The sequence below is a fragment of the Haemaphysalis longicornis genome, unplaced genomic scaffold (assembly GCF_048455015.1).
Source record: "Haemaphysalis longicornis isolate Haplotype H1 unplaced genomic scaffold, Haemaphysalis longicornis Haplotype H1 scaffold_4, whole genome shotgun sequence".
Classification (NCBI taxonomy): Eukaryota; Metazoa; Arthropoda; class Arachnida; order Ixodida; family Ixodidae; genus Haemaphysalis; species Haemaphysalis longicornis.
This window is the reverse complement of record NW_027526361.1, coordinates 199,831,255-199,903,343: the sequence shown is the minus strand read 5'-3', so window position 1 is coordinate 199,903,343 and position 72,089 is coordinate 199,831,255. Positions and strand designations below refer to the sequence as shown.

Genomic DNA, 72,089 nt, shown 5'->3' with positions numbered 1-72,089 from the left:
TGTTCCTGCTTACTATGTTAGCATGTTGTTTTTTTTGTCATGGTAAAAAGATGGAATTCTACTTTCTACGCGCACAACCGTGCTTGGTATTTCTGGTCATCCATGTGCTTGGATTAATTTCCTTCGTCCCTCGCTCGGTCATGCGTTTTTGCGTGCACTTTTACATGTACATATGATTGTGTATATATAAGCTTTGTATATCTATATGTACGTTCTTTCCTTACGTTTTGTATATTTTTGTTGCTTTTACGCCCTGCTGCTGCAACTTACACAGGTTGTAAGGGCCAGTAAAGTTGCTTATGTGCAACTTTTTCCCTTTCTTTCCCCATAACCTTGTACAGTTTATGAAAAATAAACTATTACTATTACTCTCATGACTGTAACCAGGACGCATTATTTAAGTGTTCGACGTGATTCCCCTAACTGGAACCTTCAATTTGACGCCCCACATGCTTCAGCGGCCTCACCTTGAATTTAACCCAATCTATGACTCATATTGACTATCTCATGATTCTAACTACGAAGCCTTTTTTTATTTGTACCACGTGATTCCCCTCGTCAAGACCGTAAATTTGACACCCTACACGCCCTAGCGGGGTCACTTCGAATTTTACCCTAATATAACACTCGCCATGACAATGTCATGGTTATAACCAGGAAGCATTTTTGTATTTCTCCCACGCGATTCCGCTCATCCAGAGCATTAATTTGATACCCATCACATCCTAGCGGAATCAATTTGAATGTTAAACCAATCAATGACTAACCATGACTATCTCATGATATAACCCTACCACATTTTCGTCCCACGTGATTTCCCTTATCGGAACCTTCAATTTGATGCCCCGGACACCCAGTGGCATCATTGTGAATTTTAACCTAATTTATGACCCATTTTGACTATGTCATGATAATAATCAGGAAGCACGTGATTACCCTCATCGAGACCTTTAATTTGATATTCCACACGCCCTAGAGTTATGAACTTGAATTTTAACCGAATCTGTGACTTATCATGACTACGTCATGATATATCCATAACGCATGTTCGTCCCGAATGATTCCCCACATCGAGACCTTGAATTTGATTCCCCACATGCCCTCGCAGCATCATTTTGAATTTTAACCCAATCTATGACTCATTATCACTGCCTGATGACTATAATCAGGAAGCATTTTTTTATTTACCCTGTGTGATTCCGTTAATCCGGACCTTTCATTTGATACCTTACACGCCTTAGCCTCATCAGTTTCACTTTTCACCCAATCTAATGTGGTCATTATTCTGTCTTAAGGGGCGCTGCCCAGTCAATTTAGCTAATTCATTTGAAAAAGCAGAAAAGACAGCCCCCGCCCCCATTTCCCCCTGGCTCCCACCTCTTCCTTTGTGACCCCTTGTATATCAAGCCGTTAACAGTAGCAGGCGAACAACCAGCCCGCCAGCGCCGCCGTGTGCTTTCCCACCACCCTTTCCTTCGCTCTTAGTAAATCCGTCAGGAGGAAAAATCAAGACAACCCTTTTTTATGACCTCACCAGTCAATTATCACTCACGCGCCCAGCCGCGAAAATTAGTTATACAGCAAGTGCTTATGGCCATACAAATTTAACAAGAAACTGAAAAAAAAATCAAATACCCCCTCCCTCCCAACCTATCATGCAGATCTCGATTGGTGCCGTACCCGCAGGTAACCTGAATTCCGAGCCCACAGTGACGCATGAAACTTAACAGCCAACCATAGCTGCCTGCTAGGCTACTCATATGTACTCAAACTCAAAATGGACTCAAAACTCATATGTACTCAGAACTCAACATGTACTCAAAACTCAATATGTACTCAAACTCAAAATGTACTCAAACTCAAAATGTACTCAGAACTCAAAATGGACTCAAACTCAATATGTACTCAAACTCAAAATGTACTCAAACTCAAAATGTACTCAGAACTCAAAATGGACTCAAACTCAAATTGGACTCAAACTCAAAATGTACTCAGAACTCAAAATGGACTCAAACTCAAAATGTACTCAGAACTCAAAATGGACTCAAACTCAAAGTGTACTCAGAACTGAAAATGGACTCAAACTCAAAATGTACTCAGAACTCAAAATGGACTCAAACTCAAAGTGTACTCAGAACTCAAAATGGATTCAAACTCAAAATATCCTCAGAACTCAAAATGGATTCAAACTCAAAATGTACTCAGAACTTAAAATGAACTCAAACTCAAAATGTACTCAGAACTCAAAATGGACTCAGAATTCACTAGGTCTCAGGCGTACTCAAACTCAATCGGACTCAAACTCAGTCGGGATCACTCGGCTCAAACTCACTCAACCTCAAACTCACCATACCACACTAGCCTCGCGCTCACTCAAACTCAAACTCACGCGTGAGTTTGAGTCCAAATGAGTCTGAGTGAGTGGACTCATGAGTGAGTTCGCCGACCTCTGCCCTCGTGGTAATCTGTCGTCGACGTGCCGCCGTGTGACGTGGGTGGTTGCATGCTAAGTTCCAACGCGAAGTTCGTGACCCGTTTTATGTTCCATTGAGTACTTTGAGCGGTACACTGAAGAAATACGTCCATGTTGCAGAAAACATAGAAAGTGGGGATTTAGTAAAAGTTTCACAACTAGCAAGTTCTTGAATTCGCGTGTTATTATTGTTCTAATTTTCAGCACAGAATGTAAAATGCAGTTTCTATTCAGGCTGCCACGAAAATGCACTAAAGACATTTGCGGAGTTTTATTTACAAACCTTTTTGATCTCCTCAGTAATACCTTGCGCTGACGTCATATCTTAAATTCTGCTGTGCTTGAAGATAGTGTAAACATCAGCAATTAAACGTTGTTTTATTCTTAAATTAACGACCACCTCTTGCTTACGGTAGCATGCATGGTCGAAATATATTCCTCAGTAGGCGGTGCATACCGCAGCCGCAAGGCGGCTTATGGGGCGACAATAAATGGAATATGTGTTTCCGTGTGTAGCGTAAAAGCAAGGCATTGCTCTTAGGAAATCATCTTGGAATACACCTGACAAGGAGTCGATGCTAACATTCAGCACAGTGAAGCAAGTTGTTTCTTGAAATATATAGGTTTTAAGACGCCTAATTGAATATTGCAATCCCATATATTCTCTTCCTTCGAGATTTTTTTTCCGCTGTCACTTCCAATTCATTTTCCAAATCATATGTCACTGTACATACTCGTGAGTTTACTTATTTGTGCTCAGTTGTACCCAAACTCACGAGTGTGTACGTTTACGAGTGAGTGCAGCCACAGAAAAAAATGAGAACTATGATGAGTGAGCACAGGGCCAGCCGAGAAATGTGAGTACGATGACGTCTGAGTACAGACGTGAATACATGCACTCGCGAATAGTCCTCATGAGTACCGCACTGGTGATTACGTGCATCTGTGAGTAGTACTCACCAGTAATAGTCGTGAGTACTCCACTCGGCCTTACATGTACTCGCGATTAGTACTCCTGTGTTGAGTACTCGCCAGTATAAAGTTGTTCACGCACTATAATCATCACGTGCGTGCACGAGCCTCGCGCATTTGGCAGTGCCAAAAGGGAGTGATAAAGGGGAAAACTCCCGGTCTTGCTATTCCCTCTTTCGCTGTTCTCGATTCTCCCTCGCCACGTGGTTGCCACAGTGAAAGCAATGGCAGCCATGTTGGCTTTACTGGATCTGCTCCGTTCAAATTATAGGCCAATAGACATACTTCAACACATAATTCTAAGTGGTTGGTGGAAAGAACAATCTAGTTGAAACACTTTTGAATACGAGTAAATGTGAGTGAATATTGACGAAAAGAGAGTACAGACTAAGTACGGTTGCGAGTGAGTACAGATTGAGTATACGCACAAGTGAGCACATGACTACGAGTGAGTACAGATTGAGTATGAGTAATTGCGAGGTCTAATGAGTTTGAGTACATATTGATTGTGAGTACAAGTGAGTAAAAAACAGTTGAGTACCAGTAATTACAGATCGAGGGGTAGTACTCGTGAGGACTAATGTTTTGAGTACAGATGACTATGATTAAAAATGAGAATGTGGTGAGTGAGTACGAGTGATTTTCAGTACAGACTAGCTTTTTGAGTCAGAGCTTGAGTGAGTACAGCATCAAGGAAAAAAATTGCGGTTGAGCAAATCAAACTTTTTTCTGTTTTGCCGGCCTATGTTCTAAGAACTCGGCTAAGGCGACGGCGCACTAAATGTATAGTGCACTCATTTCCTGCACTCACTTTCCACCATCTCGTTCGTGTGTGCTCTTTTTCATCAAATATGCAGTATCAATTATCCCAACAACATGGTCCACAAATTGTGCAGAGTTTCATGTTTTCGCAAAGCTCTGAACCTCTTGTTGCTAGAATGTTTCATCCGTCAGGAGATGGAAGCAGAAATAACATAGAATGAAGTGAATGAGCTGATATAATTGTTTACATGCTTCCAAAAAAAGAAACAAAATAAAGGCCCATCCCCCCTGCGGTTGTAAACGTTCAGCGGAGCTGTATTGTCCTTATTACTTGGTAATGATACCCACAAAGACCATGTTGTCTCTATGTTCTTGGATTCTTGGATAATGTCAACTTGATCCACTGGAACCCATTGGCGGTAGTTTTGCTGGATCGGTGTCGCATGCCAAGCCTATGGTCTTCAACACGAAAGGCATAAAGATATCTCTTTTCCGTCGTAATAGATGCACGTAGAGAGAAGGTTCACAAAGCAGTTTATTTGCAACTAACCTACAGGTCCTGCGCGCACAGGGACAACCCAAGAGAAAGTCTGCAAACGGCACACCGCATCCCTGCAACATCGTTGCCCCAAATAGGAGTCTGCACATCCACCCATCTCCAGCACCTACTCTGGCACTGCCCAAGCTTCACCCAGTACAGATTTCTTACCTTTTCTCCCCGTGCTGTTTCATCACACAACGACTGTAATAGAGTGGTGTACCCCTTCACGGTGCCTCTAGTTGCATTTTCTGCAGTAGAAAGCGGTCTGGCGACAGCTGTATAGCGCAATGAATCTGCCCTCTTCACCTGACCGGACTGATCCCGTATCGCCCAGGGCCAGAAGATGTCAATGGACCTTCAAGATGTCCCAGACTGGAAACACCTCTACTCTCACACGAGTGTCTCCTTTGACCTAGAGTCTGCCTGCCTAAGTTAGAGCTTTATCTTTCTCTTTGAGATCACAATTGTATTCATAAATACAACTGCAATCAAAATTGTATTTATGAAGCGTGTCAATGAAATGCTCGTGCTGTAGAAAGTTAAAATGCGGGGTGTTAGGCCTGACACACTTCCACCTGCACAGTGGAACTGCATTTTAAAAGCCGAAGTACACTTCAAAATACACCCGTGAACACCCGTACATTAGGGTACCCGAGCACCCGTCAAAAGTACAAAATTCAAAAGTGCACCTGTAGATGTGTATTTGGCAGTAATATTAAAACACATAACAAAAACCTCACTTTCAATCAATCAATTCATCAATCGATCCATACATCAATAAATCAATCAATTGATCGATCAATCAATAAAAGCTGTCGACTGTGAGTGAAATGGGAAACGACTATGTCAGTGTTTAAAGCCATCAGTATGTATCCTGTCAGCGGCAGTGATGAACGAACGTTGTGAGTCAAGGTTACCCCGTAGAAGTGTTAGGCCTCTCAACGGAAGTTACAGCGGCGGAGAATTGCGTGGCGGCGAATAAATGAGTTTAAGAGTGGGCAACGTACAAGATAATCGCTGTGTGGCGCTGCAAGAAGGAGCATTCGAAGCGCATCGTTTGCTACCGTAAATGCAAAGCCAGCTGCCACAGTTGTGGGTTGTCATTCGTATCCGCATTGCAGAGAAGTCTTCAACGTTACATGGCGAAGTATATACCCTCAGCACGCAACACTTACTCCAGCCTAGCAAGGACATTGTAAAACTTAACAAAACTTAGCAAAGCCAGCAAAACCTTGTAAAACCTAGCGAATCCGGAAGAAGCTAGGTCGAACAACTGCTCCGCTGTTTCTCTCGCCTTGATCATCTAGCGCAAGCAAACCGAATTTCTTTCCTCACACTGTACTTACTGAAGCTCGCAGTATAAAAGCTCATGTGCACTTAAACTCATTCGTACTCCCTCATCACATACTCATTTGTAACCGTACTCACTTATCGAATACAGTAGTCCTCATGAGCACTCGTACTCAACCTGTATACTCACTTGTACTCGTATTAAATCTGTGTTCACTCGCACTCGTACTCAATCTGTACCGCAGGTAAATGTTGTTCAGGTCAACACACCCATATAAATCGCATTTGGATAAAAGTAATGATTTGTGTTGTGGTATTAACGCAAATTTTAGCTTTTTAAAGTGTATTTTTTTGCCAGATATAGCTTACTATCGTGTTTTCAAATACACACGGTGTTTCTTAATATTTTGCGCTCCAAGTCAAACAACATCGTGGCAATTTTTTTCACGCTGAGTGTAAAATGTCCCTACGTTTCGACCGAACAAAACATGCACACAACTATTTTCGCACCAATTTGCCCAACGAAAAAAAAAAAACAGGCATATTTAACGGAAAATTCGTGTTGTCAAGAATAGGGCCCTATTATGTTGAAAGTTAATAAATGCAATGAAGCTGGACTGAAAAACTTCAAGCGGACAAGGTTATTGCACAGTTGGAAAGCTTAGGCTGCTGAAAGCAGGTGGCTCCCCTTCCATGAGGATTACGTTTCGGCCGTTCGTAGACTGAGGTTCACCCTCAGTCATTTTATTTTTGCTTAAAAAAGGTTGAACGGGAAACGCACTTGCCGATAAGAGCTTACGCGGTGGATCGAAAATTGCGGACTCTGTGGCATTTTTTTTCATAAACAGGTGGAAGCCCTCTCAGCAACGCAATTTTGCTTTGCTCGTTGCGACATTATTTTAACGTAGTGAGGTGCCATTGACTCCGCACGTGTGGATTACCGGAAGAGAAATACTGACAGGGGATTTCTTGAGACGCGGAATTTTGTGTAATAAGAACCCTTTATAAGGACCTTCTAAAAGTTATTATTTCGATGAACGGGGACGTGTTGTTATGCCTTTTTGAACTCACCAATTATTGCTGCAACCGTCTCCTGTATAATTTTTGTAATGTGTATTCCAACTCCAGGAGGAATATATTATGTACCTTGCATATTTTAGCGGGCTGTCGACGCTTGTTTAGAAATGATGCCGCAAAACTGCAATAGGCAGCTGCTTAATCAGAGTGGGTTCACGTATTGCGCGCAAACCGCAATGCAGCCCCCGAGACATCTGCTTATTGAATTCCAAAGCCAGACTTGACGCTGCGCTACAGCGCATACAAAAAACTTGTTTCGAGCCAGTGGCATGAAGTTACTTGTTCAAAATTTATGGCCAGCGATGAAAAAAAAAGCAGCTCCTCTTTCTGTTTACTAGACCGAGAGGTCTACGTGGAAAGTATCCGAATTTCAATGTGCCGCGAAGATTGTGCATCGCCGTTTGGGAATGCTCTTAAAGTTTGGTTGTATGCGTGGTTACACGTTAGCAAAACCAACATCTTTTTCCCATCAGCGTTCTTTTAGTGGGATCTCGGCGACGGGCACTGAGCGGATGGAATATTTTGTAAACGCGCTAAATACCAAAGTTTTTCATGTTTTAATTATGACGATTACCTGCACTTCATTCGAAACACAAGACACAAAAAATATTCGTCCGCATTGGTGCAGAGTTGATACACAGCTTTACCGGTGGATTATGGAGAAGAAGTCGGGAGTAATGCCACAGCCGACACAAAACCAGTTGGCAAAATTTAGCAAATATTAAAGAATTCCCGTTAATAAATGTGAGCCCTGAAGTTCAAAAATAAGCGTAAGGAATGGGAACCCACCCTCCAAGAAAAAATCAACTACCTCACTGTGGAAACAAAAACGATGGGGTAAAGCGAAGCTTTCAAAAATCAAGTGCAACACTAAAAAACCAACCCAGTAGCGAGCGCACCCAATTTATTTATGGTGATTAGTACGGTGGTAAAGCTATTCTTAACCCTTGTGTATGATCTGGTGCGGGTCTGTGGGCGCGGCGGTATCAGATAGCCGTCGATTTCATAACGTGTCGGATCCAGGTTCCAGTCCGGCCACAAGACGTGCTTCAACGTTTCTTCCGGTCAGCCACAATCATCATCACCGTCAGACAAAGTTGGCAGCACTAAAACATCAGTGCGAGGCTTTAACTAGACGTTTATTAAAGCACATCGGTCTACCTCTACCAGCCGACGGTTCTTTCGCGGCGTGCGAGGCAATAAACTCACAACGCAACGAAGGCAGGGGCGGGGGGCATGCGCAGGAGGGTTTCACTCACGGAGCACGCTGTATATGGCGCGCCGAATTCACCCAGCGTACCCCACGCGGAGGTGCCTGCCCACTGGCAGGCGTGTCGGCAATACCTCTTTGTCGTCTGCTTTAGTGACGGTTCTTTTGGGCCACTTTTGGCGCAGCTTTCCGTCCATTGCACGCTTCCTTCGCTCGGCTTGATTAACTTGTTCGACAGCACCCCCTGGGTAATCCGAACCCGATAGAATTAGGTGGTCGCAGGGCAAATATACGTTACAATTGGTTTCAAGGGCGAGAAACAAAATGTGGAGACTACATCCCGACATATGGCCTCTAGAGAAACGTTACCTTTTGCGCACTGCTTGCCACGAATGGGACTCCGTTTTCTAAATTGATGAATACCAATTGGGTTGTGTTTTAAGAGGTTTTACAAAAGGCGAAAGCAGCAACTGGATCTTATAAATAGCGATTATAAGAGTTCCCTCAGCTTTCTCGTGATTCTCAAATTTACTAAACTAACTAGTTTAAATCGGTATATATGAGAAGCACTACGCTACCATGCCGAGTTTTGTAGGCTTCTGTCGCGCGATGTTGTAGCCCCGAGCTAACATCAGGATGGCGAGGTACCGCTTTCTCACCCTTCGAAAGACGTTCCTCTCCGTTTTCTTTCTGCCGGCGGCCGGCTGGAGTGCGGCAGCTTCGTCCACCACTCTATCTCGGCGTGACCGATGGTGCTGCGTACGGGACGCAGCCCCATCGAATTCGAAGTAATGGCTGGCAGAATCTCTTGTTTGACTGTTTGTAGAGCCACGGGTGCGAATGCAAGTGACTTCGCATGGGCAATTGTAGTGGATGTCGTTAAAACTTCGCTTTCCAACCTCCTTCACACCATGGATTGGGTCAATTTCTTTTAGACTATTGATGGTAACAACATTTGCCCTTTAGAGGGTGCTGGAGCGTAATAAATGAATAAGGCGGGCGTGGTAGCTGTAATTGTTAGACAAGCTACCAACACAATTTCAGTACCCCAATTGCGGAATGGTCAGAGCCTTGCCTCGAGCTTCGCTGTGTGTTGGCGGTCATCGTGGTTGTTGGCTCAAAACTGGGCACCCGGTTGGCCCTCACAACTAATGAATTACGTTTTAAAGATTAAAACAATATCTGGTGACGGCACTACATTGAACTTTGGCCATTTTAACCTATGCTTTCATTGAAGATTCTCTTGATGCTGAACGCGATACTCGTCAAGGATACGTTTTTTGGCTCCAGTGTCGCCTCTTTTCTACAAGTTGTTTGGCACCCAACTTGTGCAATAACGGCCTTGTTTCGATACGAGATTTGGGAGAGGATTTACCGTTTCGCCATGTTTGAATATGAGATCATGAGTTTGAACAAGCATCTTTCTAGAACCTAAATTTGCATTGCAAATAGACGCGATTGTCTAGTTTGAAAGCGCATCATAACTCACAAGAAACAAGGATTTTCTTTAGTATATAAACCTTCTTGCAATCCCACTTCAAGCAAAAAAACACCATAGGATGATTTGTACCTCTGTAAACCAATGTGTTCCCGGATCTATAAATACTTTTTAAGGGTGTGTTGAGAAGAAAGCGCAAGGCCCATTTATGGATCTCGCGAAAAATCTTGTAATAGCAAAAGAGAGTTAGACGCACTTAGGTAGCCATTTGCAATAATACAATTATTAAAGAGCTCAATCAATGCAGAAGTTAAGCTATTGCTAAGCAAGGTTTTTGAACTTAAATTGTATAAATATACATACGAGCCCCCCTAGGAAAGTTTTTGAATAACTCATGTAAAAGCACAAGTACTGCTAATAAATGACGTCTGGCGAATTCCTCGTAGATGAATGGTCAGTGCAGTACATTCCATCTGGTACTTTCATTGTATCTTCAGTGAAAGTCGGGACAAAATAAAAAAAAAAAGGCTCGGTCAGGTTATTGTGCTCCGGAATTGCCTTCGATACGGCGTTCTGAAGGAGAAATGCTATTGAATTTAAACATTACTGCTTCTGCAGTTGGAGACATCACCACGGAACAAGGGCGAAACGTTTTGTGGTGATGTAGGCTGAGTTAACAGCTAGGTCATTCGAAGCGCGAATGGAACGAGCAGTTCTGATGAAATAAATGCGTAGCTTTTCCGCATATTTTCTCCTATCATTTGCCGTATGCCAGTTCTGCTTACAACCCGATATACCTCACAATAGAGTACAGTACGAGGACAATCTAAAGATCGCTCCTCCGCCATAGCCCGCTCTATTGCGAGACCTGCGAGAGAACCTGGTGACCAGCAGTCATCTGGGCGTACACCAATTCCTTATCGTCATAATTAGGGCTTCCTGCAGACCTTATGGAACCCTAGATTAGGAAACCACTCGCACTTCAACGACCCCAAAAAACGCTTTTAACTACTACTACGACTACTATACCACTACTACTACTCTTAGTAAGTGAGGTGGCACCAAGTTGATCGCGCAGCGGTGGAGCTTCCAACGTAAAGCCGCCTTTCTTGCTGGGCCGGATCTTTGTTGAGCTAGTGAGCTGGTGCACAAGGATCAAATGGAGTCTGCCACGCGTTAACTGCTAAATAAGCGGAAGAAAAGAATGGAACGTTGTTGCTGGCTACTTATTGACGATTCTGGCAAACTGGCAAACATTAGCCTAAACACCTAATTTATTGCATTTCAGGGCGTTGCAGTCCGTCACGGACGACCTGTTATTAACTACGGAGGAATAAAAATAGCCGTTCAAGACCGAGAATTGTAAGCCATTTTCTACTTGTCGAAATGAAACCAGTATTGGTAGTGTTACACACAATTTATTTTGCTTTTAAAAAGCCTTCCTAAAACTTATCATTCTTAAAGGCCACGCCAGTCTCGAAAATTGTTCTATTTTTATACGGCGGGCTTTAGTAAAATAAACAGCGCTATTTACCTCATACTCAGTAATACCGTGGAATGATTATGCGTGCTCCATTTGACTAAAAGAAAAGCTATCCTAGAACGTATCGTAATTTGTTTTACATAATAGCTGAATGTAAGCTGGGGTAACCTTCGTAATATTTACACTATTAAAAATCGCACAAATTGTCAAAGAAATCTGCTCTTTCCTGGAAAATATATAATTTGTATGGGCGTTCTTGATAAAATGTTTTTTTCTTATTTGCAAAAATACTGGAGGGGCGGTACCGGCTTCGCTATAGAAAAATGCTCAGGAAAAATAACGCCACCTGCTTTATATATAAACAACCCAATAAAATCACCAAAATTTAGCCAATCAACACAACCATCCAAAAAGATGGTATCTAAAAATGCTGCAATATTACCTCATGACCATAAAACACACTGAAAACGATGTTATCGGAGATAAAAGCCACGGACAGATAAAAGAAAACTAATAGGTGGGCCCTCCCCTACATCACTCGTAAATTTGCAGCATTGAACCTTGTATTCGATGGACGTATTCCAAAAAAGTTTTTTGGGAAGGCTGTTAGTAAAAACTTTTGCGCTAGCAGGAATTCGCCGCATTCTTTACTCCGACATGTTTCTAGTCAGCCTAGTGTCTAATGGCTTAAGAAAAGAAGGCTACTCCATCTCAATTTCACGCGGAAAAAGCGATGAAGCAATATAAAAGAAACATTTTCCTGCCTAGTTGTATAGGTTTGCTTTGTACAGCAGTCATGATGGTGCTAGAATGGTTGTTTCATCTTCAATTGTCCGACTTGATTATAGACGGCTTTTGTTAGAAATATTTCTCGTTGAAGTAGATTTTTCTAGCTATCTGAACCCAGAAAATATACGCGCGCTCCTGTTTCGACCTTACAGGAACATTGTAGCTACAATGCTTAAATCTCGACGATGCTCATTTTATATTTCACGTACGCGCAAAACCTGTTGAAAGCACCTAAACCGACATTTCGAATGTGGTCACTCGTACTTAGTTGATGTGGACCGGTTACGCCTAAGGGCGTGTAACTGTTCGCCTATCGTAATTGAGCGGATAATGAATGAAATTGAGATATTCTCGTGCAATACTTAGAGCGCACTCTCCTCCAAACTTAGGTGCATATCTCGCCGTTCACAGCATTGGGTTACTAGTACAATATGTTTCGGTGTTACATCTATGTAGGTTTTAATCTCAACAATTTCAACATACGCAGCTATTAACGAGCAGCGTCAAAGTCACTGGCAACTGAACGACCCCAAATAAATTGTTACCACAACAAGAAGTGTTTCTAGGGCGCTGCCTTGTGGAACTCAGTGAATCATTCCGGTTCACTTTCGCGGCCTTTTATATGTACACCTCTTCACTTAACCAGATATTTTGGAAGTTCACTGCATAGAGTTTTATGAAAAATCTCATTTTGTGATGCTTTGGCAATATAATTTCCGAAAATGAAAAAAACCGACCTCACCTTTTGGAAAGCTATGCAATATAGCTAAAGAATAACGTACTCGTTTGCGACTTCCCTAATTTCGGGGTGACATTACCCGTATTTTCTTGAGAAGGTGCCAGTGCAAATTCTTTCTTATACATCAGTTTGCATATTGCTCAAGGTACTCAATTGAATTTTTATTATGAGCTTTACGGCAACCTAACACAATACATAAACGCTCAACAAAGCTTCGAGGAATATTTGGCAATTCTATGAATTCTTTTTGTACCGTGATTATCACCATTCTTATCCAGAGCTAAAATATTTTGGAGTTCGTTGTCTCCCCTTTCCCTAATGTGAAGTTATAATTTCAGATGAACCAAAACTTTTCTTATGTGTAATTTTTTTTTCCTTTCACCTATCTGTATTACGACGTAATGAATTACATAATGGTACGGAAGTTATCTGAATACTGTTCTAACATGGTAATGTCTATCCCGTCACTAATACCAATACAAATAAAATAAACGCCGGTTACAGAAATCATTAACCATCAACATTTCATTGGATACATGAAGAACCAAAATGCGGTCAACTCCTTCATGCGTTGCTTGCAAGGAAGTAAGTTAGTACTAATTCATCCCAACTGTGTTTATGCTATTCGCAATCTTGGGTGTAAAGTGTCCACAATTAGTAATTAAAACACATTTACCGTGGGAATTCACTTTTAGTACATATGAATATACACAATTTTCAACATTACTGCATCACTGCTTAAGATATATAGGGCAAACTAATATAGCAGCTAGCTTCCAATCACAGCTCATTTATATTTATGCCAGCATCAATTCACTCTGTACCCCTGTTTCGCTTGTTTTGGTTCACTCAACGTCTTTCAGAAACTGGTAAAACTTACTCAAATCGAAATAGATATTTACGTACACCGCGAGACTATCCAAACCACGGAACTACTTTCAAAACGATTGGGCAAGCATCCCAAAGTTGCTAAAGCGTCAGCCTGTTTTGTTCGGACTGGCGCGCCGAGCAACAATGGCCTTCAATATATTCCTAAAGTTTTATTCCTAATACCTAAACAAACAGCTTCGCTTTGTTGTGGACTTTTCGATGCCATACGATCGAGGTTTTGAAAGGGCCGAGATACTACATGAAATAAAACTCCCGAGCTATCTCCACTAACGAGAAACCTGGGGAGGTGCGAAGCATGCAGTGTGTAAGTATATGCGAAGATTGTAAGTCTCTTAGTTGCCAATCGGGACGCGCTTGTTGGGCCCCTGAAAAGCGCCCGTGGGAGGAGCAATGGCGCTCATGGTGAGGCACTGCTGCCTTCTGTTGCGTTGCGCTGAACTGGATTTAAGCAATTTAATGAGACACGGACTGGCAGTAAGTTGGCGTCATATCACACGCCACAGCATGTCAAGAATTATGCTTTACAGGAGAATCCTTGACATTTCGAACAAATTTCAAGACGGAAGTTAACCAGTTCCTGTTAATAATGGAATAAAATCCTGAATATAACTGTATAATAAATAAGTTTAAATCACGGTAGTTTTTTTTAAACCATTTTTTACCTATTATACACTTTTTTTATCAGCATCGTTTGACAACTTGATTTATAATGATGACATGAGACGACGCCGACAGGAGACGCCGACAGCCGGGGCCCCTGAAGTGCTTCACCCCTAAAACCTCTGCTGATAATCGCATGTACTGTAGTTGTATCGAATAAAATTACTTATCAATGAAATTATTGATGACACTATGCAGCTTTACTACACGTAAAAAATCACCTCCGTTATAAACGTCCAATAAATAGTACAGTTGAAACTTGGGCTGGTTAGTACATGTATTTCTGCCCAATAAACGAAACAGTAGGAAGATTAGAGAAACACTTGCATAAGTGTTTGTCTCCTCTCCCTTCTGTTTCGTTTATTGCGCTGCCCCTTTACCCACAAAAGTTCTAATACACCTGTGCTCATATTTTGTTTTTACTTGAGGATATGTGCTTATATTTTATTAGAGAATGTTTCTTCATTGTTCTTTACAGTATTTTTTTCTGGTTCGTTTTGTAAACATGTGACTAGTTAAGGAAGGCCTAAATTTCTGTATAAGACTGTTAGTGAGAGACCTAGAAAATGGCAAAGTAAGTTAGACAGCGTAGGATAAACAACGAACGACGTCACCCATCCGGCCAATGTTCATTATACTCTTTATATGCATAAATTACTCAACATACTTCTTTGATGTACTTTATATCCTAATAGGCAATTATTACGTGCCCGTGAAGGAACATATTGTATTCTTTTTCTGAAAGTGGCTCCAGACGAACGGCAAATTGTAAAAACCACCATTAAAAAACACTTCTTGGCGACCACAACACAACCTTGTGTTACCAAAGGAATGAATAGGACAGAAGCATCGTTACTGTACCGCAGTCAGACCAACTGAGCGCGGACACCAGCGTGGCTTCATAAGCTGAACCTTATCTCCTCACCTCTGTGCGCAACGTGTTGTGCAACAGGTGACATCAGACATTTGCTTATGGACTGCCGAGAGCATACGACGGAGAGGTTAGCTTTGTTTAAAGAACTTCGATGGAGAGACGCTCCGCATGCCAATTTGGATGATATAAGTTTCCTATAGGCCATTGGATCAATAGGGGAGACATGTTGTGTCTGATCCTCGGTTTTTTAAGGAACACACGCATTAGTGACTCCTGGTGATTTTTCGCGCGTAGCGGCAAGAAGGTGCTAATCGGTGTCGCAATTGCCGGCAGATCACGCAAGGCTAAATGCATCCGTTAATAAACATCATCACCACAGCCATTAACACACTTACTTGATATATAGCAGATTCACCAGAATGGCTATTCGGTTTCCTAATACGTGCCTGAGGGTTAGCCTTTTGGACGTGCGTGAAGTTTAGCCTTTACAGAAACGGTTTTCGTATTGTAATTTCGAGCAGTCTCTCAGTACTAGAGCTTCAGGCGAAAATGTTTTGCGAAAAAATAGGAAGGTGGGTTTGGGTAAATGGCGAGACCAATTTGAATGAAATATACTTGGAGGCGTGCGAAATATCTAGTGGGCGTGGAAGGGAGGTATCGCTTGTTCAACAAGCGTCACTGTTTCACAACTGCTTCTAAAGCAGAACACGAACTGATGACAAATGCTATTCCGAATGCGAATAAAATATGTTGGATTGGAGGCATTAAAAACTAGGCCTCAGGCTAAGGGTCTTAGAAGGATCCTCTGTTATGCTCTGATAGGACGAAGAACACCGTGAAGAGGACGACGCTCCCGTTGTGAGCCATGCTGGACGGCGGTTTGGACGTAAGCTAGCACTAAATCTGACAAATGAAACTGTCTTGGAAAGGCCATTTGTTAAGAGAACGCTTGAATAAACCACTAAAGCGTGACAGCAACACGCCCAACTTACGGTACCGAGAAGCTAGCACTTGGCACGGTCAATGTTCATAAACAATTAATCCTTCACAACTTATGTCAAGAAGAAGAGGTCAGCCCGACGTCGAGCCAACACGACTTTGTTGAAAGTCGGATTTACTCTAATGCAAGATTTTAGTAAAGCTTTGATATTTTAGGGTTGTCCTGATATCGTTGTCCGGTGAAACAGTCATAGTAATATTTTTGGCCAAGAACAAGACGGGGTAATTTTTATCTGTAAATAAATCCCACCCAAACAATTCATGGTAGGGCTGGAGTAATTATTCCGTTCGTAATTTATTAAAAAGTTGCGCGTTTTACTTCTTAAGTCAATGAAAAAAAACAAGAACTATTGGCCAAGGATAGATCACGAAAAGTATGCTACACGGCACATTGACAAGAGTACTAATCCCCGCCCCAACCTTTAAAAATTATTTGCAAAATTGGGGCACAAAATTTTTACATCTACACAAATATCTTAACGGTGAATTGTGATTTTAAACGAGTTTAAAGGGAAGTCTTTTGCGGTTTCTAATATCCGCCAGCAGGAAACTGCTGAGGCATTTGCGGAGAACAATCTGCTTACCTTCCTACGGAGCCTTACATGTATCCCCGATTAAAAGGCGTGGATGGCTGGCTTGCTTTTCGTTATAACAAGTATGATCTAACACACCTGAATGGGCGTAGAGTACGTGGAAAGCAACGCATACACGTATACACGCACACGCTTATCTACAAATTTCTAAATCGAATGAACTTTCGTGTGATTTAGTCGGATTGGAACTGTGAAGTGTTGGATCATAAATTGATAAACTCTTGAAGCTGCAGGTTCTTATTCTTGCAATGGCGACAAGCAGAGGTGGTTGCATAGAATTTTGCTTATCCGCGGGAGCAAAGTAAGATATGGCTGTCTCACGCGCCGACGCCCTCCTTCGTCGCGTCATCGTCACCCTCTGTAGAGGCACCCTCTTAAAGAAAGAAAAAACCCCGCGTAAGAAAGTTTGCCCTACCTGGGTTTCTCGCTGCTATAGCTTAACTGCCAAAAGCTGCTGAGGCATTCATAAACAAATATGTTACCAGTGCACCCGAAACACAATGCAAATGGTGCGCACGTACCGCCACACCACGCTTCTCGCCAGTCACCCCCTAATAAAAGCTTACGTGCACCGCCTTATTTGCTTTTGACCCATATTATCTTCCTCTAAAAATTTCTGTCCACCCACCAATGATGCCACATACCCATAGGTCCTCACTCCATGGCACCCCCATCCATCACCTGATTGCACCGTTCGGATTATCAAGCAGTATTGCTCAAGCAGTTTAGAACGACGGGTCTATGCATGAAACAGCCCGCCCCTCTATTATTACCCTTAAACGGGGCCTTCACGGTACAATAAATAAATAAAAAAATTGCCAGTCATGTTTCTTTTCAGCGGCTTGCTTTAGCCGCCTCCAATCGCACAATGAACCTAGTGAGTTCGTTTTTGCCGTCGACCTATACACAAATGTTACGAATAAATAGTGAGGGATTGAGGGCTTACCCTGAGAGGGAATATATGGAGTTTAAAAGTGCGAAGGAGAACGAAACAAAAATGCAAACCCGCCTTTATAGGTACCGACGAACCCCCTACAATGAAAGACAAAGACAACTAAAAGAAACGAAAATGATATACATAAAAAAAAGACAGGGAGGAACATTGGCAAGGACGGGACACGGCCACAGCCACGGCGAAGGAGTACTTTAAACTTTAAAACTATGAACGCCGAAAAGTGTGTTTGCAAGGCTCCGTGGGCGTGCGACCAAGCGCCCAAGTCAAAGTAACCGAGAGAAGAATGAAATGACGCAAACGTAAAAGGATGATAAGGGTAATAATAGGAGGACATAACGCCCCCACTGGACTTTTGCATAGATTTTTTGGTCATGCTAATGAGAAAAGTGACAAAGTACGTGTACCACAATAGACAACATGCGTTGTTAAAGGAGGACTTGCCAATCTTTTAAATCAACTCTAGGAGAAATGAAGACGACTTAGATTGAATAGATAACAATTGTGTTAATCAGGGTGCAGTCCAGCCCTGTACGCGTTTCTGTACATTCGGGCTACTTCTCCTTCCCTGCTGCGATGAACCGTCGGGCGTGTACCTCAGCGGCAGCAGCCACATGGGATTTCTAACGAGAGTGTGCCTCAGAGAAGATGCAAGTAAACACAAGAATTCCGGACTTCTGGTAGGCTGGCAGGAGCTCGTTCCAGATAAACCACCACAGTCAGTTGACACGACTGCAACAGTTACGACGCGAACATTTCACGCCAGGCATGTATACCTCTTGTGCCAAAACATCGCGACAAAAGGTGAGGGCATACAACGACAGACCTATCATCAGGCCTAAACAGTCCCACAGCTGGAATTTAAGTATAATGCTTTAGCGATTGCCCAGGTAGCCACTTTCAATGTCTCCCTGCATTTCTTGGAAGATAAAACGGGTTATTGCTACCAATAGGATCGTATCGCAGTTGGTAACCAACCCATCTCGTGCGGGGCTAGCAGCACTGTTACCTGGGAATGCGCAGTGGCGCATTTTCCCTTCTTGAATGACACCAGAAGAGAGAATAGAATGAAGTGATTAAGCTAGGAGGAGATATTTTAGCAAACTAGTCGCAGTTTCTTACACAAAGTGGACAAACGTAAAGAAATGAAATACTCCCGAATAGATAAACCAAGAGACGTGACAAATGTTGTTGGAGATAAACGAAAAATCCGTAATAAATTCTATTGTAGCGCAATTTTTGCGTTTTTTTCCGAACAGACTGAAAGCAAATCTGCGGGAATGTCCTTAAATGCTGTGAATATGAGCAGGGCCCGTAAGTACAGTAGCTAGCAGAAGGGTTGGGCTCCATGTAGCGCATGGCTTTCTGGAGTAGTTTAAATGCAGCGCACAGCTCTTTAAGCATAAATTTTCAGAGTGAGGGACAAATATTTTATATAGACATAAGCCCGAGGATTTTGTCAGGGTCTCCACCCCGGGAGAGGTGTCCTTAGTCCAAGATGGTATGCTGCTAGGCTGGCTGTCCGCGCCCGCATAACTTATCGTCGCTGTTACAAATGGCTTGGAGCTGCAGGTCAGCTGCTTCGCGCCCTGTTCATAGGTAGGTTTGGGATTAGGGTAAGGATAAGAGTTTGTTGGCACTTCCATACCACGTGGTATCGGGTGGCAGATACAGGGTAGAGGTTAGAGTGGCCGCATACTGTGTTCAGTACACAACGTGTAGGAGGCTCTTATGCGGGTAGGAACCAGATTGCAGTCGCGGGGAAGAGTTTGTTTTTTCTCAGGGTCCGAAAATCATGTAAAAAGTACTGAAAGGGGGTTTATTGGTAGCGAAGCGCAGTCACAGAAACGGGAAGTCCAGACTAGTCTTCTGCTTCTTCTGTCTCGCGGCCGCTGCTGGCGATGATTCGTGAACCAGCCATACGGGCGGGTTGGCCAGTGGTTGCACCAATTTCTGATTACAAACCCCCCCAGAGAAGAGAGGGCCATCCTGGCTGTTGCGTCATGGCGCCGAAGAAACGATCGGTTCGTGGTAAGGCTTCAAACGCTGCACGTGCACGGTTTCACGACCACGCCTTCGGAGGTCCGCAGAAGGGGTCGTAGGCTCTACAACGTAATTGACTGGGGAAACCAGTTCAATGACGCGGTAAGGCCCGTGATATTTCGACAGTAGCTTGCTGGATAGTCCTGGTGTAGTAGAGGGCACCCAAAGCCACACCAGGGAGCCAGGTCATCATGACGATATTTTTGTCTCCACTGTTCTTCGGCAGTGAAACGTCGCGCCAGTTGTCGGCAGTCTTCCGCGCGTTTCGTGGCATCACAAAGGGGCGTACCCTCTGAAGGATCGGGTCGGTAGGGTAGGATGGTGTCCAGAGTGCACGAGGGCTCACGTCCGTAGAGCAGAAAATAGGGAGAGAAACCCGTTGTAGCTTGGGTGGCGGTATTATATGCGTAGGTGACATAGGGTAGTACGAGGTCCCAGTTCTGGTGATCGTCGGCGACGTACTTGGCGAGCATATCCCGTAGTGTGCGATTGAAGCGTTCTGTCAAGCCGTTTGTTTGTGGGTGATAGGCAGTAGTTGTGCGATGCACGACGCGGCATGCCTTGAGCAGTGCTTCAACAACTTGGGACAAGAACACGCGTCCGCGATCACTAAAGAGCTCGCGAGGCGCTCGATGTCGCAAAATGAAGTGACTGAGAATGAAAGAAGCGACGTCTCCTGCTGCAGCCGTTGGCAATGTAGCAGTCTCGGCATAGCGTGTCAGGTGGTCGATACCGACAATAATCCACCGGTTACCAGCGGGCGTACAGGGCAGAGGTCCATAGAGGTCAATGCCAAGACGGTCGAAGGGTTTCGCTGGATATGGTAACGGTTGTAAGGGACCGACTGAAGTAGCGGGAGGAGACTTGCGGCGCTGGCACGTGGCACATGACTGGACGCACTTCCTAACGAAGTTGTACATGCCACGGCAGTAATAGCGCAAACGAACCCGATGGTACGTCTTCAAGACACCCGCGTGACCGCAAGTTGGGTCGCCGTGAAGGGAAGCACAAATGTCGGCACGGCGATGGCGCGGGATAACAAGAAGCCATTTGCGTCCTTCATCGAGGTAGTTACGGCGGTAAAGAAGGCCGTCGCGCAGTGCGAAGTGGGAAGCTTGTCTGCGAACGGCACGGGATCCTTGGTGTGGGAACGGTCCAGAGAGGACGGAAATAATGGAAGAGATCCATGGATCCTTGCGTTGCTCAGAGCATAAATCTTCCAAGGAGAGAGCAGAAAGAATGCTGTCCTCAGTCAAAACACAGGCAACCTCAGGAGGAAGCGGCGATCGGGACAGAGTGTCAGCGTCTTGATGTTTACGGCCCGACCGATAAATGACGCGTATGTCGAACTCTTGAAGCCGAAGAGCCCATCGCCCGAGACGCCCGCATGGATCTTTTAAGGAGGACAGCCAGCAGAGCGCATGGTGGTCCGTGACGACGTCGAAAGGTCGGCCGTACAAATAGGGTCCAAACTTTCCCAGCGCCCATACAATGGCCAGACATTCCTTTTCCGTCACGGAGTAGTTGAATTCCGCCTTTGTCAACGTGCGACTCGCATATGCGACAACGTACTCGCTAAACCCAGGTTTCCGTTGTGCCAGCACTGCGGCGAGGCCAACTCCACTGGCGTCAGTGTGGATCTCCGTGGGAGCGCCCGGATCGAAGTGCCGAAGGATAGGCGGTGAAGTGAGGAGGCGCCGCAAGGTCGTAAATGCGTCATCGCACGCTGGCGACCAGGCCGATAGATCACCGACGCCGTCAGCGAGAATCCGTGTAAGCGGGGATAGGATCGACGCGAAGTTCCGTACGAAGCGGCGGAAGTAAGAGCAGAGGCCGATGAAACTCCGTAAAGCCTTCATAGTTGTCGGCGTCGGGAATTCGGCCACAGCACGCAACTTGCTCTTGTCCGGGAGTATTCCATCCTTAGACACGACGTGACCCAAAATGGTGAGCTGACGCACGGCAAAGTGGCACGTTTTAAGGCTGAGTTGTAGCTGGGCGTTGGTGATACATGTAAGTACTTGCTGGAGACGTGCAAGGTGCGTTCCAAAGTCAGGGGAAAACACAACGATATCGTCTAGATAGCACAGGCACGTCTTCCACTTCAAACCTCGTAGCACACCGTCCATCATTCGCTCGAAGGTGGCAGGGGCATTACAGAGCCCGAACGGCATGACCTTGAATTCAAAGAGGCCATCCGGGGTTACAAAGGCCGTTTTCGGGCGATCAGCATCCGCTACAGGCACCTGCCAGTATCCAGAGCGTAAGTCGAGGGACGAAAAGAATTCAGCTCCCTGTAAGCAATCGAGGGCATCATCAATGCGTGGTAGAGGATAGACGTCCTTGCGCGTAATGCCGTTTAGGCGCCGATAGTCCACACAAAATCTAATCGAGCCGTCCTTCTTTACGAGAACAACACGGGAGGCCCATGTGCTGTTCGATGGGCGAATGATGTACCGTTGGAGCATGTCACGTACTTGCTCATCGATCACTTGACGCTCGCTAGGAGACACCCTATACGGTCGCTGCCGCAGCGGCGCATGCGATCCAGTGTCGATGGAATGGGTGACGATAGAGGTACGGCCAAGCGAGGGTTGTGCGCAGTCGAACGACGAACGGAAACGGCACAGGAGTTCCAGAAGTTCACATTTCTGCGCGGGCTCGACAGCGTGATCGATTGAAGCATGAAACACGTCGTTGGAAAGCTGTGTCGTCGTCGAAGGGGTAAGAGCGGAAATGTCATGATCAGGCGTATTGTCTGGGACGTCAACGACCCGACAGGAATCCACGAGCTCGACGGTGCCAAGGCATTCTCCCCGTAGCAAGGAGCACGGGCTTGCGGACGGGTTGGTAACAATCATGCCAGTTTCGCCAGAATGAATTCTTGTTGTCCCACTTGTTGTGCGTGCTGATGCGCTCAAAGGTAGAAAGCCAGTCTTCCACGTCACGATCGTCTAGCCCGCTGAACGAAGCGGGGTCCTGCGGGCGTATGGTTCCAGGGCAGACAATCGGTGGCTCCTGGCCCGCCGGAGTAGGCTGATGGACTGGTTCGTGGGACATTGTGGTGGGCAGCCGCCGGTTGCGAAGCTCCAGGTTTTACGATGGACCCGCACACTCCACCAATTGAAAGGGGGTGTATTGGTAGCGAAGCGCAGTCACAGAAACGGGAAGTCCAGGCTATGTCGGGCAGACTAGTCTTCTGCTTCTTCTGTCTTGCGGCCGCTGCTGGCGATGATTCGTGAACCAGCCATACGGGCGGGTTGGCCAGTGGTTGCACCAATTTCTCATTACAGTACATTTATGAATGGCGAACACGTGGCTGAAACTTTCCAGAGTGCATATGCATTTCTGGTTTGCAGGGAACCCTTAACCTTCACAGCAGTGCTCAGCTGATCAAGCGATGAATTGTGTACTGACGTGTATTCGCCAGTGGTTGTCTCCGGTTTCATGAATGCCAGCCGTCTTTGCTTGTAGCGCTGTTTGAAGTTGTGCAACAAGCATACTGCCACAAAATCCGAGTTTTTCTTTGTGTTTAGCTAGCCAGTTTTTTTCGTCCCCTGCACATGGGAATTGTTGGAGGTTGAGTGGAGGCGTGAGAAGAAATCGAGGGCATTCGGAAATGCCAAACTATTGTAAGTGTATTAGAGCACTTGCCAGAATGATGGCAACCTTGTTCTGTCAGCATCCGTTTCTTGTTTTTGTGATGATAATGATGGTGATTTGAGTTTTGATTTTTGTTAGCCGAAAATCGTTCACTCTGTTTAGGCGTTTTTCCAGTTATGTCTTCGTTTCTTCTTTTACTCGACATTTATTTTTAAATTCAGGTTAACAGCGCGGGCCCAAGCCCCTTAAAAAGAAACAAAAACCGTTTAAAAAGAGAATGGTGTGCGCTACTGAGTATTCTTGCCCTCCGCAACCGCGGCCTGGACAGAAATTGGGGGTCGTTATACGGTCCGATTAAGAAATGACGGGCTCCTCTGATCCCGTGCGATTATTTGCAGTTTCGGGAACAAGGAAACTGCACTAGCAATTTCACAACGTCCTCAATGTGGCTTTGTCAGTTCCACCTAAACGAAAATTTCCGGCCATAGCCGGCCCACCAAAACACGTGAAGCCACCGGTGAGTTTAAGCACGTGCACATATCCGCTGCCCAGTTTTTCTCCGGCTATAGTGCGGTTGGAAGACTATGCATATTTAGTAGGCTCGCAAGGACACAGACGAGAGCACATGGAAGAAGATTTAGATAAATGACATGCGAGGGCTACTTGGTTTCCGAGCCATTAGGAAACAAACCAGAAGCTGCAACGTGAAAAAGAATTCTAAATATTGTACAGTTTGGAGGCATTTCTGAGGATATTTTATACAGGCATAAATGAGTCATGAGCTAGTCGACCATTAGCCTAAAAGAAGCCTCGGGTATTTGCGGAGCCCACGATAGCGAAAACTAGCAATGACGAAAAAGGAAAAGTAAAGGCAACACAAACTGTACGCCAGTTTCAAAATAAAGTTGTTTAGTGCATACGAATGTTCGCTACTAAGCTTCTTTGAAGTTCTGTAAAGTATACTTATATTCAAACCCACAGTAATAAGTTGTGCACGAGACAGGACCTTAAGTTTGTCATTTAAAACCCCAAACCAAGAAACAAATTACAAATGATATTTTTAGTCAATATGCCTAGGATCGCAGAACTGAAAAGAAAGAAAAGCAATCCTGTGGCTCTACAAAAACGAAATGATCCTTAAAAATTCTTCCATAATGATGGATAACACCAATTCCGGCTGCCCATGTACGCCTCCACCTTTCATATCTGGTCCCACTCGGTATTGAATCGCTTTGCCAGGCTTCATGAAAAACATGCAGCATTACCAAAACCTACCGGATTATTCTACAAAATCCCAGTAAGATAGCATTTATTATATTTATACATTTATTTAGCATTTTAATAGCTATTTAATATATTTTTATGCCATTGGACTGGTACTTCAGGGCTGGCCCCTGTAGGTTGTCGGCGAGTGGGTTAGCCGTTTGTACACGGTTTTTCTTTCGCTTGTTCTGTCCATTTTTCTGTTTACAGAGTAAACCAAGAAGATTTTACTGTTGAAAAAAAAGTAATTCTCACGCTATGGTTACCTCTGCCGCTGTGACAATATTTTTATTTGCCATCTTTGGAAAGATGGCAAATAAAAGATGCCAAAGCTATTAAGCGGATTGTAGTTGAAATGTGGCATACTCTTGAAACATTTCTTGCTTCCCCCATCATTGTGGGTATTTTGAATTTGTTTGGCATTACATTTACAGTTATCCCTGCGGGAATGCATTGGCTGTGGAAGGAATCTTGCAATCAGGATAAGAAGACAAAAAATAGAAACAATGTTTTTAAATCTCTGATGACCAAACTCGGGAGCTGCCTGAGAGAACTTCTAACGGATAAAACAAGCTCTTGGACCAAAGCCAAGGCTTAGCGGGAACCGAAAAGTGAAGGTCGTTGAGGGACCAATAGCACAAGAAGAGCATTCGCCTGTAGCCAAAGGTGTGGTGCTTGACGGAAAACTGGGTGAGGGGCGACGCTCGGGAAACGATGAGCGAGCTTTGAGAGGCGAGCTGTAGGCTCATTCAAGTTATACCTTTCTGGTCATTTTCACGTTGTGTAAAAACATGACAATAATTTCTGCACTCTTAGTGCCGCAAGGAAGCGGGTGGGTGGAAAGGTTTCTGGTCTATACTGAGTCTATACTGAGTACACGCGGGTCTATAATGAGTCGACTGCTATTTAACTGTATGTTAACGACCTCGCCTCTACTGTACTGTCTTCAATATTTCAATACACCAATATCACCGTTCTTGTTTCGTATGCTTCCCATTATTCTGACGCCATAAAGTCACTTCAAGTTACCGCAATAAAAACCAGGACGTGGTTTACGGCCAATTTTATTGATTTTAATACGAAAAATACAGCTAATTTTCTTTCGTAATCTGTTGAAAAAAGTTCACTTGACGCAATATTTATTATTTCTATACTCAAGGGCCCGCTCTTCTTGTGCTTGTATTCTTGTAAATTCTGTGCCCACAGTGATAGGTTTAGAGGTTTGTATTTCGATAGCGACCCTTCTTTGAATTCCCAACTAGGTTATGTGTGTCGAAAAATTCGTACTGTATCATCCTTTTTGTATAAATTAAGAACGTGTATTTCGTTCTCGCTGCGTAAAGTCATTGTACATTCCCTTTGTTATTGTGTGGTTACGCATGGTATTACAGTATTGGCGGCGAGCGCGAACACAGGCTGCGCTGCGAAGCGCGCCTCCGTGACGTCAGCTTAGGGATTCTCGCATTTGTCGTCTGCTTCACTCAGGATCGCTCTCCCTGCTGTTTCTTTGCGGTCGGTCAACGTCTGATGCTTGTCCGCACCAGAATTGGCGTGTGGGTAACTTTTTATCATAATAATAGGCTTAAAATCGCATACACTAGCTCATGGTGTCAATTAAAGTATTGTTTTGGATACCGCTACGGCAGAAACATTGCCGGCGCCTGTGCGGAGCGCGAAGAGTTGGAGCTAGGCGTTAACTTCTGATGTAAGCATTCGGACAAAAGGGACAGTCAGCTGCTAATAACCGACAACAGCGAAAATGGAAGACCAAAACAAATTCTAGGCCTTCAGGGCTGTCGGCTTTGGCAGAAGGCATCACGATTCTCGGTAATCATATTGCCGCGAACCATACTTTGGGTTTGTTTATTTGTGTTTTGCTTTTACCGCCCGGCTGCGCCGGTCTGCGTTATCTCTGCGCCAAGGGAAGCGCATGTTCCATTCTTTCTTTCTGTGCCGCATGTGTTATCTGTTGTGATAGGGAGAGCATTCCGATCAAACGTGAACAGCCCAGAATAATCTTCTTGGATCTACTATGTTCTCGATGCGAATCGACGTTTCGAGAACCACGCGCGCCGAAAGATAAAAAGCCTGCAGTGCGGACGCCGGGGCATTCGATTCGACGACACTCGCCTGTGCAAGTCACTTTGTTGACCGCTGCTTCGCCGCCTCTGTATTCTTTTGAGTTGTTAGGGGAGCACAAGTTCGCTCCAATAAACGTATTTCTCATTCAAGACAACTGCTTCGTCCTTTTCTTCGTGACATCTGGTGGAGGTGCTGGGTACGCACCCTTCATGCCCACTACAGCCTCTGGAAGCCGCCAAGCCAGTCCAACAAGAGACAGCCTCCGCGTGCAAGATTTACCACCCGAGTTCGGTCTACTACCGGAGAAGACGAATAAGAAAGACGCCGTAACCAGCACCATGCTCAACCAAGCCAATCCTCCTGTCGTTCTGCAGCAGCCACGGGAACCGCCATCATTCCGAGGAGCCCCCGCAGAAGACCCAGAAGAATGGTTGGAAAAACTGGAGCGCGTCCGGAAATTCAACAGGTGGGACAACGCAGAAACGTTCCGGCATGTTTTCTTTTACTTGGAAGATTCGGCTAGCATTTGGTTCGAGAACCACGAGAGCTCCTTGACAAACTGGGCTCAGTTCAAAAGCGAGTTCACTAAGACCTTCACTACCGTGGTCAGAAAAGAACGCGCAGCGCTTTTACTCGAAACTCGAACGCAGTACCCCAACGAAGGGGTAGTGATCTTTGTTGAGGAGATGAAGAGGTTGTTTCGACGTGCGGATCCGGAGATGACAGAAGAAAAGAAACTAAGGTTTCTCATGCGAGGGGTAAAGCAGGAGCTTTTTGCTTGCCTTGTCCGCAATCCTCCCAAGACGGTGGCCGAATTCGCGTCTGAGGCGGCCGCGATGGAGAAGACGCTGGAAGCTCGAACGAGGCAGTACGATCGCCCGGTCAACGTGATGGTTTCCGAAACGATCGGTGGCGGGGCTACAAGCTCCGACACACTGCGTGAGACCATCCGAGCAGTGGTAAGGGAGGAGCTTCGGAAGCTTTTTCCGACGACGCCGCAACCTCAAGTGGCTTCCCTGACTGACGTCATCCGCGAAGAGGTTCAACACGCTTTGGGCACTTCTATGCCATCCGAGGCACCCCGCGAGCCACAGGCGGTGACCTATTCTGCGGCTGTTCGTCGACCCCGCCCTGCTCCAACCCGTCTACAAGAAGCTCCACCGTACCGCCGTCCACTCTCGCCGCCGTCCCCACTCTCGCCGCCGTCGACCGTACCGCCGTACACAGCCCAAACCCAGACGCCGAGGAAGACTGACGTTTGGCGAACGCCAGATCATCGTCCGCTGTGCTACCATTGCGGGGAGGCCGATCACATCTATCGTCGCTGCCCATACAGGAGACTCGGACTGCGTGGTTTCTCCGTCGACGCCCCACGCCCCCGACCCGGCCAGCGCCCTACTGAGATCGACGAATACCTGTCCAACACCAACCGAGGACCAGCCCGCTCACACCGATCGCCATCGCCCTACCCATACCAGTCGCCTAACCGCCGTAGCAATGCTGATTTCGCATGTGGAAGGTCCCCCAGCCCACGCGGGGGAAACTAAAAGCAGCAACTTCTGGAGGTGAAGTTGCTCTACGGCGAAATACTGGAAACCCTCCAACGACGCAAGGACGCACCGAAGACAGTGATTCACGACATGCCCTCATCCCGACGACCCGACCCAGCCCTGACGAGACTCCTGAACACGACGACAGCTACACGGCGCGACGCGTACCCGACCTGACCGAGACGTCCGTTGAGAAGACGACGACAACGACGATGCACAGTGCCCGACCGTCAACACGTACAAGCAGAGATACGACGCCCCGACGAACCCGGAACTCGAGGAAGACTGCATCTGACGTCAAGGTGTCCATCGACGGCTTTGACGTAGTCGCCCTCGTAGACACGGGAGCTGACTATTCGGTAATGAGCGGACCATTTGCGTCTAAACTGAAGAAAGTTATGACCAGATGGGACGGTCCGCATATACGCACAGCAGGAGGCCACCTCGTGACGCCAAGTGGAACGTGCACATCGCGCGTCACCATAGACGGCACGACCTACCCTGCCGCGTTCGTCATCTTGCCTAACTGCTCCCGCGACGTAATTATCGGAATGGACTTTTTGACGAACAACGGCGCAATAATTGATCTGCAGACCAAGTCGATAACTTTTTCATCCGATCATTCCATGACGCCGGAACCGAACCCCGAATACCGTGCAGCTGTAAAGATTGCCGATGATCATGTCACCCTGCCACCCCGCGCAAGTTTGATGATCACCGTCTACTCTGAAGGTGCTGCTCCTGACGTTGACGCTATCGTGGAGAGTGACCAAAGGTTGCTTCTCGACCGCGGTGTGTCTGTCGCAAGAGGCATTGCGCGCTTCAAGGAACACAAATCCCACATTTTGGTTACTAATTTCACCGAGGAGTACCAGCATTTAAACAAGGGCGCGGCAATTGCATTCCTCGAAGAAACGCAAGAAGCAAGTGACGTGATCGCGATCGCCGACTTTGAACGCACCCCCGTAGAAACCTTCAAGCTCCCGCAGCCCTTCGACGTGAATCCGGCGCTACCGCAAGAACAACGAAACAAATTATTGGCTTTGCTGCGTCGCTATAGCGAATGTTTTTCGTCGAGCGTAAAACTACGTCAGACCCCTCTAGCGAAGCACCGAATAATAACCGAAGATGAAGCCCGACCTACCCGACAGTCACCGTACCGCGTCTCTTCACACGAACGGGAAGCCATCCGGACTCAAGTCGACGACATGCTCAGCGACGACATTATACAGCCATCGAAAAGCCCCTGGGCTGCGCCCGTCGTACTCGTAAAGAAAAAAGACGGCACATTAAGGTTTTGTGTTGACTACCGGCGACTGAACAAAATCACGAAAAAGGACGTGTACCCCTTCCCCCGAATCGACGACGCCCTCGACCACCTCTGCCACGCGAAGTACTTCTCATCGATGGACCTGAAGACCGGCTACTGGCAAATTGAAGTGGACGAGAGAGACCGAGAGAAGACTGCATTTATAACCCCAGACGGCCTATACGAGTTCAAGGTGATGCCGTTTGGGCTGTGCACAGCACCAGCGACGTTTCAAAGAGTCATGGACACTGTGCTAGCTGGCCTTATGTGGCACACCTGCCTCGTATACCTCGACGACGTGGTGGTATTCGCCCGGACTTTCGACGAACATCTTGCAAGGTTGGAGTGTGTACTCGAGGCCATTCGTACGTCGGGATTGACGCTGAAGCCTGAAAAGTGCTGTTTCGCATACGAGGAACTCAAGTTCTTGGGCCACGTCGTCAACGCCGCGGGAGTCCTACCTGACCCGGCAAAAACTTCAGCTATCGCGAACTTCCCTAGGCCGAAAGACAAGAAGGGCGTGCGAAGATTTCTCGGGCTGTGCGCATACTACCGGCGCTTCGTCGCAAACTTCGCACGCATTGCAGAGCCACTCACGCGCTTGACAAAAGACAGCACCCCTTTCAGCTGGGAAAACGACCAAGAAAAAGCATTCTGCGAGCTGCAAAAACGCCTGCAAAGCCCGCCCGTGCTCGCTCATTTCGACGAAAATGCCGAAACGGAAATGCACACGGACGCCAGTGATATAGGCTTGGGTGCCGTCCTTGTCCAAAAGCAAAGCGGCTGCGAAAGGGTAATCGCCTATGCCAGCCGTGGTCTGTCGAAGGAGGAGAAAAAGTATTCTGCCTCTGAGAAAGAGTGCCTGGCTATTATATGGGCGATTTGAAAATTTCGCCCATACGTGTATGGAAGGCCATTTAAGGTTGTAACAGACCACGATGCGCTGTGTTGGCTCGCCAATTTGAAGGACCCCTCTGGCCGTCTTGGGCGGTGGAGCTTCCGCCTGCAGGAGTTCGACGTTACAGTCGTTTATAAATCAGGCAGGAAACAATCCGACGCCGACTGCCTGTCCCGCGCCCCCATCGATCCACCACCACAAGACTCTGATGAAGACAGCGCGTTCTTCGGGATCGTGACGGAGAGCGACCTAGCCGCCCAGCAGCGTGCCGACCCCGACTTACGCGTCATAATCGAGTACCTCGAGGGATTCAACGTTGCCGTTCCTAGGACCTTCAAACGCAGCTTACCAGCATTCAGCCTGAGAAACTCCGTCCTCGTGAAGAAGAATTTCAGCGCCGGAACAAGAGCGAATTACCTTCTCGCCATCCCCGCGGACCTTCGTGACGAACTTTTGGAAGCGTGCCACGACGACCCGTCTTCCGGACATCTCGGCACAGCCCGCACTATTCGAAAAATCAAGGCGAGGTACTACTGGCCCGGCCTTACCTCTGACGTCACCCACTACGTCCGGAGCTGCCGTGACTGCCAGTGACGAAAAACGCCGCCGAAAAGACCCGCCGGACTTCTACAACCGATCGCCGTCCCATCGAGACCATTTCAACAGATTGGAATGGACCTTTTACGCCCATTCCCTACGTCACGATCACAGAACAAGTGGATTGTCGTAGCGACAGACTACATGACGCGCTACGCAGAGACTGCCGCTCTTCCGAGGGGGACTGCACAAGAAGTGGCAAAGTTCTTTATAAGCCAAGTTGTGCTGCGACATGGAGCCCCGGAAGTCCTAATCACAGACCGCGGAACGGCATTTACTGCGGAGCTGATGCAAGGAGTATTACGCTACAGCAACACGGATCACCGAAGAACGACGGCGTACCACTCCCAAACGAACGGACTAACAGAACGTCTGAACAAGACAATCGCAGATATGCTGTCAATGTACGTTGACGTTGAACATAAGACTTGGGACGAAGTGCTCCCGTATGTCACGTTTGCGTACAACACGGCTATCCAGGAGACGACGCAGCTGACGCCGTTCGAGCTTGTCTACGGTAGAAGGCCGACTACGATGCTCGACGCCATGCTTCCGCACGTAGAAGACGACGACCTCAACGCCGACGTCCACGGATATCTTCAACGTGCGGAGGAGGCCCGCCAGCTCGCTCGAGTTCGTATAACGGACCAGCAGCTGGTGGATGCGGGCCGCTACAACCTCCGACGCCGAGACGCCGAGTACCAACCAGGGGATCGTGTGTGGGTTTGGACTCCCATCCGACGACGCGGACTCATTGAGAAGCTCCTGCGACGCTATTTCGTACCCTACCAGATTCTACGACGTGTTGGCCAACTTACCTACGAAGTGATCCCTGATGGTGACTCCGGCACATCACGACAACGCAGGCGGCCTGAAGTCGTCCACGTGGTTCGCCTAAAACCTTTCTACGGACGATGACGAACTTTTATTTTCATTTGTTCGGACTGTCGCTTATGTTAGCATCGGGTCGATGCACTCTTAGAGGGGGGGTAATGCCGCGAACCATACATTGGGTTTGTTTATTTGTGTTTTGCTTTTACCGCCCGGCTGCGCCGGTCTCCGTTATCTCTGCGCCAAGGGAAGCGCGTGTTCCATTCTTTCTTTCTGTGCCGCATGTGTTATCTGTTGTGATAGGGAGAGCATTCCGATCAAACGTGAACAGCCCAGAATAATCTTCTTGGATCTACTATGTTCTCGATGCGAATCGACGTTTCGAGAACCACGCGCGCCGAAAGATAAAAAGCCTGCAGTGCGGACGCCGGGGCATTCGATTCGACGACACTCGCCTGTGCAAGTCACTTTGTTGACCGCTGCTTCGCCGCCTCTGTATTCTTTTGAGTTGTTAGGGGGGCACAAGTTCGCTCCAATAAACGTATTTCTCATTCAAGACAACTGCTTCGTCCTTTTCTTCGTGACAATATGTAAGGTAAAACAGTTTTCGCAACCTTGCCGAACGCTCGAACGCGTTTTGTCACACCACTTTACGTTTTCAGGGCATGAAAGTTTACCGACATGCCCTATAGACTGCAAAAACTGTAGGTTGAGTTCCAAATAACCCAGTGTGTATATACGCGCGTGCTGATTCTATACCAGTCATCTAACCAGTATGGAGGTTTATTGAGCAAAACGAGTCACGTCTTCGTTAAATTTGTAGTAACACATATATGTTTGTTAAGACTTGGAGGGATATTTCGGAACATTTTGCACAGCCATATTTTCCCGATATTCGGATATGCATTATAGGAAAACTGTATTTAAGAGGAGGGGGAGGAGTAAGGGGAGGAGGGGAAAACTTTGTTTAACAATTAAATCGATCTGGTTAGTGGGCCGGGTCCTCAGAGCAGGACAAGAGAGTAAAAGTAATTTTCTTCAAATCATAGAACGCCATCCCGAGTACAATAGGATTTGTTCTTCGCGCCTGCAAGGAATGAAAAGCAATAATGAGCTACTTGGAATTCTTCTTCGGTTTCGAGTCTTGTAATATATGCAGGTATACTATTTATTACGTTAGTTAGCGAGTATATCATGCCTTCAACATCGTAATCATGTCATCATTGTTCGAGTTGAGAGTCAGTTCGTTATGATAACGATATAATTACGACAGAAATTCGGAGCACAAAAGCCGCCTTCGAGTAGTGTGGACCACGTTGTTTAGGGCGCGATCGCGGTGGCGTAGCACAAACTTTCGTATTGTATTTTTATGTGAATAAACAAAGCACGCTGCGGATATTCACCTTCTTGCACGCAGCCGTAATGAAAACCAATTTGTGAAGAAGGGAATGTATGCCATACAAAATGAAGGAAATATCCACACGACCTTTGTGAGGCTCCCAAACATCCAGAAACCTCCTAATAAGAAGTTGGTGACGGCGCAGAAAAATTAATGCGTTGGGCAGAAAATAAGCAAGAAACATTAATCCGATACAAGACAACAACGAAAGAAACAGAAGAACGCCGTTTTAGTTCCTGCTGTGCGATGAGCGTGTAGAGGCCGCTGCTTGGTACGTAGTATTAGACGTTTGAGTCTTCATAGGAGCATCTAAAAAATACTGCAGGGAAGCCTACGCATTTTGAATACTTATCGAGAAGCTCTGATCGCTGATCCTCGCGAATAAACAAGAAAGGACGAGTTACACACGATCTTCTGACCGATACTCTGAAGAAAGTTGTTCTCTATCTCTTCGTGTGTTGCAAACTTGTGGGGGATACAGCTTAGAATTATTCAGATGCGTCAGAAGCTGGCAAAATAACTGAGTCGCTAGAAATACGCTTTTTATCGCACTACAGCAACGAAGCGGGCGATTTCTAGCCCAGGCACTGTTGCCCCTCACAAGCGGAGTGTAGCAGACGACAGCGGCGCGAATCCCTAAGCCGACGTCACAGCCAGGGGGCGCCACTCAAAGATCTCACCGCCAATACGGTCACTGTGCTCTACGTTGGATGGACCGAGTCAATTCCATTTTGCGTTTTTTCTGCGTACCATTGCATTTGACTTGTGTATTGACAAAGATGACTATGTATTCAAAATCTTGATGTTGCCCGATTTTACATCGCTCCTGAACAAAACTGTTATCTTAAAACACTTTTGGGTAAATGCATTCAAAACTTTTCACACTCCTGCTCGGTACCTGAGACCTAAGAAACGTTACGCAATTTCTCGTTGTTCCACAAGATACGGAAAAAGAACACTCCATTATTATTGTGTGCCAGCTATATTTAGCACTTTGCCACATGACTTTTTTGTGCATGCTTACAAATATAAACTGAAAAAGGCTTTAAGGGGCATGCGTTAGAGCTCCGCACAGATTTTGCTAATAACACATATCTATCTTTTCTTGGTGGGCACTCTATGTTGTAATATGTTTTTTTTTACAATAACGTTTGTCGCCTGCCAGGCTCTGCGAGACAAGCCCCTTGCGTAAGGTACGCCGGATTATGTACGTGACTATCGTTTAATAAATATTATTAGTATTTTTATTGTTATTATTATTGTTATTCTTGTTGTTGTTGTGTTGTTGTTGTTATTGTTATTATTATTATTATTATTTTTATTACTGTTGTTGCTGTTGTTGTTGCTGTTGTTTAAGGATTTATGTTTTTAATGGCGTATGTTCGCACTTTTTAGGTTACAGCATGTGGGGTCCGCCTATGCGGCGCTGGGCATCGGCTGCCCTGCGCCAGGCTCGGGCTTTTTTCTACGGCCCTGTCCTCGCCGGTGGTCACAACCCTCTCTTCGCTCAGCGGCCTCAAGGACGTAGGGTCGCCGTCGTCCGAGAGATGGCACCAGGTTCGCGGGTAGGCGTACACGGGTACAAGCAAGTGGATATGGAATGGTCGTCTTTTAAGGCGACAAAGGCACAGAGCAAGATAAAGTTTGAGGAGCGACTTCGTGACATGGAGGACGAAAAATGGGCCGTGAGGGTGTTTAATTACCTCTATATGAGGAGCATGGACATGCAGTAGAGACGGGGGACCAGACAGCTGACCAAGCGGTAGGGAAAGTCGGTAGGGGAAAGTGGGGTTTACACAGCAGTTAAAAAGAAGGTAAAGGCAGCAGACTACGAAGTGGGCACCGAGAATCGAAACGAAAAAAACCCTAGAGACTTATAGTACACATCTAGCACCAAATTTGCTCGTTTTTATTAAACGTTTATTCCTCCTCCTTATAGGGCAGAGAAACGGGAAATTAAGGAGGGTTTCTAAGGCAATACGAAATGATGTGCGTTGCTCTTCGAGGCACGGGCAGAGTGCCTGAGAACCCGGACATACACGGGTAGTTACAGGCAGCAGGATGAAACGTGTGCATGCTGCGGCAGTGATCGGGAAACTATAGACCATATTGTCAGGAACTGCACAGGGATACGGCCACCGCGGGGGGAGGAGGAAACGACGCCGGCGGAGGCTTTGGGATTTGGGGCGAGGGGGAGCCTCAACTTCAAGGCCATAGAGGTGACGAAGAGGCAACTGGAGTGGTGGTGAAGGAAAAGCAGGGAAGGGGTGGGTACGCAGGCGGAGTAATCATACGGATGAGAGTTTAGAACAGCGAGGGGAGAAAAAAAGGGGGTTGGGGGCGATGACTTTAAAACAGCGACGAGGGAGAGAGGAAGCAAATTTATAGGTTAGTTTGGAGTAGGTCAAGTAAGCCTAATAAAACAGGCAAGTCGGTTGCTGACAACCGACGCCCGGACTCAAAGGGAAAGCCAGTCATCATCATCATCATCATGGTCATCAGGCGGTGTGTGGGAATGTGGACGCAGGCGCAGAGACGCTATTGATTCGGACTCCGGTTTCGTACAAAAGAGTTTTGGTGTGTGTGTGTGTGTGCGCGCGTGCGTGCGCGCGCATGCGTGCGTGTGTGCGTGTGCGTGTGTGCGTGTGTGCGTGTGCGTGTGCGTGCACGTGCGTGCGTGTGCGTGTGCGTGCGCGCGCGCGTGTGCGTGTGTGAGCGTGCGTGCGGGCGCGTGCGTGCATGCCCACGTGCCCGGACGGGCGATAACTAGGTGTACGATGCAAGTGAAAAGTTCGTTAACATAAACAGTGTTCCTCATTCTCTGCAAGCCGTAGAGAGCAGGCCCACAAGCATTACAAGCATAAGCCAGTGTATTCGCAACCCTAACCCCTTGAGCATTATTCCTTAGGTGTGTATAGGGTCTGTCGGAGGTATTAGCAAATATATACGTTGCGTAACGTTCATAATCACGTAATCCGGAGACTTGTCCTCCCCCAATATTTTTAGTCGCGTGTTTTGCACAGGACTTCCACATAGACCATGTCGTCACCTTGTTTGCATCTTGGAGAAACGTCGTGGCAAGAACATTGAAAAGATTAGCGCTTTATGAATGGATGTGTGAGGGGCAAGGGGCTACGACGTTGAAATAAAGGTCTCGATAGAGGTGGTAAAGCCACTAGGACAGATTGTGTTCTGTGGTCGCCTTCTGCTCTGTCCCGCGTTGCCCCAGGCTACTTCCCCATGGATAAAGTTATAATTTTGGCAGAACTCCTTATACGCGTGTTTTCGAACAGATTTAGGGAAAATCCCCAAAGTGGAGTAAGGCGGTGGTCCCGGGTTCGAATCGTGCACAAGGACGACTTTTAAAGAAAACCTTTCTACCTCTACCAACCAACGCTTCTTTCGTGGCGGTCACGACAAGAAACTCCCTATGCGGCTGGGGAGACGGAGGACCCTTTTTACGCACGGAGCACAGTGTAGATGGCGCGGCAATAGGGTGCTATTACCATGCGTTCCGCGTGCTCACCCCGGCGGGTGCGTCGACGGGACCCCCTTCCGTCGGCTGTGTCGTCTGATTTAGCGACGGTGTTGGGCCTGCCTTGGCGCAGCTTCAGGTCCATTGCGCGCTTACTTCGCATGGCTTGATTAACTTGTTCGACAGCGCCTCCTGGGTAACCGGGACCCGACGGAATTAAGTGGTCGTACGGCAAAGATGCGTTAGGGATTGGTTTGTAGGGCGGGAAAACAAAATGTAGTGATCACTTACAGACATCTGGCAGCTAGGGAAACGCCCCCTTTTGTGCACTGCTTTTCACGAATGGGAGTGCGTTTTCTGAATAGCTGAAAGGCAATTCGGTTGCGTTTTAACAGGTATTACAAATCACGAATAGACCAACTGGTTCTGATAAATAGCGGTTATAAAAGTTCTGTCAGCTTTCTCGCAATTCTCACACTTATGAAACTATTTAATTTAAGTCGGTATAAATGGGAGTCACTAAGCTCACATGCAGGATTGTTTCGGTGTCTGTGCTTGAGTCGCGCGGTACTGTAACCCCGAGGATGGATATGTTTCGCTGCCTCACCCTTCGAAACACGCTTCTCCCGTTTTCTTTCCTGCGACGCACGGCCTCGCTACAGCGGCGGCTTCCACCGCTTGAGGCCGGCCGTGGCCGACGCTGCTGACTTTGGAGCGGGCGGCGCTTTCCGCGAATTCCAGGTAAGGGCTGGTAGAATCTCTGGTTTCGCTCTTTCTAGAGCCACGTGTGTGAATTAAAGTGGCGTCGCATGTGTAATTGTTGCGGGTGTGGTTCACAGCTTTTCTTTCCAGTCACCTTCACAGCGTGAATTGGAGCCAATTTTTTGAGGGGGTTCAGGCCACCGGTTTTTTTTTCAGCCATATCTTTATCTACGGGGCTGTCGCCGCTGTACGCCTTTGTCAGAACTGCGCTTCTTGATACGGTTTAAAAAGCTAACTACACGGTTTAAGATACCGATAGTCCGGTCCGGTTATTATGAACTTGTCTCCCGTAGCAATAGCTTCTTGTTCCCACTATTCCACTATTTCAAGGCATTTTTCGCCCTCAGAAGCCATCTAAAATGGTTCCACAGTTACGGCGCAATAGCGCTGGCTGAACAAAAAGTTCTGGCGGTGAAAAATTTGACATCAACCTCGAATGCAGCCGTATGGCTACAAAAAAAAAAGCAGTGCATCTTTTTTTTAAACACAATCGTTGAAGAATAAAATGGCTTTAATCCACGCTGTGAAGGTGGTTGGAAAACAAAGCTGTGAACGACACCAACAGCAATTCCACATGCGACGTCAATTGAATTCACACACGTAGTGAAAAGTGCCCTCCGCCTCCCCAGCGGCGTTGGGAGTTTGCTTCCCCGCACTCCACGAGAGAACTGTCGGCTGGTACAGGTAGAAATGTTTGCTTTAAGGGAACTAGAAAGTAAAACGTGGGAACTCAAATCTCGGGACATGCAGCGGTACAAAGAGAGGGAGAATGATTATAGTGCACCAATCTGCAATATAGCGGCTAACTTTGATTTGTAACCACCTTTGTTCTTTTTAGCTCTGACCACGGCGTGGAGAACTGTAGGAAAAGGCATGGTAAACCTCTAGCAACTAAACTCTGTGTAGGTAAAGAATTATAAATACAGAAATCTGAGGCGACTTTTCCTTGATTTGCAACAGTATTTTTACATTAGACCCCCAAGAGCCTGGAAGTATATTACTTGTGTACAAGACGTGCGGCGAAATAATTAGAACTATAGGGACCGGGGAGCCATTGTATGGAACCACCGTCGTTTCAGCGAACAGCGCCGCCCGTGGCGAACCGCTCGTCAGTGGAATGCCGGTGGCGGTCGGCGCAGCGTAGTTGTGCATGGCTTTCTGTCGTTTTTCTGCGGTGCGGCTTGCAAAGCGTACGTAACCCCACGTGCATTTTTCAGATCGGTAAATCTTGAGCGTGGATGTGACGTTTACGAGGCATGCCGTGTGTGTTATTTACGCCCATACTCAGTATTTACAAATAGCAGACGGCGCTCATTGCGCCGAACTGGAAGTCAAGCTCGCAGTGAAAGTTCGTTGCTTCCTGCAATTTTTTCATGCCTGCATGCAGTTTCGCGAATCGATGAGTATATTGCCGCTAAATGCTCCCACAAAGCCGGTTTGTGCAACCGATCTAGGAATTCTGCGGTGCTGGCCTTTGGCAGTTGATGAAAAACGGCGTCGACGTCGTGCACAAGCGAAAGGCAAAGTTGGGGGGTGTTTTCGAAGATATACCTCAAAACAGAAATTGTGACAGACGACGCTTCCGTAACTTCATTACCTGCGGCTGAAACGTGTTTAATTTCACAGAAATACTCTTACTACAGTCATCAGGAATCGATGATAGAATAAATACTGCATGATAGTAGAACGTTATTGCTTGTCGTGGAAAAGCATTGCTTTACAAGAATTGCAATGGTTGCTGGCTAGTTGGTAAATGGTTTTTCAAAAACCAATTCCTGCGTGGCTGAAGGACGCAAGACAGGAGGGTGCCCGAAACCTGTACTCAGCTTCACAATTGAATGCCGCGGTCGGTTTACAAGCAGTTACCTACCTTGAAAAATCATGCACACCTCCGTCTAACGACGATGATGGTTTATCGCAAAGTTCTATCGCGTGGGTTTCCTTGGTTGCCTTCTGGATTTAAACTTTGACTAGTTAAGCGTCGAATTTGACCAGCCCGCAGTTTGGTCTTTTGATCGCAGCGTCTCTGACTTTGACCATTTCCCATTCGGTTTCGCAGGAAGAATGATTTGTGTTCAACCATCATAATCATTAGACGGAGGGCAAGATGATTTTTTGGTTTAATTTTGAACTTCCATGCCCCCTCTCCAAATCTAAACTTTTTTCAGCGTGGAGGACTCGTGCTCATGCACCGATATTTATTGAGTTGGTGAACAACTTTGGCTCTTGATAAAATGACCACCAGAAACGTGAGATTTAGACTTCGGCTTTCAGGCTCCCATGCTGTCACAGTGTCGCTCACCAAAACCGAAGGTACAAAGCTCGCGGTTACAGAAAGTGAAAACTACCGCAACATTTCTACGGCTACTCGGTAATCCATCTCGTATGCAGGTGCGTTTCTTTTTAAAGCACACGTATGGAAGTATCCCAGCGCTAAGGCTGGCGTGGAAATCGTAGTCATTGAAACCAGTGAAGATAATTTAAAGTGATTGAAATGAATTTTAATATTGCTAATAGTTTTATTCCTACTCAGATCGCGCGGAGCCGGGCCCAGAGCGCTGCAAAAAACGCACGTGTCAATGTAGCCCTTCCGCAACCTTACAAGCATCCAATAAGTTTGCGTAGCCGTTAGTGCATTCAAGAAGAAAATATTACTAATATTATAAGTTTTATTAGTACTCAGAACGGGTGGAGCCAAGCGCAGATCGCTGCAAAAAGTGCTCATGCCATTGCAGCCAATACGCAAATTTAGAAGCGTTCGACAAGTTTACGTAGTCATTACTGCATCTAAGAACCCAACACATATGTCTAGACTTCGTTTCATCTCACATGTCTGCTCACAACGCCACCAAAAAATACAAAGCACCGAAGCAAACACGACAAAAACAACGGGAGGCTGTGTAGTCTAATAGACCGGCTCATTCCACTGACGAGGGGAGCGCCGAGTGGTGGCGTCACCCGTCCAGCGGCCCGGTCCCTATGTGCCTATACCGAAGCGCGCATAAAAAATACGACGCTTTTCACGGTATTCAATAGCCTATACGCTACAATGTTATGGTAAGCTGTAGATCGGACAGAGAACTAGAGAGAGGAGGAGGTTCGTTATAGCTGTTACGACGACGCACTGAAGAGAACAAAAAAATGTGTTGGATAACTTTGCGCATCGCACAAACGTAAAAAGTACGAAGGAAAAAAAAGTGAACCACCAACAATTAATCCGCTCTGTGGAGTCAAGCTTTGCTAATTACAGAGCACGGAAGAAACGAATAAAATGTAGTGCACATTTGCTTTTATGGAAGGGTTAAGAAAAACACTGCCGATAATACGGCATTCGATAAAGAGTTCGGTCCAGATACAAGCAATACCTGCCGCCTACTATACATCAACCGTATCAGGAAAAACAAGGTGTGCTTGATTGTTGATTGAAATTTCTTCGGCAGGAAGGGATCTGAATACACGTAATACATACGCACAACTTCCTTGCAGTTTGTGGAAGACAAAATGAGCGAGATCATTTCTTTAGTTTAGTGGGTAATCTGTTCAACCTCGCAAAGAAAACAGATATGTAGGGTTTAGTTTTCTCCCATTGCGGCTCTGTGCTGCTCGTAGATGAAAACGTAGCCAACATTTAGGTTAAACTATTAGCCTGGCTTGCAAGCTGGCTTTGTATAAACTTGCTCGGATTTTGATGCTCGTCTGTCGGCCAGCTAAAAACCTGAAATTCATGTAACTATAATGAAATATTTACTAGATTCTCATTTCTATTGCTTGACGCACGAAAAGAGTAAGAAGTAATAGAAATCACGCATACAACAGGGTGTGCATGAAAAAAAGAATGCTTTTTATTTACTTGCATATTAAACAAGCAGAATACAGGGATTTTTATTCATACTCTGGCGTACCTTCAAAAGGCTGATTTTGGTTGATTGGTTGATTGCAGGGTTAAAAACGCCAACGCTACACAGGCGATGAAACGCGCCGTAGTGGAGGGCTCCGGGTTAATATTCACCACCTCGGGCTGTTTACGTGCGCCGAAATGTCGAACACAGGGGCGTTTGTGCTTTTCGCATCCATGAGAAAAGCGGCTGCCGCAGCCGGGAATCGAAACCGCGTCCCTGTGCTAAGCAGCGCAACGCCATAGCCACTCAGCCACAGCGGCAGGTACAAGGCCGATGTAATGCGGGTCCACGGCCTGATTATGCCTTCCAGTGACCGCCATTACTAAATTTACGGACTCGTATGTGGTCATGTCTACCTTGCAGTTTTTAGGGGCGAAGCACATTAGGACCTCGCTCGGTCCGGGGCTTGGCGTCCGTGTACGAAGGGTTACGCATGCGCGAGGAACATTCGATTGGATTGGACTGAAATAGATTGGATTAGATTAGAGCGAAATGAATTGGATTAAATTGGATTGGAAATAGATTCGATTGGACTGTATTAAATTGAACTTCATTGGATTGGATTGCATTCAAATTTTATATACTGTACACACGCGTTGTTACTCATTTATATGAGCGAGTGGGCAATGCCACGGGTGATATACCATAAGAATAATCCACAGTGCTTCGCCCACTCGCCATGATTGACATCGTGGAGAGGCGTGAATTTCTGTGTTGTGGTAACCGGACAACACTGGCGGCGGCCAGTCGCACGGAATGGATATGTGCCCGGTGAAAACCAAGATGTTGCACGTGACCGGAGCCAGACTAGATTATGGCGAACAGCGCTGGACTGGGCGTGGTGCGGTACCTGCGGAAGATCGGGACTTGGGGAACGGGGCCTCCCGTAAAAGTGTGGTTTCCCTAGTTGTAGGCATGTCTCTTGGGAACTGTGGACGGGTGCAAGGACCCTGGTACCACTGTGTGAATTACCGGTCTCCTTGGCCTGCAGGCAGCAAACGAATATCCACGGTAAAATAGAATCAGTGCGTCGCTTTCAGTTTCATTACCTGCATGCTTGTCCAACCGCTACAAAAACAAGAACCAACTTTAATAAAGAACAAGATGGCCCTGGGACAGCAGCGTTTTATCCTCAGGCTACTTTGCCAGGGATTCCATGATTACGTAACAAACCAGTAAAAAATGCGACACAAAGTGGATAAACAATGTGGAGAAACAAGGCCCAAGAAAAGTCACTGGACTTTAAACTATTTTTTTATTCGAGCAACTCCCAATAAATATTTTTTTTTTTTCAAATGACTTGCCGCGTGCGTAGGTGGGATACCTACCTCCCTCTCAAAAACAGAAGATCACCAAAGAGCCTGCCGGCATGATTAGACCATTATCCACACCCTATGCGGATTTTCAATAAAGGCTTTTGTTCAGAACGTCACCATGCAATGAATTAAAATTAATGAAAGGTGCTCAATCCGCAGTAACATAATTTCCATTGTTGCTGAGCGGAACTAACACCGGAACCGAAAAACGACAAGAAAAAGCAATATTTTTGGACGGAGTAAAAAGGCAACTGAGCAATATATATTAATTTGTTCAAGACATAAACCACAAGAAAAATGTTTCCCGTTTGCGGCTCTATTGGAAAGTTATGGTGTTTCAGCCTTTATTGCCGCTGCCACGCAGCGAGGTGGGAGTTTGCGCATCTTCGGCGCCATTTATTTTGCATTTTGTCTCGTTATCGACCATTCTCCTTCGGCAGGCTTGGTGCCTGCTTGCATAATCTCTTCGTCTGTCTCGATGGTTAGTGTTTAGCTGTCCACGTAAGAGCCGCATGCAGCTGGCTGTGAAGCAGACCGCGCAGTGTGCTTATTTATTTATTTGTTTCCTCCAATTCTGCCTAAGACATTGTCGTAAGGGGTTGTTACACATGAATAAAATCCAAACATGAGAACCACGACGTCAGAATAGAGAAGAAAAGAGGAAATACAATATTCGGCTTTTATACCGCATCATAGACAGTTTCCAGAGAGAACCACAATTTACTGCTGCCCACAAAGGCACACACTAGGCAGCGTGTTATAGACCATCATCTGTCTTTTTTCTCTGGATATCTTTGTCAAGGAGTTTGTTCGTTTACTTAGCTAGCTATTTGAGAAGCATCACGAAGATGAATTGCATTTTTTTCGCCATCAGCGAAGAAACACTGGCCTCTGGCTCGATTTCTCAACTTCTTGCACTTCGGTCTTTTCGCATTCCCGATTTACCACCACATCTCTATGACCTCGGAAATGAAAAAGTGGCCTGAAATATCTGCGTAGTTGCTTTTCTGTAACACCACCTAACACCTTAGACAGGAAGTCGCAGATTTTCAAGACCAGCCTTACAGCTTGTATGTAGGTATTGAATAGCAAAGGGCTTTTCCACAGCCCGTAGTCAAATTTATACAACCGGTACATGTCTTCTTGTTAGAGGTACCTGATTGTCGTAAATCGCGGGGTTTGCGCTCACCCCTACTGCTTACATTTCTTTGGATCTCCCGAAAGTAGCATCAAACTTGGTCATTCATGCGGTTCCTTGAATTCCTCCACGTGTGCGTCGGTGTGTCAACCGGGTCGCGTGTTTCCAAACGCCTCGCTGCACAGAGCACCCACGTGACATGATGTCCCTGCACGCGGTATTTTGAGTGCCTGCTAAAACGAGTCCAACTTTCGGGCTCTGTGACCTCGATGTAAAGTACTCAGTACTGGCCCTGAGGGCTTGGGTTCGAGGCCCAACAGGCCTATCTCCTAGTTTTTCCCTCCTTAGCTTTATTGCTTCTAAATTTAATTTTTTTTAAACACAGGTGTACGTGTTGTTTTTGTTAATAGTGATTTGCTATGTTTTAGGTCGCTCTAGCTTCGAGCGCAGCCAATGCCAGCATTTATTTATCGTTCTGCATCACGCGAATAGACATGTCACGGGAGTGCTCTTTGCAGCGAAGCCTTTGGAAATACGCAACCGGGTCCGTAACGAAGAACAGATAAGAGAAACAGCGTCCGTGCCCCGTCTGGTCCGTGGTTATACATCATCCTGTGAAGGCTAAGTTAAGATTCGGAGCAGGCAGTTTTCTTCTTCACACAGTTTAAGATGCGAAGCATGTCACGCAAGGGGCTGTGTCCCTCCTACCCTTCTTGTTGTCGGCCGTCCGCACTCTACTGCGCATACGCGTCTCTGCAGCCCCGTCAGCGTTTGACCTGACGTCAGCGCAGTCCACTAAAAATAAAAGAAATAGTTAGGAGGCGCCCGGTTTCGAACCCACTACTCTCTGGCCGCAATGGGAGGTACGTGGCGCTCTTCCCACTGCGCTACAAACCGAGACGGGAACATGTGATACGAACGCGCCTGATGTCCTTCACTCATTCAAACTACGCCAAGAAGCTACTGATACAATGAAGGCACACGAAGCTGAGCGACAACAGAAACAACGAAATGAAAACTTCAGAGCAGGAGGTTGAATTTCCGGTGGGAAAGCTGTAGCGGGAAGCGCTACGCGCCCTTCAGCGCAACCAGAGAGGACGACGGACAGGGCGTGCAGCGGGGTAGGAGCGTGAGCACGCAATAAAGAAAGACGAGAACAAGGAGGTGTTCGATCAGGTAACGCGGGCGTGGGTCGCTTCGCTGTCTCTACATTTCTCTACATTTCTCTACATCTCTACATTCTCTACATGGGGGTTCACACTGCGTTCCCATTCGTGCTCCGATAAATGAAATAACATAACGGCAACACAACGGAAACTACAAGGAATCCCCATGATGCTTCACATCCTCCTCATGGTTCCCCACGGGAATATGGTGTAATCTTTTTGTCACTCACCAAAACGCACAAAACCAGTTAACACACCTTTTCATATTTCTGAATGAAAACATTCGGCTTTTCTGGCACGAAATGCTGGTCTACTACACGCTTTGATGAATTTGTGAGCTTGTCCGTTACGCTCCGCGTCATGAAAAAGAGCGCACAGTTGGCACATTCATGCCAGTTTAGAGCTGCGCAGGTAATATGCCCTTTTTTTGTTGGGAAAGTAAGGCCTTCGGGAATGCCGTCAAGCATTACGATGACAAACCGTTGATCGTCCTTCCGGTCACAAAGTAGTCTACCCATGGCGCTGAGGATTGTTTCCCTTTGAGGTCTCAGACGTGCAAGACGAACACACTACTATGATGATACTAGGATGCAGCAAATTGGTGCTTCCAACTGCAAAGTTCACCCAGAAAAGATAGTTTGAACACCTAAAGGAACTCGATACTATATGCCTTATGCCTGTAAGGTCACACGGTTATCCCGACACCGTATTTTTTGCCTTCTTACCCAAAGAAGACCCCACAAAAAACTCAATGCCTATCGTTTATCTTATGCGCAAAGTTTCAACAATAGCTGTACGGACGTTGCACATGCATGCAAGAGTAGATGGGCATTTTGACGGGCTATCGCTACCAGAAACTTAGTGGTGAACTGGACGAAATATTGTTCAGGTGAACTGAAATAAACCTGAGACTACACTTCGTGTACTAAAAGGTGCTTTGACCTTACAGCGGTGCTTACAATGCTGCCGGCATCTCGTACCAAGTCATAAGTGAACACACGGTGATGGCTGATTACCAAAACCTTGCAGTCATTGACTTTCACTTGGGGATCTTTAACGTACGCCAAAATATCGACACACGGGCGCTTTCGCTTGTCGCCTCCATTTGAAAAGCAGCCAGCACGGCCGGAGCGAACGCACGTCCTTGAACTCACGAGCACGACGCTATAGCCACTGAGACACCACAACGGGTAAAATACCCCAGTTTTCTTTAGGAGAAAACCACGAAGGTACCCGAATCCACAAGTAATTCGAATCACTAGTTACGCGTCCTGCAATACGAACGTATGAGAGGCATCACATGGCTTTCAGACATATCTTCTCACAGAGATTTGCATCCATGAATACAGAGGTTTGCAACTCGGTTGCGCCAACAGCAAAGTTCTTTCATTCCGGTTCATTCTCTGTACGCCAAAACTATTCGAAGCTAGTCCCATAGAACTCTTCAACCGCGGATCTGGCGGTTCAAGCAGTGACCCAAGCCTTCGCAGCTGACTGCTTTTTGCGGTATGAGATAGAAACCAGCATCCGTGCACGTTACAGCTGCCTTAGTTCCCTTGTCGCAGACTTAATTTCCCTAACAAAGGCATCAATGTCGAACGAACGAAGCAGTTGTAATAAAAACACAGGCGCCTGTTTTATTAGCAAGTATACGGTTGTAGCCTGGCCGAAATACTTAATGCATAAACTTGTCATCACGCGTATAGCTAGACAGCAACCATCCCTAGCTGTTTATTGAAGTGATAGCGAGCGGGCACAGGTCACCTGAATGGGAGGAATACCTTGGAATTCAAATGCGCCATCTTCCTGCACCCCACTTGAGATGTACTGAAAAGTGGGAAAAATTTATCTCGACCATCTGGACTTAAATGTAAAGGCGGCATGATTTCCTTGCTATATTACCGCAATTGTGTATGTCTGTCACTTTTAATATCTCGCGTTGATAGTCGGTTCCGCAAGCAATGCTATAAGGACCGGTGGGTGCAAGTATCCGTAATAGCAGGTATGCTCCGCAGATTTTCATTATGGCACTACTTGAAGCCCTTTAGCGTGTGCTGCATTGCTTCGTCCAAGTCCGGGCGCTTTTTGACGTAGCTTAGCGTCTTCCACAGGCTAGCGCGACGGGTCAGCGTGCGCCTTCCCGTGAAGTAGGCGCACATGTATTCGCCGCGAACCAGTTCCAGCAGTTGGTCCTCTTTTGTCCTCACCAAGGCGGTGATGTCGACGTGTTTGAGTGAGGCGACCTTCGCCAGGTCACCCGTGACGTATGCGTCGTCAATGGCGTGGACGGGCCGGCGGAACGAAGCCACGTACAGGTCCCGCATCGCTTGTGCTGGTATGATCACGAGCCAGCCACTGCAGTGCGTGGGGAAATACCTGTAGGGATACTCGCGCACGCTCAGGTAGTGGCGGCTGTGCGGATTGCGGACCACCTCGTTGCGCTGGAGCATTGGGCAATGCAGGCGGCGGTCGCCGGGCTTGAGTCGGTTGCGCAGGTAGGCGTCCAGCAGCTCCGGGTGGAGGAAGACGTCGTCGTCGACCTTCACCACACTCCGCACCGAAGGGCAGTTGAGCATGACCCAGCGCATGCCGTAGATGAACTTGAGCGAGAGGTTGCGGTAATGGTCGAAGAAAGGAAGCTGCACCATGTCGCCGAATTTCGCAGCCTCGTCGCTCACCGTGACACCGGGTCGCCGACCAACTAAAAAAAGCACCAACCACTTGAAGAGGGACGCGACCCGCGGGTGTCCCACCGTGGCTCGGAACAGGTTACGCTCGTGCCGATGCGTAGGGTCCGTGTGCACGAAGATTAGGTGCTCCACGTTACCGGCACCACACAAGTACCTTACGGTGCCACCGTTGGCGCTCTGGTCGACCGTGTCCGGTGGGTCGATCCGGAAGGGCAACTTCCGCAACAACGCCTGCACGTCCATCCACCTGTTTCTCGCAGCGCTTCCGTTCCGCGGTAGAAAGAAGGCCGGCGCGTAGTCCTGACTCGTAACTTCCGCTCTCGCTGGGGCTCTAATCGCCCGGACTTCGAGAGAGCGCTCCAAGTCGGCGAAGAAAGCAAGTCCCTCATCGGGGTCCTCTGATTGCTCCCTGTTGAATAGGCTCTTGTTGGGGTCGTTTACTACGGCCTTGCCTACGTTTGCAGAGTGCGGCCGTAAGTGCAGGAAGTCGACCAAGAGCACGCTTCGAAGCAGGCACGCAGCTACCGTGAGCAATGTAAGCATTGTCATGCACGGCAGGAACCGCGGGCACTTCCGAAATAGGTGGCACCGGATGAGCGGCCTCCGGACTTGCTGGCCTTGTCCACTGGCGACCTGAAATAGAAACAGCGTTGAAAAACTTTAGTATGCTCGAAATAAGAAGAACAGTGCGATATACATCCAACAAAACCGGAACGAAATTCTCTTGTTCCTAATTTTAGTAAATAAATATAGGAGTGATAACTAACGATTTACGTTATAGGCTTGCGCCCCTGCGTTATCGCCCAATCGATATCAAGCACCTGGATTGCGCACTGCGCTCAGATTCGGTCCGCTGCATCTCTTCTTTTCTCTCTCTCTTCCTGCGCTTTTATTCCAAGATGTTTGTGACATTACGCGGTACAAATTACAAACCGGGAAGCGAAAATCTAGTGTTACGATCCACCGTGTGCGCCCCGAGCGGTTGCTCGCCTCATCCGCGCCTTAGCACCGCCTGCTACCGAAACAGTGAGTTCACGTAGGCCATTTATTGTATGCGATTGCAATGCGCCCTGAGATGTAAAACGGTTACGCAGGCAGCGGTGAACGATGTAGGGATGTAAGAAGCATAAATCTTACTAACAGCATATCCTCTAAAGGAAAAAAATGGCTCCAATCTACACTGTAAAGCTGGTTGGAAAGCAAAGCTTTAAACGATACCGCACTAATTGCACATGTGGCGTCACATGAATTCGCACACGTAGCTCTACAAAAGTGAAACAAGAGATTCGGCAAGCCGTTACCTGCAATTCGCAGGGGCGGCGTCTAGAATGCAGCAGCACCGTCGGCCACGGCCAGGCCAGAGCGGCGTATGCCACCACTGTAGCCCGGCCGTGAGTCGGGAGAAAGGAAACGAAGAAGAGCGGCGCCTTTCGAAGGGTGAGACAGTGGAACCTGGTCCTGATGCGCGGGATACGCATGCTGATGTGCTAGCTTAGGGCTACAGCACCGCGCAACACAAGCGCAGACACCGAAACGATTCGGCATTTGAGTTTAGTTATTCCCATTTATACCGATTTAAACAAATTAGTTCAGTATGTTTTAGAATGGCGAGAAAGCTTAGGGAACTTTTATAATCGCTATTCATCAGAACCAGTTGCTCCTTTCGGCTTTTGTAATACCTGTTAAAACACAACCGAATTGGTATTCACCAATTTAAAGGAGCCATGAAGAGAAAATGCAAGTTGGTTTTATTCGAAAGATTTCGTGTTTTGTAGTGCCCCCAGCGCTTGTCCGGATACAAACGGTGCTTTATTCACTGAGAAATTAAACAATTTGGGTTAAAATTTTGATTTTCCCGCTCAATCGTGCGTTTTCGTGGTCCCAAGTGATATCACTGGAACCGACCGCTCTGCAGCCTAGAGTACCTTCATTCACGCATCCGCCGTACAGGGTAGAGACACGTATACGCTGGCGCCGCCATTTTCGGTTGCTGGCTCGCCGCCGAAGCAAGTCATTGTGTCAAAACCGCGCTAAAATTATCGCCGCAACGCGGTTTACTGAAGAAGTTTGAATCATATTGTCTGTTTCGCGTTGCTAAGTCTCGTGGGAAACGAAAAGAATAACGCGTTGAGCCCGTTGGCCCAATTGCGGCGGCACGGGACCGTTCAAAGGTTGTCTCCACCCTGTACAGCGGTGTTGGTTTGTTCCCGCGTTTCTTTACGTTCCGTAACCTAGATGGCGCCACCATACCGTGGCAAGCGTTTGGTTTGTTTTTGCCCGCATTTAAACCTGGCTTGTTTTTGTTCTGGGAGAAAATATTCGTTCCCTGAAACAGTGCTCGCTCGACAAATGGGGTCACGTAAGACACCGTTGCTTGCGTCAATCGTCCAGTGTCGTCCAATCGTCCAAGCCCCGTAGTGCTGTGCAGCAAAACACCAAGCATGCTGTGCGCAGTACGAACAGCAGAACGCATCAGTACTTCTATGTTTACATGTGCTTTCGTAACTTCCACTGTTTGTCCCATCATTCTTATTGCTTTGTAAAGAATGTGCCCTAAATTTAAGCGCAAATCGCTCGTTCGTCTCGTTTGTAAGTTCTACCTAATTTGCGTCTGCTTCTGCCAGCCTCCGCCAATCGCAGAGCTTAGCTCATGTGACGACATAGGTTCTGTTGCGGGAAATGAGCTCGTGGGTCGCATGACCATTCCCGTTTTAAGTGCACTTTATAAGCGACCCCAAACCATCCACCGCCGGCGGCGTTGGCGTCCGCAGTGCTCCTCTATATTTGAAAAAGAAACAGCATCCGGCGCCAGGTTTCGATCCGAGGAATTTGCGGCCGCAGCGCGACGCTCTACCGACCAAGCCACGGACGCGACGGTGATATCAGTGTTAGACGCGCCTTATATCTTTAACGCATTCAAACTACGTCGTCAGCGGCGTGCGTTGGCGACTCAGCGGCGTTATAGCGGCTTGATAACTGCGTGGTGTACACGTGATACTACAAACCCGATGGAAGAGATGGAAGAGAAGGCGGCGAGGCGGTGGGCTGCGGGGGCCGAGCGCAAGCGCCGCAAGCGGGCCGACAACCGTGCATTCGCACTTTCACATTCTCCCCCTCGGGGAAATGCGGGGGAATTTTTTCCTAATTATGTAGCTTATTTGAGCGAAGTTTACGTTAAAAGTGGTGTCAGTATGATTCTAACGAGGCAATCTTTTGAATGAACCAAACTTGTGTTTTCTCTTCATGGCTCCTTTAAAGGGACACTGAAGTGATATGTAAACATTGCGGGATTACTAGCGCAAATTGTAGTCCGGAGTCCCCAGGCCATGTTTAGACCACTCTAGGCGCGTGTACGCGATTTTATTTAGTAGAAAAACTAATTCGAAAACGCTGTCCTCCTCTCTTTACGCTCGCCCATTTTCTGTGGCGTTTTCGTTTGACGTCAGGAGGGGATGAGCTGGCAATTGGCTGCGCCACGGCTGCGCTACTGCACGGCTCCCCGGCCGACAGAGTCAGTCGGCCCAGCGTTTCGTCCGCCGGCCGCCGGCGGGTCCTCGCAATCAAGGAGGTTAAAAAAAATTGCTTGGTCGCAATTCGTTCGCTTAGTTGAAACGAAGCCAGGACACGTTTGTGAATGGAAGAATGTGCCTTTCTTTACTTGGTTTGTTTGTACACTGTATCTAGCTCCAAGTCAATGTCGCTCCACACAAGCGCTGCACATGCGACGCTTCGCTGACTGGTACGCCAGTAGGAAAATATAAGGCCTCTTGAAGGCGGGAGAAGAGTCAGCGAATTCAATATAGGTACTAAGCAAATAAAATCAACTGATATTTTTACCGTACAGCGTAAAACTAGGGCGCGGGAAGCACTTTTTTGCGCTGGGCGAACAAGCACAGCGGTCAGCAGCACTACGCATCTGCGAACGCTTTTCCGTCTACGAAATGCAATTGCTAGACGTGAGCTACTGTGGAAACTCGGGCGACGCTTACTGCATGATCGCAGTACAACAAATAGTCACCTAAGCGGCTTGCAATGCCAAAACTAAATAAAAGTGTAAACCGATTGTACAATATATACCCTATATTAGCAAGGCATTCGCGTCCCGCTCCGTGGCCTAGCGGTCTGGGGCGCTAGGAATTCACCGCAAATGTTTTGCGAGTCACGAGTTCGAATCCCCGCGGGTACGTGCTTTTTTTTTGTAAGTTAACTTTTTTTGTTTTCCGCCGATGTTTTCTATATTGAGTTCACCTTTTTTTGGGCCGCAACGTTCATGGCTACACGAACTAGTTCACAAAACGCGCGCAGGCTGGCACTGGCGCGCTAGCGAGTTCTCGTTGGCGTGCTGTTGCAATAAGCACCGACTGCTTGCAGCAGTGGGCACAGGCCAGAATGAACAGACCCTTGGCCTGGTGCGAACACGCTTTTTACGATACAGGCATGAGGGAGGCAAGCTCCAAATATGGGGGAAAAGCGCATGACATTTGGGCGTCTGCGGGTACGCGGAGGGCGTTCATGCACTGCGTAGGTCTCAGCTAGTGTATGCTACGACTACAAGCCGTCCTGGGAGGCTTATCTTGTGCATTTTACAGCCGACAACATGGCAGAAGCGCGGTACGATGATTACTGAGATATCGAGAATGCCGATCCAACAAAGCCATTGGTTATGTTTTACAGAACCGAAACCGAAACCGAAACTTGTGTGATTGCTAACCTTGGGCATCGTCCAATCACGGCGCCCCTCCTCCCAACGTCACAGCCTTAGTTGGTGCGGCCGCCGCAAACCGCGCATGGTAGTTTTTCTTCTTTCGCGCATTTTAAAATAATTACCGATTTGTCAACCGGATAAACGATGAAAAGTGTGCTAATTTGAGCCAGTCTACGCAGTGCAAGCAAAAACGGGAGCTTGACAAATTCACTTCAGTGTCCCTTTAAGGAACGAAGTCCCATTCGTGGCAAGCAGTGCGCAAAAGGTAGCGTTTGTCTAACGGCCAGGTGTTTGCATGTGGTTTGTACATATTGTTTTCCCGCCCTGTAAACGAGTCCTTAACGTATATTTGCCGTACGACCACTTAATCCCGCCGGGGGCGGGGTACTCTGGACGGGCTGTCGAAAAAGTTAGTAAAGCCGTGCGAAGGCAGCGCGCAATGGACGAGAAGCTGAACCAAACAGGCCAAAAAAAAAACCGTTGGTAAAGCAAACGACAAAGCCGTACGGCGAACGTGCCGTCGGCGAGCAGGCAGTTCCACACGGGAAACTCTCGGAATTTCGCCGGGCCATCTAGTGTGCTGCGTGATTGAAACCCTCCGCTGCAAGCCCCACTCCCAACCGCCGTCGCGCATGGGGAGCTTTTTGTCCCGCACGCCGCAAAAGAACCGTTGGGTGGTAGAGATAGAAAGCTTTGTTATCGAATGTCGGTCATTCGTGTCTTCCAGCTACCTAAACCCGTGACTTGTCTCAAATGAGTTACTTAGCATATCGGTATTGCGCGAATTTGCTTTACCGGAGTTCGCTCAAGCCAGACCTGACCAGGGAGACTAATAACAGGATCCCAGTTTCCCTTAACCACTTTGAAGGATATACTTTTATTTGAGGGCACAAGTTGCAAAGCAAACCTTCACTCGTGGTTCTAATAAAGTCGCCAAGCAGACGCCACTGAGACCGTTAACTGCAGCGCCCTCCAGAGCGAGAGAAAAGAAGCTGCCCGAGAGGCAACGCCATTAAGGTGTTCGTATCTTTTTGGCTACTTGTCGGGCCTTGTCGGCAGCTTTTGTAAGGCCATAGCCTCTATTGCGGAATTATGGAAGAAGAGGAAGACGACCGCGTACTATCATCGGGATCAGGGGCTAGAGGAGAAAGAAGCTAATAAACCTCGGTCCGGCTCAGCCATGGCCTCGCGTCTGCGTCCCGTTCCATAACAGCCTCCTGGGGCTATGGTAAAGCGGGATTCACACCACGGACGTGGAGTCCCGCCGAGGCGGAATAAAATGTGACGTCAGCACAACGCCACCGGATGGTACGGCTTGGCGGCGCATCCCCGCGTACGGACCGATGAGCAGAAGGCAGCGCGGAGAAAGCAAGGCGGCTCTCGAGAGGCACACATCGAAGCACCCTAGCTGACGATCGCCCGCCGCGCCTCCAAACGCCAATGCGCGCTTTTCAGGCGCTTGGACTTGTCACTTCCATACGTGTCGACCTCGCCGACAGTCAAAAGCCGCCCTCGCACCTGGTATAAACTAAAACTACGGGACCCCAGTTCCAAGGACAGATTCCAATCTCTACGGAGGTCCGCCGCGGTAGGCGAAAAAAAACGGAGTCACTTTCTTTTCTGGAGCATACGCAGACGATCCTCGCCGAGGGGCTGTCTCAAAAACTGGTCACGTGACCGGGCTCCGTGGGCCAGAAAGACGGGATTTCGTCGTCGTGTGAATCCAACGGTCGTCTTCTCGCCGCGGCTTGGTCGGTTCCGCTCAGAGCTGTTCGATGTAGGCGGATACGAAACTCCGCCTCAAAAAACGACCCGCACCTGGACCCACTCTGATTTGGATCGTTCGTATGGTGGCGCAACTGCGGCCGCCGCACAAACTATCCAAAAAACAAGATAATTATACAAACTTAAAATTTAACGTTATATTTTGTATTAAAGTAAATATTTCTTTACTTTTGTGCTCTTAGAAGCTCCGTATTGCTATCTTGACTCCGGTTTTTAGGTTTCGATTGTTTCTGAGTCCGCGCAACTGCCTCGACCAATTAGCGCTTGTGCGGGGGCACCCTGGGACAACATAGGCACGACCTGAAGTACTAAATTTGCCGTTACCTTTTGGCCTACAGCACATTGTATGCCAAAACTGATCCAGTATCCGATCATGCGGCTCTAAATAATCATTTTCAGCTTGCATAAAGCCGTAGCGGCGACTACTAATTTATTTTTTTACCGCCAGAAGACCGAAGAGGACTCGCAGCAGACGACAGTACGCAAGCGACGGTTGACCCCAATGTCGCATTTCCTATGACTACTCTTGCTTCGTATGTATATAAAACACTTGCATAGTTGAACACATTGGGCTCATTTGACATAACTTTACGTAAGCCCTTTGTATAGTTTATTTTTATCACCAACAGATGGCGCTGCTGTAAAACAAGATCGAAAGCAGTGGACCAATTGTAGGGTCACTTTTTGATGCATGGGGCCTATGGGGAGTTTCGCAACTCCTATACCAAGTAACTCTGGTTCCGCTAGCCGATGGAGCAGACGATAACTTGGAGAAAGCCGTGCGAAAGCACTTGCGCTTGCTGCAATGTTTCAACGTGTCCTGGGCAGGTGTTTTCAGTCGGTAACAATCAAAAGTATACATAAGACACTAAACCGAGGTGAATGTGGGCCGCGGAAGGCGTGGAACACAAATGCAAGTGAGATTTAGTTCTTGCTCAACGACCAAACGGGGTGAAATTGCGTTATAGAGTACCGCTGCCAAAAACGTGGCATTCTTCAACGTTTCCTGCGATTCTAAACGAATGAATGCGTGCTCTGCTGCAATCCGCTGCAGACAATGATGCCACTTGCAGTAAGCATTCCTGTGAGAGTGCGGTTTTGCGAAACGGAGGTTGGAGGGTAAGTGCTACTGAACGTCGAAGAGGTGCGCGTTCGCAAACGGTTAGGTGCCATCGATTTTACCGTTGGTTGTACCGCCCCAGCTACTTAGTACCAACATCAGCACCAAGCAAGCGTCCGCTGCCGGAACAGCGCTCGCAAATACAAGGAAGGCAGCTGAATTGCTGGAATAAATAAAACTAGCTGCGAGTACGCCGATGTTCCTTCTACATCAATTACGTTGCACAACTCCGGTGTGTTCACTCAGGAAGCAGCGGAAAGGAAGCGATGTTGTAGAAGTCACTGCCGCTGCCCTATGTTCGCGGGAACGTCTGCGCGGGTCTAAAATGAACTTCGGACGCCCGAACTCTCGTAGATGTTTAAACAGTGCTGTAAAAGCACGCATTAGGACTCCGTTGTGTGAGCTCACAAGGTGTGCTTACACTAACAACGCTGTTTTACACGCATGCCCCTTGTGCATGCCAACAACCTTGCTCCGGACAGTCGTTGGTGAAGCCATGTGAAGTTTACGATGCTGCGAAGTTACGAGTTCTGGCACCAGATGACCTTTCAATCGAAAGTCCACGCGCGGCGCCACCAAAATTTGTTGACAGCTTTTTGAGCCGCTGTGTCCACACCTAAAAGTACATCTTACTCCGTGCCCATTACCGAAATAGGTGGTGAAGCGACACACACCGGTAGCAACAATTCTATTGACTGTCATAGCACCTTGTTTCTTGTTTGTCGCACCTCGGCACCTTTTGCCGCATCAAATGTGAGTAGTTGCGTGCATCAATACTCATTAAAATCCTGAGCTTGTTCTTTAACCTCTACGAGTGATATTTCTAACGAAAAGAAAATAGCGCGTGGAACGGCGCTAGGGCCGAGGCTACACACCTAGTGCCGGCCGCCATCAAAATTGTTTATTTGCCGAACAATAATATTGTTGTGTCTTAGTATACGGAGGTGTAGACAGCAGGATGGTGATGTACCTATTTATTAGGCGTAGCGCTACACCGAAGAGTAGAGGCAGCACGGCGAGGCTCAGCGAAGATGGCTGAATCAGTCTGGCCCGCAAGTGGTGGACCCACACATTTACGTCGTCGTCTTCAAAAACCTGGTTAGCCAAGAAGCACGGAACGTAGCACTAACTGGGGATTGAACTTTGCACGGCGATCGCACACATCGCAAGCAGGGCATCCCGGCTGGACAAATATCCACGTGACATTTGCCCCCTCGTCGAGACAGCATCGTCCCGATGCGTGCAAAGCTCTTGAAAAAAAAGAAATGGATGCGCTTGCGGCATTGTCCCTCAACGTGTGAGATAGAGCTTCATACGCACGACATGAACGACGTCAGGGCGCCGGTTACGCCGGCGTTGAGAAACAATTCCGTCGTCCACAACCTCGTAGGTTACGTCGCTAAGTTGGCGCAAAACTCTATAAGGACCAAAGTAGCGTTTGAAGAGCTTTTCAGAGAGTCCTCGACGTCGAACAGGAGCCCATATCCAGACTCGTTCACCGGTTTTGAAAACGGCAGTCCTGTGACGGAGGTTGTAACGGTGCGTGTCATAGCGTTGTTGCTGCCTTGTTCGTAAGCGCGCCAGTTGATGTGCCTCTTCCGCTGGTTCCGTAAGCTCATTTAGCTGCATGTTGTCGTTGCTGGTGTCGTGAGGCAGCATTGCGTCCAACATAGTGGTCACGGGACGGCCGTAAAGGAGAAAGAACGGCGTCATCCGGGTCGTGTCTTCTTGAGCCGTATTGTAAGCGAATGTCACGTATGGCAATACGGCGTCCCAGGTCTTGTGCTCGGCGTCGGTGTACATACTCAGCATATCCGCTATTGTTTTGTTGAGCCGCTCAGTCAACCCGTTTGTCTGCGGGTGGTACGCTGTTGAGGTCCGAGGTGCTGTAGCGCTGAGTTGCATCACTGCGTCGACAAGCCCAGCAGTAAACGCTTTGCCTCGGTCCGAATTCTTGAAGCCGAAGGCTCCACCGAGCTAATCGTCCAGACGGGTCTTTTAGGCTCATCAACCAGCAGAGCGAGTGATGGTCACTGACCACTGTAAATGGATGGCCATACCGGTATGGTCGAAATTTAAGTACTGCCCAAACGACGGCGAGGCACTCCTTTTCGGTGGCCGAGTAGTTGGCTTTCGAAGAGGACAACGTTCGGCTGGCGTACGCTATCACCCTTTGGGCGCCGTCTTGCCATTGCAGAAGAACCGCTCCGAGTCGAACGTTACTGGCGTCGGTGTGAAGCATGGTGGTGGCGTTCTCGTCGAAATGGGCCAAGACCGGAGGTGTTTGCAACCGTTGGCGCAGCTCGTCAAACGCCCTCTGTGGCTCGTGATTCCAAAGGAATACGACATCATCCCTTGTAAGGTTGGTCAGCGGAGCTGCAATGTGGGCGAAGTCCTGTATAAATCGTCGGTAATAGGAGCATAGCCCAAAAAAGCACCTCACGGCTTTCTTGTTGGTTGGCACGGGAAACTGAGATACCGCTTCAGTCTTAGCAGGATCAGGTCGAACTCCGGCACTGCTAACCACATGGCCGAGGAACCGGAGTTCCTCGTACCCAAAATGACACTTTTCAGGCTTTAGTGTAAGTCCGGCGGATCGTATTGCCTCGAGGACGGACGTGAGATGTTCGAGGTCTTCTTCAAACGTGGTGGAAAACACGATCACGTCGTCCAGATACACCAAGCACGTTTGCCACTTTAGGCCCGACAGCACGGTGTCCATCAGTCGTTGAAAAGTGGCTGGAGCGGAACACAACCCGAACGGCAACACATTAAATTCGTACAGTCCATCAAGCGTCACAAAAGCGGTTTTCTCGCGATCCCGTTCATCGACCTCGATCTGCCAATACCCGCTTGTTAGGTCCATAGACGAAAAATAGCGGGCATGTCGTAGTCTGTCGAGGGAGTCGTCAATGCGAGGCAACGAGTAGACATCTTTTTTGGTGACCTCGTTGAGTTTGCGGTAGTCCACACCGAACCGTAATGTCCCATCTTTCTTTTTCACTAAGACTACGGGCGACGCCCAGGGACTATTCGACGGCGCGATGACGACGTCTTCCAGCATTTGCTGTACTTGCCGCCGTATTGCATCGCGCTCCTTGGGGGCCACACGGTACGGGTTCTGACGGATGGGCCTCGTTGTTTCTTCGGTAATTATTCTGTGCTTTGTCAGATGCGTCTGGCGGACACCTGCCGTGGACGAAAAACAGTCCGCATATTGTTCCAGTAGGTCGAGGAGCGCTCGCCGTTTTTCGGACGACATGTTGGTGCTGACGTCTATTGCGAGTTTGGCGCTCGCTGTTGTGGTGGCACCTGTTTGGAGCACGTAACAGCCCTCTGTGTCGTCGACAGCTTCGAAGAAGGCTACAGTAGTCCCTTTCAGGATGTGCTGGCGTTCATCGGCGAAATTGGTGAGCAGGAGATTTCCGCGGCCACAAGACAGGTGCACCAGTCCTCTCGCGATGGCAAAGCCATGGTCGAGGAAGAGCGATGTGTGCAGCTCGGCAACGCCATCGGCAGTGCAAGGATCGTCGCACGCTACTGCGACGAACGTGCATGATCCTGGCGGCACACTTACGTCGTCAGCAGCGATACGCAGCGGCAGACGTCGGTGCTCGGTAGGCTGTACTGGAGGCAGGTTCGTCGAAAGGCTCACCCTGCCCTCACCGATGTCGATAACGGCGTCGTATTCGCGCAAGAAATCCATGCCGAAGATTACGTCTTTGCAGAACCGAGGTACAATGACGAACGTGCCGACAAAGTCGGAGCCTCCTAGACGAATCCTAGCCGTGAATTTCCCGACTGGTGTGATGTGGTGGCCTCCAGCGGACCGGAACTGAGGCCCGTCCCACGCAGTCTTTACCTTGCGCAAGCGCTCGGCAAATTGCTGGCTCACGATGGAGTAACCTGCTCCGGTGTCCAGCAAAGCGATCACCTCATGCCCGTCGATAGCAACCCTGATTTCAGCACTAGCGCCTTCGTCGGCGTTAAGGGTCGTCGTCGTTGTGTGCTTACACTGCGGCAATACTGTATGGGCACTTTGTTCCCGTCGAGTGGTAGCGGAACATCCGTTGGTTGACGTCGGCGGTGATGGAAGGTCTTCTGAGCTTCTGCAATCAGCAACCTTGCCTCCCCAGGTCGCTTCGTCTAGTTTTCCCGCCGGGGGCTGGAAAACCGGACGTCGGGGCCGTCTCGAGGGGCGCGACGGGTCGGCGGGAGGTGCGGTGCTGGAGACGGCGAGCGGGATCGACGAATAGGCGACGTGGTGTTGCGTTAAGTGAGGTAGACGGCGATTTCGGTCGGCCGCTGGCCAAGACGGGGAGGAGGAACAGCCGGAGAGAAGCCACGTAGTCCGATCTCGCGATAGGGGCAACGTAGCTGTAGACGTGGCCAGACTCACCGCAGTGATAGCACAGGGGTTGCCAGTCAGCTGTGTGCCACAAATCCGTTTTGCGAACCCGGGTCGGTGGGAATTTCGGCTGCGAAGTGGGCCACGACTGCACAGGTGGGGGTGGCTGACGGAAAGGGACAGTTGGCATGTTTTGTGGCTGCTGACGCATTGCTGCTGCGTAGCTTGCGGGGCTTTCTTGCACGGGCGGGTCGGGAGGTGAGCATGCTTGGCGCAGCTCTTCGTGCACAATCCTCGCCACGGAGGGCGTCGGCTGTGGAATCGCAATTCCAAGCTTGCCTAGCTCTTCGCGCAAGACCGACCTGATAAGTTCATGTAAAGAGCTGTCATCGCTCGTCAGGCTGGCAGCGGTTCTGGGAGCGTTGGCGGAACTCCGAGAATACTGACGACTGCGGTCCTGCACAGCCCGCTCGATAGCCGTGGCCTCCCTGATGAACTCTTGCAAAGTGCGTGGCGGGTTTCGGACAAGGCCGGCAAAAAGCTGCTCCTTGACGCCGTACATAAGGTAGCGAAGTTTCTTCACGTCCGATATGGCAGGATCAGCGCGGCGAAAAAGGCGTTTCATGTCCTCGGCAAACATGGTGACACTATCGTTAGGTTTCTGGATTCTCGACTCTAGCAACCGCAGCGCGTTCTCAGGACGATCCGGGTCGGAAAAGGCTTCCTGAAGCTCCTGGCGGAAGTCGGTCCAAGACGTGAATGTAGCCTCATGGTTCTCGTACCAAATACGAGCGCCGTCTTCCAACGAGTAGTACACCTGCCGCAGTTTGAGCGCATCGTCCCACTCGATTAAAAATGGCAACACCCTCGAAGTGAGCAACCCAGTCTTCCACGTCCTCGAAGGCATCCCCGTGGAATTTATTGGGTTCGCGAGGCTGGTCAATTACCACCTGTGGTGTGGCCATAATGGGAGCTTGCGGGGGCTTACGGGTGCGGACGTTGGAAAGACCCGGTAATTCAGGAGAGAGACCCAGCTTGCGCCGACTGCTCCGATGGACCGGCGTGTTGATGAGACACGGCCTTTCTGGGCTGGCGCCGGACAGGGATCCAGGCATAAGAAAACCCGGCTCCTCCACCAGTGTTGCGTCTTAGTACACGGAGGTGTAGACAGCAGGTTGGTGATGTACCTATTTATTAGGCGTAGCGCTACACCGAAGAGTAGAGGCAGCACGGCGAGGCTCAGTGAAGATGGCTGAATCTGGCCCGCGAGCGGTGGACCCACACATTTACGTCGTCGTCTTCAAAAACCTGGTTGGCCAAGAAGCACGGAACGTAGCACTAACTGGGGAATGAACTTTGCACGGCGATCGCACACATCGCAAGCAGGGCATCGCGGCTGGACAAATATTCACGTGACAATATAAATAAAAAGTCTCCTCCGCGATAGGTACAGAATGCGGAAGGACACACGAAATATGAAAAGCAGGTCAACCAAGCGTTTTATCATGTCATCATAAACTTCGCCTTCAGTTAACGCTACCTGCTTTGGGGGCAGCGTTACTGATGGGGGCTCTCACAATCAGTGCAACTGTTGTGCACTCTGTAAGCTTCTGGCAGCTCATGCGCGCGCTCATCTCTCTGGTGCTTGGTCACTTGACACTGTTCAGATTCGGCGCCACCATTGCACTACGACACGTGGGCGCGAGCGAGCAACCAGATCTCGCACTGGCACTAGAGAGAGAGAGACAACTTTATTACGCAATAATGCGAGAGTGGTTCCTCAGTCCAGGAGCCCATGTGCTGTCCAGGCTGCCGTAGCCCTGGTCACAAGCAGTAGCTGGTCCTCAGGTCGACAGCTGGACAGCAGTATCTCCCACTGCTCAGGGGAAGAGGACGGGTTCAGAGGCGGAAGGTCCGAGTTTTTTGTGCAGTCGAATAATATGTGTGCCAGAGTTCCTGGTTTGTGGCAGAATTTACACTTATCAGAGTACTGTGTAGGGAAGAGTAAATGCATACGGATAGGGTGGGGAAAATTACCTCCTTGAATTTGTCTGAGTGTGGTTTCTTGGCTTTTGGTCAAAGATGTGTGAGGACTAGGGAAGGTCTGTCTCGTGGTTCGGTAGTATTGGGTGATTTCTTGGTAGGTGAGGAGAGGTGCGGAAACATCCCCGGTCTCAGCGGCTCGGTGAGTGAGGTCTTGAGCCTGTTGATGAGCAAAATTGTTGCCCGCCAGTGCAGAGTGGGCGGGAGTCCACACAATGTCCACCCGATGGGCAGGCGGATGTTGCGTGTTCCATTCAAAACAGCTTGGGCAACAGCGCGTGAAACTTGGACAAAGAGAACAGCGCTCGTGTCTCTCTGCTTTCGCTTCGTACAAGCTTTCCAAGTTTTCCCCGGTGTTGCCTTAGCTCTCATGCGTACCCAACTAGCCCAACGTCAAGCTTTAGTGCGTTCCATGCACCACCGCCCGCTTTGGTCTTCTTACGGCCGGCCACAAGGCAAAGAAAAGGGGTAAACCCCTTTCATCTGGCACTTGCTAAATGATTGCACGTGTTTTTTTTGCCTGGATTTTGTCGCATTTTCTACGGGAAGGCGACCTTTACTCTCCCGCGCCCACATCGTAGTAAGCCCATTGGAAGCCGAGCAAACAAAGCGCATGATTACGCTCATCAAGTCCTCTAAGCATAGTGGTTACTCGGAGGAGGCCGAACTCACCACGTCCTGAGTAGACCGGAACCTGCGGAGGGCAGAGGGTTAATAGCGTCGAGGGATGAAGCGGTGGGCTATGTCAAGGCCTGTCAGCAGCCTTGTTGGTCACTGTTCGAAATTGCTGTCGGCGACGATGGTGGTGTTCTTTCAAAGATGACACATACCCACTTTGGGGATTGGCCATGAAAAGGGGTAGCTTTGTATGGCTCATGCTCCACCTCGTATGACGATGAAATCAGTCTGTATAATTGAACTGTAGAAACGGCCACGGAATTGAATAGTACATTTGGAGAAGAATCGTAGATTGATGTCATCGTTAGGAGAAAAGGGGATAGACAAATTTTACACGGGTTAGAGACACAGGCGTGTACTCTCCAAAGAGTACGCGAGTATGGGAGCCACCACGCTTCTCTTGCAGAATCACAGGGATGTGGCACCGAACAAACGCGGGGCAGTGATCGACAGAGTAAGGCGAAGGTGTTGTTGGCACCGCTAGGTAACGCTTCCATATGAAAGAAACACTGCGGGAACACAAAAAAAGGCCAATTGTTTCATTTTCATGGCAAACAGCACAAAAACCGGATGGTTCAGACCGACGCGATGCAAATGACAGTTAAGCTGGTTCCACGTTACTGGCTTGACGAGTCAGGTGATCATGACGATGGCCTCGATGGCTTCGGCCCGCACGAACAAGACCGGCCTGGAGGGGCGAAATCATTTACTGCGTTTCTAATTGAGCCTTAAGGAGTACTGTATTTTCCAGAACACAGGGCGCCAAATAAAAGTCTAATATGATAAAAGCTCGAACTACCCAATAGTTATGGATTCCTTAGAAATTCGCGCAACCTGTCACAGAAAGATTACTTTGAATACAATCACAAATATTTATTTTTGTGTAACCCAGTTTTGATTGATTAGGAGGTTTAACCCACCGACACTGCACAGGCGATGACTTGCACCGTAGTGAAGGACTCCGGATTAATTTGGACCCCCTGGGGATCTTGAACGTGCACCGAAATCTCGGACACACGAGAATTTTCGCTTTTTGCCTCCAACAAATAAGCGGCCGCCACGGCCGGAAATCTATACATCGTACTTTGTCTCAGCAGCGCTACACCTTAGCCATTCCCTGCCGCAAAAAATAAGATTTCTGTTAGCTTTTGCGGCAAAATTCTTACCACGAGTACTCAAGGATTGCAATGACACTTCTGTGGAAGACCTGCTATCTGCAGAGCGCCTTGGACGCAGTGTTTAAAATAGACACCCGTTGCGTTTTAATCGTCACAGCTCCTTTGGTGTTAATCGTTTTGCAGGTCTTTTTGATGCATTCCGTCACTGTTCCGCACACATTGTTGTGCATGTTGTGTTGCCTTAGAGTTATCTAATATTATCGATGTCTTGGATCATCTTGTTGCATGTATACAAGATGCCCTTTGTCGTTGTTTCTTTGTGTGTGATATATATAACCCACCGGATCAGGCTAATGTCCTGCAGTATTTCTGAAATAGATACATCAAGAAATAAGTAAGTGGAATGCAAAGGGTAGGCTCGACACGCTTATTCGGCTCCTTCAAAAGCGCCTGTCTAGCTGCCGAGAAGTGGCGCAGTGGAAAAAAACTATGCAGCCCTCCGTCTGACGGCAACGATGGTTGAACAAAAAGCGATCTCATTAGGGGCTCGTTGTTTGTCGTCTCAGTTTTGACTTTGACTCGCAAGCGGGGTAGAAGTAGACCCGCACGCAATTTGGACTTTTAATCACAGTGGCTTTGACTTTGACACTTCGCCATTTGATTTGGCACGAACAAGGCATAACGTTCAACCATTTCCGTGGTTAGAAGTAGGGGTGCATAATTTTTCTGTCTAAATTTGGTAGTCCATGCGCCCCTCTGTTTCGACCGTGTAGGAATGGCGCCGTCGCATAGACGTCAGCTTCGTAACGCGAGGGTGAGACTGGATCCTTACCACAAGGAGCGTTTTTTTATGACGATAGTCTTTCTTGGGCTATTGACACTCAGAAATTTTGGTCTGTCTGTATGTCTGCGGCTCGATTCAGCCACCCGGCTAAAGTGAAACGAAGGCTACGTAATCTATACATATAGAATGAATTCCCCGACTGACTGAATGACTGACTGAATCATCAACGCCCAGCGAAAACTGCTGCATCTAAAGTTTTGAAATTTTGCGTGCGCGTTTGCGACATAGCCTAGAGGCTCACGAAAGCGGGACTTTTGGAAATTATGCTTCTAACCGAGGGAAAAGGGGAAACTGCGTTTTCGTAAATTCTTGATTACCTACTTCACCCATTCACATTTTCACGTGCTTTTTGCTGATATACCTAGCCCTTAAGAATATCTAAAAAGTAGTTTTTGGATTTCGTCCTAACCAACACTATGGAGGCGATTCCACATTCCTGAAAAAAAATGGCGTTCTTAAAGATTCTTAAATAAATCTTTCACCGATTGATTTATCCAAATGATTTTTGCTAACATGTGTTGCTAATACAAATGCACAGAACCATTTTAAAGGATTTTGCCCTGCAACGCCGCAGACGGGGCCAAATTGTTTTTTAGAAATGAAACGGCTGACGAGCCAAAAAGGCCTAGCAGGTGATGCCCCCGCCTAGCCAAACTGCTCTTTCAAACGGCTTCAGATTTCATGAGCACAATATGATTACGGTGTTGAAGAACCATAGTGCTAAAAAATTTAAGAATTCTACCACGGGGAGAGTTAAAAGCGGCAAAATAGGTTTTTATATATTAATTTTTTGATCGCACGCCATTTGAGATATCGAACTGAATTTTTTTTTATAGGTAGCTTACTCAGGTATGTAATTACTGTTATTGAACATTTTTCTACGACAGCCGTCCAACAAAGGCAAGGAGGATTTCGGGAAAACACTGTGTTTTTACACATTCGTCAATAACCCCACAGCCAGTTAATATACCCCTTTCGTTTTTGCTTGCCAATGCTACCCATCCAATTGCCCAAAAACCAATTTCATGATTTTGTTCTAACATGCGGATAAAAAGGCAACGAGGTTTTTGAACATGCACCCCTCTGGACGTGGAATTCAGTTGAATTTTCCCGCGTTCGCATAGCGCTCGCCATCTGCTGGCATTTTCTGCTACCCCGCGCCTCCCGTAGGTAGCCAGGTTACTGATCATAAAACTGTACCGATGAGCATCGTTCATATCTGCTGAGATAGCTCTTCCCATGAGGGAGAATACCCCTCACCAAGTCGACCTCCATCGTGCATTCCTAGCACAATATCCTGGCAAATTCAACTTCTCTTTACAACCTGGCACTGTTCCTCTTATCATATTAAGAGTTCAAGTAAAACAACCTCCCCCTTCTTCCAGGCACTCTTCCCACCCATGAGTTGTGGGTGAAACCGGCGACTAACAGCGATATGGATGTCCAGACAATTCTTCCTCCAGAGCGAAGGCTGGCCGTGCATCACATGGCGTTCAGAAATTGGGAACCACTCCCACTTCACCGGATGAATAAAATGTTTTCCCTTCACTGACTCACTCGCTCGAGCGTACCATATTTGTCCAATTTGGTTACCGAGAGTTGCAGTAAAACACGAGCGGCAGTCGTTTCACATTTCCACGACGTGCCTGCGGTTGTAGCTCATGTATTGACAGCGGGCAGGAGCTCTTGAGTGTGTACTACTGAACGATTAACTAGCCAAATATAGCTAACAAGCAAAAGAACACGTGTTATACCAATTAGTGTCATTAATATAATGGCTCACCCGGGCACCGCTGGGTACTACCGCTAGTACCCTTATATACTCACCGCCAAATCTAAACGACTAAGCCCGGTATATATGTTCATACTTGTCAACATTGTTGAACATCAACAAAACATTGCGGAAATATCTCAGAAAATTAATAAACAAAGGGACATTTACTGTGTAGCGTTAGAAAAAACTCATAGGTGCTTGAGTTTTACGGAATAAAATACTTACATACACTGCAGAAAAAACTCCACTCTGTCGCCTGCTGTTACCCGCGCTACTATAGGTTCTGGCGGCATTTCAAGAAATCAAACGGCAACAGTTACGAAAGGTTCCACTAAATAGGTTCCACGTTCTGCTTGCAACGCACGTGGACTAGAGAAACGCGGTTGTATAAACGTTGAAGTAGGGCGCCTCGATTCACGCGCGTCTCCGCCGTACGCCGTACAACAGCTCTGGCATCGAGACGCGGTAAGTTTAAATTGACTCGAACATACCTCTAGCGTGTTTACCTTGGGGGAGCGTGACGCAAGAGCAACAACATGAGAGGTGAGCTGGAAAGCGAAAAAGGGTGTTTACTTGGCAAATGTCGATAAAGAATGACGCCTTTTGTCGACATTTGCAACGAAAAGAGCAGAAACGCAGCCAATTGTTTTTATTCCGCTTCACCCACGATCATCATCACCGTCGAAAAGTTGTCTTCCTGCAATGCGTTTTCGACACGACATACACCATCCGTGAGAAATAGAATGCTTCTCTTTAAAAACATTTTGTTCGACACCTTTATAATTTCTGCGTTCGCACTCCTTGCGCGAAAGTGCTCTGATATCAGACCCGCGTGTTAAAGACATGTGCAAGTTGCGCAGACCTCTTTCGGTCAGGGCAACGCCCTTCCATCTAACCTGCAACTGCAACGAATTTACCATTGTCGAAACCTTGCAGGACCGCTCTCAACCTCCATTCCTGTCATGGGTTTTGTACGCATTGTTGCGATGCAACGGAATCCAAGGGACGAGAAGGCACCTTCCCGAGAATTGCTATCTCGAGAGAGCATGGGAACCAAAGCACAGTGTGACGACTTGGCCTACGACGAGTTCTCCGGTGACAAGTGGGCTTGTGAGGAGTGGTCTCATGCCCACAAACCGAATCAAATATTTACGGCACGTGAGGAATAGAATAATACTTCTTAAGGGGTTATTTTTACAAAGACATTTAGGTGCAAGAACTTATCAGTAAACGGATAGTCAGGCATCCGCACGTTCCAGGGCAGGGCGATTTCGGTACAAAAGAAAAGTTCAGGTATGCCGATTATACGCTGTAAAAAAGCAACATAGTGAGAAGTGGAAATTAATCACAGATTCTTCCATCCTGCTATAACTTTTTATGACGCATAATCAGAAGTGCACTCGATTTCTTTGGAACAGTTACTCCAGTACCCCCACACGGTGCACCTCGACTAATTCTGGTGACGGTATTGGTGACACCGCGTACCGCGAGCCCCCAAACATAAGTTTTAACCTACCGTGACGATGTGCTTATGGGAGCAGGGTAAGAAACCCCGATAGGTGGCGTGGTCAAACTGCGGCCGACTGGCTCCCTGTGTCTTTGCGAGGCCGGGAGCTCGGGGACGTCTTCAGCTATCAGTGCAACGCTGTAGAATGAAGTACCCCGGTCCCCTGCTTTTATACTTTGCTGTATGGTATTTTGAACACTCCTCCAAACATGGTTAGTCCATGAAAAGGGGCGGCACGGAAGTTCCTTTTTTACCTCTTCCAAACATCACTCTCCCGACACATAAAAACTACCCCCGTTTCTTGGGCATTGAATCAGTTGATAAATCAAAAGCTATCTCTTTCCAGTCGGTATTTTTCGTCTCCAAGTTCCTTGGGGGAGTTTTTGGCACATGTTTTGAGGCAAAAAACTAAAAACGGGCGAAGTGTTAGTTGAAATCAATACACAGTAGCAAACCACAAATCTCCTGGCCCAAACCGGCACGGCAGATCTGGACATCTGTGTCACACCCTACCGCAGGTTCAACAGCTCGGAGGGTGTGATATCTAAGCCTGATCTGCTAAGCGAAACACAGGCCGACCTACTGGAAGGCGTGAAGGATCATACCAGAGGATCATTTCAGAGCGCGAACCTGACAATTGAAAATCGTTTGCTAGTTCCCCATTCACGCCCTGATAGCAAAAAAAGCGCTGGTGCAGAGTAATTACGAGGTGCACGCATTCTTCGTTGGTAGCCGTGACGCGCGATGACCACGCCCCTTTTCCACACCCAGGTGATTCAAAAGCGTGTCAAAAATCACGTTTCCGTTGCGAAAATAAAAACAAAACTGATTTTGAAAGGCCATTTTGTAATCTAACTCCGAACAGCTTTACTTGTTCCAGAAACGCCTGGAACGCCATGAAAAGGCGCTCCCAAAAGTATCGATCAAATTGATCTATTTTGATAGGCGCGGTAGCGAAAGAGTTTTAAGGCACGACACAACTTCATGCCGCGGCAAAACTGCCTGTGCCAATGCGGCGCGCAGGATCACCCCACCGACAATTGCAACTCCACAATCCTCACTTGCGCTACTGCCGGCGGACGCATGCAGAATACTCCAGGATATGCGAAACTTTCAGCAAGAAAAGAAAATAATCAAGGTCAAAGTAACAGATCACTTTCGCAGGGGTACCGAAGAGGTTCGCCTCTTTTCCCTCTGGGGAGGTACGCCGATGCACCTTGCCGGGGGGCGGAGCGGCATCTGGTATCCGCAGACACTCAGTACAGCGAGCCGGACTGTCCCACCACCACTCCTCCCTGGGATGCCTCAGGCAGCGCCACCCGTCGCCAACCACTTGCTGATACAGCAGCGGTTGTGGTGGCAAGTCTCTGTCGGGACCGATGCCGCTCCCGCCTCAGCTTCCCCAGACTGCTGCACACTAGATGCTGCCGAGAAGATGGACACGGGAAGCCCCGCATCGGCTCTCACTCCCGCCGCTGTGGCGCTGCTGACGCCCTCCTCGGGGGAGGCTTGAACGAAGAGCACCGGAAAGGGTGCCAAGTCCATGGGGTCTGGTCAGCCGGGCACCCCCCGGGAATCTGATGAGGAGATGGATGTTCGACCTTTTCTACCTGGATTGTAGTGGAAGGAGCGGGACCCTTCACCTAAACCTCCAGAGAAGATAAAACACCCTACCAAGAGTCTAAGCCCCAAAAGATCTTTCATAATCACACTCCGGTATCTGTGAACACCTAATAATGGGAAGAGAAAATATTGTTCTATGGAACTGCAGAGGCCTTCTTAATAATCTTCACGATGTGTACGGGATCCTGCATTTTATTCAGCCAAGAGTTATGTGTGTCCGAAAAACACTTAACTTTCTAACGAACCAATACCTTGAATATCTTTATGGTATTCAGAAAGTATAGGGCAGGCTGCACACACTCTTGGGGCGGTGTGGCATTAATAGCCCGAAAATCCTTAGCATGCCACCCTATCGCTTTGAACACTGTCCTTGAGGCTTTAGCAATACGCACAACTTCATTTATTAGGTTTATAACGGTATGCTCAATTTACATTCCTCCTGGCTTTGCACTTTTGTGCTCTCAATTCGAGGCGCTGGTTGGCGACCTGCCCGAACCATACGTCCTCATAGGCAATCTCAATGCGAAAATCCTGTTTGGGACTCTTCTAGCACGGATGGCCGAGGTCGACTTAGAGAGAAGTTTCTGACATCCTCTGGACCATGCCTTTTCAAAAAAACAGCAGCCAACATGCAAGAACTTAGGACACAACAGATACTAATATCTTGAATTGGCTATTAGATCAGGAATTCTCTTTCATCCATTGAGTGTGACGTGGGCACAAACCCATATGGCCGTGACCATTTCCCTACATTACAAACATACATTGGTAAAGGTTTAAACAGTTCCACTTTACCTAAAACGTCTAATGGAGCAAGACGAAAGTAGAGTACATTTACAGAAACGTCCAAACTACACCACACATGCCTAACAAACCTACACGGGGAGGAAGCAGCCCAACTAGTCAGGATCACTTCCTCGACGCCGTCCAAAAGTTTATTCCTGAAGCCTCGGCTACCTTGTGCAACCCAACGAGGCCCTGGTGGAATGAGGAGTGTAGGTGAGTGTGAGAGGCCTATAACAAGGCGTGGGGTATTCATCGTCGGTACTCCACGTAGAAGAATCTCATTCCTTTAACGGGCAAAAGAACTTGAGATTCGCCTGCAGCGTGAGGTGAAAAGGGAGAGCTGGCGCCCCTTCGTCACATCCATAAACGCATACATCGATGCATACAAGGTATGAACAAGGATACGGAAACTCAATGGACATCAGACACGCAGTCTGCCCCTGGAAGACCAGGCCAGCGCACTTGCACAACACTTCCAACACGTGTCCAGTTCAGCACACTACACAAACACTTTCCTGGTACACAACTCATCTGCAGTTAAAAAGGCTTTACATGACAAAGACAAGTAAAACAATGCTTACAACTCTGAATTTACACTCTATGAGTTGAGGGCTGCCCTGAGCACATGTAAAACTTCAGCTCCAGGTGCAGAGAAGAACCAATACACCATGATACAACACCTACCCACCAGATACTATTGAGAAACTTCTACACCTGTACAATAAAATATGGCTTTGGGCCAGCTTCGAAGGTCTTGGAAGGAAGCCGTTGTAGTGGCTTTCCTGAAGGAGAGGAAGGACCCACCTTCTCCTGCTGGCTATCGACCTATTACCCTCAAAGCTGCCTGAGGAAGCTCCTCGAGAAGATGATAAACAGGAGAGTCGTGTACTTCTTAGAGTACCGCGGTCTTCTTGAGAATTGCCAGGCATGCTTCAGGGTGGGGTGATCCATCAATGATCATTTGGTTGCATTGGAGTCCTACATTAAAGATTAAAAAATACTTAAAGTCCTACATTGAACTCCTAAATTAAAGATATAAAAACCCTTTGCATGTATTATAATAATTTAGACGTTAGCTGAGGTTGGCAAGGGAAACACATTTCTCCAGGTACAATTTGCGTCAACACCACAAGTCGATCAAGAAACGTTGATCCAAAACCGAGCAAAAGGGAGAGAGAGAGAGAGAGAGAGAGAGAGAGAGAGAAAGAGAGAAAGAGAGAAAGAGAAACTTTAATCACAGTTGAAGTGAGCATATTTGTGGTCAGGGTCTTCAGTCCAAGACTCCGTTGGTACGACCGGCTGGCTTCGCCCTTTCCTCTAGCAAAAGCTGCGTTTCAGGAGAAGAGCTGGCCAGCGTACTCTCCCACTGCTCGCGTGGGGGGTTGGGGATGGGGGGAAGATCTGGGTTCAGTTGACATTCCCAGACAATATGGTACAGCGTGCCTGGTGCTTGGCAGTGACTACATAGGGGGTCGTAAAGAGTAGGGTGGATGGCGTGTAGTCGTGTTGGGTGGGGGTAGGTATTAGTCTGTAGTTGTCTCAGGATGACTTCCTGTTCTTTCGTGGCCTTATCGGTGACTGGGGGATAGAGTTGTCTCGGTAGTCGATAATGTTGGGTGATGTCGGCGTATGTGAGGAGCGGTTGCCAGGTTCACTCCGACTCTTCTTGCGGTGCCCGGTGGACGAGTTCTCGGGCTAGGACGTGTGCCGTCTGGTTGCCGTGAAGAGCAGATTGGGCCGGGGTCCAAATGATTGTAACCTGCTTCTGCGGTGGCCGTTGAAGCAGAACCCGAAGCGCTTGTTTTGAAACCCTACCTGCTTGGTATGCTCGGCAGGCGGCTTGGCTGTCCGTAATAATTACGCTGGCCTTTGTCTGGGAGAGGGCAAGGGCGATAGCCGTCTCTTCAGCCTGCTGGGTGTTCGACGACCGAAGCGTCAGACTGGAAAGGAGGTCGGTTGTGGAGGTAACGGCCGCCGATCTTACCCCGTACCTC

General features: G+C 47.8%; 1 protein-coding gene across 1 annotated transcript; it reads right to left on the bottom strand.

Moving 5' to 3' along the window:
* Positions 1-46,728: 46,728 nt before the first annotated feature.
* LOC144180741 (beta-1,3-galactosyltransferase 9-like) lies at positions 46,729-48,462 on the bottom strand. The gene has a single exon (XM_077709010.1). The coding sequence runs from the start codon at positions 48,311-48,313 to the stop codon at positions 47,105-47,107; it is 1,209 nt and encodes a 402-aa protein (XP_077565136.1). The 5' UTR covers positions 48,314-48,462; the 3' UTR covers positions 46,729-47,104.
* Between the last annotated feature and the right edge of the window lie 23,627 nt (positions 48,463-72,089).

What these genes read in the sequence shown, in the direction of transcription:
- LOC144180741 (XM_077709010.1), bottom strand. Translation starts at nt 48,313, where the DNA reads ATGACAATGCTTACATTGCTCACGGTAGCTGCGTGCCTGCTTCGAAGC.